This window comes from Mercenaria mercenaria, chromosome 4 (genome assembly GCF_021730395.1).
Source record: "Mercenaria mercenaria strain notata chromosome 4, MADL_Memer_1, whole genome shotgun sequence".
Lineage (NCBI taxonomy): Eukaryota > Metazoa > Mollusca > Bivalvia > Venerida > Veneridae > Mercenaria > Mercenaria mercenaria.
The window spans coordinates 25,261,613-25,333,701 of NC_069364.1; the positions used below are offsets into that span (position 1 = coordinate 25,261,613).

At 34.6% G+C, this 72,089-nt stretch overlaps 3 protein-coding genes and 1 long non-coding RNA gene across 4 annotated transcripts; 3 read left to right on the forward strand and 1 right to left on the reverse strand.

Annotated features, from left to right (window-relative positions):
• The first annotated feature begins 9,596 nt into the window (after positions 1 to 9,596).
• LOC123553300 (uncharacterized) lies at positions 9,597 to 11,551 on the forward strand. Its single transcript, XM_045343042.2, has 3 exons — positions 9,597 to 9,709; positions 10,567 to 10,818; positions 11,349 to 11,551. Exons 1-3 carry the CDS (start codon positions 9,617 to 9,619, stop codon positions 11,469 to 11,471), a joined length of 468 nt encoding a protein of 155 aa, XP_045198977.2. The 5' UTR covers positions 9,597 to 9,616; the 3' UTR covers positions 11,472 to 11,551.
• A 6,478-nt stretch (positions 11,552 to 18,029) lies between these two features.
• LOC123553299 (uncharacterized) lies at positions 18,030 to 19,719 on the forward strand. Its single transcript, XM_045343041.2, has 3 exons — positions 18,030 to 18,161; positions 19,001 to 19,252; positions 19,600 to 19,719. Exons 1-3 carry the CDS (start codon positions 18,069 to 18,071, stop codon positions 19,717 to 19,719), a joined length of 465 nt encoding a protein of 154 aa, XP_045198976.2. The 5' UTR covers positions 18,030 to 18,068.
• Positions 19,720 to 30,260: 10,541 nt separating this feature from the next.
• On the reverse strand, positions 30,261 to 46,683 carry LOC123551277 (uncharacterized). Its single transcript, XM_053542094.1, has 6 exons — positions 46,499 to 46,683; positions 35,806 to 35,962; positions 34,875 to 35,017; positions 33,288 to 33,476; positions 30,858 to 30,974; positions 30,261 to 30,398 (listed from the first exon to the last, which is right to left on the reverse strand). The coding sequence occupies exons 1-6, from the start codon at positions 46,577 to 46,579 to the stop codon at positions 30,261 to 30,263; spliced, it is 825 nt and encodes a 274-aa protein (XP_053398069.1). The 5' UTR covers positions 46,580 to 46,683.
• An 18,627-nt stretch (positions 46,684 to 65,310) lies between these two features.
• LOC128556734 (uncharacterized) lies at positions 65,311 to 68,884 on the forward strand. The gene is made up of 3 exons (XR_008370805.1): positions 65,311 to 65,385; positions 67,628 to 67,823; positions 68,455 to 68,884. It is a non-coding gene; the product is annotated as an uncharacterized LOC128556734 (long non-coding RNA).
• Positions 68,885 to 72,089: the final 3,205 nt, after the last annotated feature.

Below are 72,089 nucleotides of genomic sequence, written 5' to 3' on the forward strand. Positions count from 1 at the left end.
TTATGTATTTTAATAGTAAATTAAGCAAACATATCGCATTTATTTGTACGAACTGCTGCATTAATGTAAAGACTCGTATTGAAGTTACCTAGAACTAGATTTTCATTTAACATTCCATAACCGAAGTTTTTCAAGAACAAACTACTGTGCTTCAGATATTTATGGCTTATTTAGTGCATTAAATTATTTTACTGAATTAATTTTCTGTTTTCAATCCTATCAGTCCACACGGCGAAGATGAACGATTCGCAGTTACATTGCCCAGTGTGTAATCTGGGTCACTTCAGAAGCTTAGGATACAGGTGCAGATGTACCGCATGTTCGGCATTACATCTGTATTCAAACGGAGTTTCGTAAGTGTAGGTCCAGTTATATTTATGTCTCCCGCCATCCCCCACTGGGGGAGACATACTGTTTTTGCCCTATCCATCCATCACACTTCATTTCCGATCAATTCCTGGAGAACCGTTTGACCTAGAACCTCCAAACATCAAAGGATGGCAAGGCTTATGGACTAGACGACCCCTATTGTTTTTGGGGTCATTCCATCAAAGGTCAAGGTCACAGGGGCCTGAACATGGAAAATTATTTCCGATCAAAAACTTTAGAACCACTTGACCCAGAATGTAGAAACTTCATAGGATGATTGGACATGCAGAGTAGATGACTCCTATTGATTTTGGGGTCACTCTGTTAAAGGTCAAGGCCAAAGGGGACTGGATATGGAAAACCATTTCCGATCAATTACTTGAGAACCACTTGATCCATGCAAAGTAGATTACCCCTATTGATTTTGGGTCACTCGATTAAATGTCAATGTCACAGGGGCCAGAACATGGAAATCCATTTCCGATCAGTAACTTGAGAACCATTTGACAAAGAATCTTCAAACGTCATAGGGTGATAGGGCTTACAGAGTAGATGACCCCTATTATTTTTTGGATTACTAGATTAAAGGTCAATGTCACAGGGGCCTGAACATGGAAAACCGTTTCTGATCAATAACTTGAGAACGACTTGATCTTCACAGGATGGTTGGACATATAGAGTAGATGACCTCTAACATGGAACACGGTTTCCGACCAATAACTTGAAGAACCTTCAAACTTCATAGGATGATAGGACTTACAGAGTAGATGACCCTTATTGTTTTTGGGGGTCGCTTGAGCAAAGGTCAAGGTCACTGAGGCCTGAACACGGAAAACACTTTTCCATCAATAACTTGAGAACCATCTGACCCAAAGTTTTGAAACTTTATAGGATGATTCGACATGCAGCGTAGAACACACCTATTAATTTTGGGATCACTCGATGAAAGGTCAAGGTCTCAGCGGACAGAACATGGAAAATCTTTTCCAGTTCATAACTTTAGAACCACTAGGCCCAGAATGTTGAAACCGTTCGTGGGATGATTAGACATGCCGAGTAAATGATCCCTATTGCGGCCAACCATCCGTGTCTCTTTGACTTTCGCTCCTGGCCCCTATTGATTTCTTGCCTATTACTACTATGCACTGGGGGAGACATGCGCTTTTCTACAAAGGCATCCTCTAGGTTTAATCTGAAGAATGTGAAATGGACCATAACGTTTTAAAAACTAGAACTTTGGATCGAACCTGCTTTTAACACGATGTCTGTCGTGCAATAACATGCAGTCATCCGCAAAACCGAGCTCTAAAGAGGAAATAAATCGTGCATTTCATAAATACTTTGTATACGCAAATGACACCCCAAATAGAAACTTGAGTGACTTTGACCCGGACATTTTCGTGCAGCACACGATATATTGGATAATATTGTCTTACATTACAACCCCAGGTATTGCTTAAAAATGATATGCAAGAGCCACAGAATACTATATAATATGGATGAAAGTTACATGACCAGGCATGTGGCCTCGGAGGATAGGCCTGTCATTTTATGAAACGCCACACCATTCTTAACTTTTACACTGCTAAATTTCTAAGATGGACTGACCTATCATTCAATGGTGTACACTGAAAATTTACTGACTGAAAGCGAACGGTGCAGATCGTGCAGGCAGAATCACTTGCCGCCAGCAGGCTAAAGGTTAACTAAACGAAACACTACATACGAAGACGCATTGAAAACGTTGTCTTAGATCTTGACATTGGAGGTGCAGAACTGCTGTACGAGTGACGTGCCCTTCAAAGTTTGTGTCACATTTCATTGGAATCCATCAGATCGTTTGGTAGTCCCTACTGCTTTAAAAGCACTATTAGAACTATTTTTCTACAATGTACAAATGTTAAATGGACTGTTTTTCAAACTATTTGTAACCATTTCTGGAACAGTGTCTTACTGACTGGAATAGCACATTCGTATACATGTATATTCATCGAAGTGTAAGCATTCTCAAAACCAGATTTATACGCCCAGTGCTCATGAATAACTTACTGTTGCAATTAGAAAAATCTTACTACTAAGTTGAGTGGTTCTACATAATAGGCCTACTGCTAGCTGTGTCGTGTATACATAGTAAGCTTAAACGTTCATTTCCTGGAAAACTTTGTTCTGTAAAGGTACTACTATTCTGAGATACCTCATTGTCTTGCCTCACGCCGATACACAAGTTGTTATGATGTTTCGTTTTTAGCTCCGGCGGTCCCTAGATGGATCTAAGAGGAACCTTGACAGGTCTATGCAAGGATGATACAAAGTGTGGTGTAAATCTAATCAGAAGTTTCAGAAGAAAAGATGTTTCATTAAAATGTTTACGCTGACGGACGACGACGAAGACAGTGTTATATAATAACTCATCAGATGTTTTGATTAAAATAACTGAACGTTCCAGCACAGATTCCTGATGACGTCTGTATTAGTATCAGTACAATGACTATGAAGCTCATAGAAGCAATATACTCAATAGGTGTTACCACTGGAGGTTGTTTTAGAGCTTTTCCTGAATTCCACCATTATACCATTTGCTTTGCCTTTTAAACACATCCCCATCCCACCCCACCTATTTTTTGACGAATATTACTTTTGGTAATTGACTAAAGGACGTGTTACAATTCCTAGGTCAATTTCCACATCTTGCACACTCCTATACAAATGGTTAGCGCACTATGTTGATTGTTCTCTAATTTAACGCAAACTTTCGCGCAAAACTTCGCAACGAGCACAAATATAATGAAAATGTGTTTCCGTAAACACACGTGTATTTGTGTGGATATGTAGATTGACAGTCAAATAATTTCCAGCAGCGGACAAACTTGAAGATATATGCCGTAAGAAATCCGTCAAATCTTCTGATGGTCTTGTTTGGTACAACAAGAGGGCCATCGTGAACTAAGTTGCTCACCTGACCTGACTGTTTTACCTTACGCATGGATATCATGAATGGTAACAACTGTGTTTTTTGTATAATAAAGTTGTAAATAACAGCATAAAACAGACCAAGTTGCACCGTTTGAATACATTTGAGAGGGGCCGTTACAAGGCTGTCGCAGACCTAGTTTAATGAAGATCTGCCAAGCAGTTCAGGGGGAAAAGTAATTTTAAAATATTTCTAGTTTTAACTCTAGTGTCCCCTTGAAGGAGCCAAGTCTCCCCATATGAAAGAAATTAACAGAGGTTTATAAGAATGCGAGTGAGCGCTTCATGAGAAGTCGTTTAATGTTATTTCCATTTAGCTCTGCCGGTTCCTAAAAGGGGACAAGGGGAATCGTTATAACAAACTTGAGAGAGGACATTGCAAGGATATTCAGACAAACTTTGGGGTAATTCCGACCCGTAGATTCAGAACAGATGTTTATAATGAAAGGGGAACATCTCGGGTATACGTAACAAAATATAGATTTTGGAAATCTAGTGAATTTAAAAAACAACAACACACAAATAGACAAATATTGACAACATGAACGTTTAAATGCGTGAGCAGTTTTGCAATTGAAATTTGACAGAGGATGGTTCTAACTTCAAGACATCATAAAATTCCCAAACGAGCGTATGATATTTTAGTGTCTCATACAGGTATCTCATAAGATAAAGCTATGAAAATTTGGAGTAAGAAAGCAGTGTTTGGATTCTTTTCATGAAAACAATCCGTTGGAAAACCTGTTACTTTTGTGTCGTTGCCATTATAGTGTAGGCTATAAGGCTGAAAATATGGCCGAATTGTGCACTTTTTAGAAGAGTTCTGATCTTTATCTAATACAATACTACTATCTATAACGGAACACTTTAGATGTAGAACCCACCTCTACCAAGCCTTTTATGGTAAATAATAAGGGTCAGAGTTATGTCCCTTGAAATCATTTATAAAAGGTATTAGTATACAACACCCACCATATACTTTTTTTATGAAATACAAATTCCCAACATTTTATGCGAAATGTATTTCGGAGGAAATTATTAATCAGTCTTGGGGCTAGAAATTGGAATAGATATGCATATATGAGAGTTACGGCCCTTGAATTTGTAAAATTATAGAAAAATTGGACAACACTTATAATGGTACATTTAAAGTTTGATTTTTGAATAGTTTTGTTTAGCTATCTTTCAGAAAACGATGTTGTAAGTAGTAAATGACATGTTAATTAGTTGTGAAGCCCTATTTTTATGCCCCCGTTCTAAGAAGGAGGAGTATATTGTTTTTCAGAAGTCAGTCGGTCTGTCTGTCGGTCTTTTAATATGTTGAATAATCGGTTTCCGGATGATAACTCAAGAACGCTTAAACCTAGGATCATGAAATTTGATAGGGGTGTTGGTCATAACCAGCAAATTTATTTTTTATTGATTTTTAGGTCAGTAGGTCAAAGGTCAAGGTCACAGTGACCGGGAATAATTAAACAGTTTCTTGACGATAATTTGGAAACGCTTGGTCCTAGAATCACGAAACTTAAAAGAAAGGTCGATCATGACTAGCAGATGACTTTTATTGATTTTGAGGTCAGTAGGTCAAAGGGCATGGTCACATTGACGAAGAACAGGTCTACAGTTTCCAGATGATAACTCAAGAATGCTTGGGCATAGGATTATGAAAGTCGATAAGAAGGTTGGTCATGACTAGCAAATGATCTCTATCGATTTTTAGGTCACTTTGTCAATGGTTAAAGTCACAGTGACCCGGAACATTTAAACAGTTTCTGGACAATAACTTGGAAACGCTTAGACCTAGAATCACGAAACTTAATAGAAAGGTTGACCATGACCAGCAGATGACCACTACTGGTACTGAGGTCAGTAGCTCAAAGGTCAAGGTCAAATTGACGAAGAACAGGTATACCGTTTCCAGATGATATCTCAAGGATGTTTTGGCATAGGATTTTGAAAGTTGATAAGGAGATTTGGCACGACCAGCAGATGATCTCTGTCGACGTTGAGATCAGTAGGTCAAGATCACAGGGATCCAGAACAGTCAAACAGTTTCTGGACGATGACTTGAGAACCCTTAGGCCTAGAATCACGAAACTTTATCGGGTGGTTGATCATGACCAATAGATGACTCCTATTTATTTTGAGACCAGTAAGTCAAAGGTCAAGTTCACAGCGATCCGGAACAGTTGAAGCGTTTCCGAATGATACTTGAGAACGCTTAGGATTAGAATCACGAAATTAACGAAACTTGATAGGGTGGTTGATCATGACCAGCAGATGACCCCTGTTGATTTTGAGATCAGTAGATCAAAGGTAAAACATTGACTCAGAACAGTTAAAATATTTTGTCAAATAACAAGAGAATGCTTAGGTCTAAAATCAGATTTGATCTAGAGGTCATTTATGACTGGTAAATGACCCTTTATTTTGATTTGCTGTCAGAACGTCAAACGTTTAGTGCACAATGACCCAATAGGTTCTGTTCTTTGTGCAGTTACTGAATGCATCAAGGGGTGGAGGGGGGCATTTCGTGTTCTACGAGCTTTTTTCAATATTTCAATCTGTCTGTCTGTCCGTCTCTATACACTGCCAAGGGTCAAGAACAAGTTTAAACCTTCAGATCAAGGTCAGATGTCATAAACAAAAATAACCTTTTAGTATCCGCAACGCAAAGTATAAAATGTTTTGTTATAAATGAACATGTCAAAACCTTGTCTTCATACATGCATATATTGAGCTTAATATGAAAACGATTGTCATTGGGAATCTAGAAAACGAGTCGTCAGGTGATAAGAGGGTGGGGGTGGGGGGGGGGGGGGGGGGGGGCAGGAGGGACCGAGAATGGCCCTTGTATTTATTCACATTTTCTTGTTCTTTATATCGACACTTACCGGTGACCGTGGCACAGTGGTTTAGGCGTCCTCCTCGGGATCAGGAGGTCGAAGTGGATGTTTGTCATGGGACTCGTTCCGAAAAGGCTGGTTCGTGAGCCACGAGCAAGTTAGATGAACGGTTACCGATTTCTATCCGTCCGGCCCTTCGCAAAGTGCTAGGAGTTGGGAGGCAATTGGTACGCACAATAAATGTGTCTCATAAACCAAATTGGCTAGCCCTTTTAAAAGAGGTGCCACGATAATAAGCAAGACCTTTACCCTTATCTTTTACAAAATAGACATGATTAAAACATCAGTGCCCTGAAAAAACACGGAGGCAGAATTCTTTCGGAAAAAGAGTTGTAACACAGTAACATATTTGTATTATAATGTGTGTATGAATTATTGTTTTGTAATTGACTTTATTTATTTTTAATGTCCATTCAATGTACATGTATTACATGTATATTGCATTTCAATTTTGTCTTAAAGTTAAACATGTAACCGGCAATTTGCCTGGTCACGTATTCTTTTTGCAATGTTGTAAACAACAGATGTTATATGTGTGCTACATAACGTTCCTTATTAACAGTATCCTTGTATTTTTCATGCTTTATCACGTTCGTTTAAATTCATAATTCGTAACTTTAGTAATATGTTAATTCAGACGTGGTATATATGATGTCTATCTAATTAATATTCTAGCTAGTGCGTGATGTGTAATATCTGCCATGTTTCTGTTTTGATTTTATACGACTAAACATGAAGTAAGAATATAAATTGTAGTAAACCTTGTAACTGAACTCGTTGTTAGCAACTATACAATTACGGGTGTGACTACGCTATAGTGTTTCATATATGGGCTTAGGTACAAACTACGACTTTTCAAGTCATCAGTTAATTTGAACATTTTTTTTCTTCAACCATAGAAATCACGCGGAGTTGTAGCATATGTTAATGCAGCGTTACAGGGGCCCATCCTGAGATTTTGTTTGAAATTCTGCAAGACAAAATGGTGTATTTTGAGTTATTTCAGATAAAAAAATCTTGACAAAACATTTTAGAAATGTACACACAACTCGTCTGCAATATTGGAGCTAAGTTGAGGTCTTGGAAAGTTTTGACACTATACAATACAACTGTGTAGTTTCAAGCGATTTCAGACAAAAATCTGAGCAAAATATCACACTACTTGCTTACATAATTGGAGTTCACGTAGAGGGTTGTGTTCGGGGTCAAAGCTGTGCATTTTAAACAACCTTCGAAAAAAATATGAGGAAATAAAGTTAAAAAGTTTGCTCTAGTCGCCTGCATAATTGGTATACAAGTAAAGATGGGATTTCAAGGGTCCTCTCCAAGAGTATTTTGATATTATAAAAGACAAAATGGTGCATTTTAAGACATCTCTGATAAAGAATTTGAGAGAATCAGGTTGAAATGTACACATTTCCCGGCTGCATAACTAGAGTAGAAAATAGAGATGAGGTCCAGGGTCCTCCCCGCGAAATTTTAAATTGATAGAAGATAAATGGGACATTTACACCATCTCTGACAAAAAACCTTAGCAAATCAGGTTAAAGTGTACGCATACGACTACTCATCTGAGTAATTTGAGTAAAAGTAGAAGTGGGTTCGGGACCCTTTTAGAGAAATGTGGAAAATTCAATGAGGCAAAACTATGCATTTAAAAGTCATTTCAGAAAAATGAATTTGAGCAATTCAGGTTGACAGGTTTACCATACTAGACTGGTAAATCGGAGAACAGGTAGCGGGCTCAGAAGTTCTTAAGTTCCACAAGAAAATGGTATGTTTTTAAAGCTAGATTATGAAATTGTTAGTAAAACTTTGTGTGATTCACAAGCAAAAGTACAAAATTGAATGCTTATATGAGAAATGATTGGAGGGAAATGTGTGACTATGTTTAGGAGTTACCGTTGACTCTACAACCGCACAAGAACCAAAACTCAATGTATCTTTCGTACGCCAGTGTAAAAAATGTCAAGTCGAGATATCATTTCCATCAATATGTATATATGACTCGGGCATTTCTTGATGGGACACATCAAATTGAGTTTTCAGTACACAGAGTTTAAGTACATTATATCTGGCATGTAAATACATTAACTAGACGGGAAAATAGCACTATATACTGACACAGACCACTTTCAGTGTTCAGTATGACCATAGAGGCAGAAACGGCGAATTACTACCTTCGTTCCTTATTTGAACACTTTCTCAAGAATCTGCGCATTTCGAGTAGTAACAAAGTCGTAAAGTTCGCTTTGACACTTTGCCTTATTTCATATGAACGTCTTATTGGCTATCATCTGTATGAGTTATCTATAGTATTTGTCAATATTTACAAATGAATACGTGCATACTTGCAATAAATACTATTTGTCACGGTCCAGTTGTTTTTGTCATAAGCTTCTGAACATTGTATGAAATAAATTGCAATGAAATTGTCAACTAAAAAAGTTTCAGATCAATCTACTTATGCGTACATTGACATTTTATCCATTTTCGTATTAATTCTAGTTGGCACGGCTCCAGCCTTAATCTTTACATGATTATTTTACAAATTAAGTCAACGTATACATGTTTTACATGCAGAATTGCTTAAATCAATAAAGTTCGACACGCTCCAATAATTTTGCAACAAACACCAAACAAATATATGTGTCGCGTCGGCATTTAAAAGGCAAATATTTGTACAAGATATTTTTAGAATCGAGCAAAAAATAAAAAAAGTTATGAAAAGTACAATAAAAATCTCCGCTGGTAAAGTTTTCTAAAAATCGGTCTAAATTTTGTAAAATAGTTCATGCAGCAATGGGTTCTACATCAAAATTGTAATATTATGATACATTACGCAAGAATCATACAAATTTAAAACTCTTCTAAAAAGTGCACAATCATCTGGCTTATAGCCTACACTATTATACTTTTCTTTTCTGTGAAACTGTTTATCTTAGTGCCTCGACTTTAGTGTGTATTGAAAAATATATGATCTTCTTACAGATATTGCAGTCTCATGAAATGATTCAATGATAGTCGGCGTCAAATTAATAAATACGTCATTTGATTTCATACTTTATTGCTAATCTAGAACATACAATACATAGTACATACAAATGTATAACACATTAAAACAAACACACATATGATGAAGACGATTAAGGTAAAAAGCAAATGGGTTGGTCCACAAGTTTTACCAACATTAATGACGGCCCTCCCCTGAGATAAAGGACCGGATTGGTTTTGGGCTAACAAAAGCGCTCTTCCGGTAAAATACGTCATATTCATGACGGACAATGTTTACGTCAGTTATGACGTTCCATTAAGACGTCGTCGTCATAAGTTACAGTTACCCCACGAGTTCAGAGCAAGACAGAATCAAAATGTTCAGCTTTTTACATCAAAGAAACAAATATACGACTATTGACGTCATACCCGGATTAGGCGTAGTACTGTTAATACTGATTCACGACAGGGTAAGCGTCTTTGCGTGTTTGTTTTTGTTATTTTAAGCAAACATCTGCATTTTAAGGACTTCATCAAAGGCATCCTCGCCCATATGTTTGTGTCATTGTATTTCTGTGCGTATGTGCTATGAAGTGTTTAATGACTTACTAACTGATCTCTAGCAAATTATAAAAATAGCCCTGGATGATTATATTTTTCAGTGAGTGAATATTGGAATATTAGGCTGTAAAATATCTGGAATTTTCACAGTGAAAATATCAAAATAGCTTTTCGCTGGTGAAACCTATAAAAGAATTAATTTTTAGTTTAATCGTGAATTAAAAAGAAAGTTTTTTTTTATATGTAAGATCTAAAATATCACTGAGTCTTAAATACCGTGTAGACCTATTCCATTTCGACTCGTGGCTATATGTATTATTTGTGAAGATATTGCATCTGGTTTCCATATGCTAAAATGCTAAATCGTATCGTTTCTGTGAATATTCGTGGTAGTTTAACCATTATCCTACTAAATTTCTATAATGAGCTTTGTCTATCTTTCAATTTGGACAGTACCATTAACTTTTAAAAGGGATGCTTAACAAAATATACTGACTGAATGGCAAACAGTGTAGATCTTGATCAGACTGCGCGGATGTGCAGGCTGATCATGATCTACACTGGTCGCAAAGGCCCAGCATGATAATGCTTAATATGCAGTCCGACTGTATATATAGGCGTCCTGCCAGTTTTTGACAAAATTCTGCTCCTTGGGAAATTTCTATTGTCCAGGTTAGTTGACAATGCTTGTGAAACTCAGTGCTGATCGATTTATGAGACATGAACAGAGACCATGAGAGTTAAAATATCCTCGTTTTCATTTCAGTACTTTATTTGTCGCCGTGGAATATGGTATGAACTGATACCGACCGCTTATCCCGAGCAGTTTACCAATCAAACATATGAACCACCAAGACACCTGCCGTGTATCATGTCAAAGGCGGAAACAGAGAAACGACGAATACGGGAGAAACTAGAGAGGAGTGTAAAAGCAATGGAACAAGTGTACAGAGAGGCTCACTTGTTAGAGGAGATGGAGTGGGATACTGATTCTGTTGAGGAATATACATCGGAAGAAGTGAGTAAAATAGGTGCAAATGTTAATTAAAATGAAGCTAAAATATTTCCTTCCTTTGTGCAATCTCAGAAGTTACCAGTATTTCCTCTGTTTAAACAAAAGTTAAAAAACTATATTGAGGAACTTTGCTCAGGGTGGATTTTTCTCATCAATGAATTTTAGTTTTTTTAGGGTCGTCCCGAATGAAAAAAAATGAATTCGAATTTTTCTAGATACAAGTTGAATTTACGTCAGTCTTTATTCATATTACCCATTAAATGTAAATGGTACATGATCTCATATTTAACCGTAAGAGATCGTAAAGTGCGAGTTCGTAACATTAAACGCCTGAAACCAATCATTCTCTAAACCTGATTCGTGCGGGGAAGCTGGCCAGTTACATGTGGGGAAAAAGCTACTTATTGGTTCGGTGTCTAAAAAACTAAAATACTCATTGTTAGAGCTGCTGTGTTGAACCATTTCTAACAGACAAAGTAACATGCTGTCCGATTCTATTTTTTTTCAAACATGGTCATGTTGATATGTTTCAGGAGGAGGAAGAGCCAATCTACTGGGAGTTTGTGAAACACCTTGTTGAGGACACTGACGACAGGATAATACAGGACGTTGAACAGGAGGAAAATTATATGATTGCACGTTTCGATTTTCATTAGGCATTTTTTCTTCTTCTTTTTTTTTGATGAATATTGATCAAATTAAAGTTTTGTACTAATATTTAATTGCTCTTTTTTCGAATCCTACACAAGTAATATGTACCCAATTGACTGGGTGGTATAAAAGTGGAATCTAGTGTTCTTAAAATCAAACTTGCTAAAACAGTAGCCGCAGAAAGCAATAACCCACTAACCCATCCGCGTGCCCATTCTTCGCCCCCACCAAACATAAGTCTCTCAAACTAAAAACAGAATAACCATTTAAAACAATAAAATTGATATTTCGGGTCCTATTGTAACCCTGAGTTTTCTTTTCTGGACTGCATTACTATGAAGCAAAGTTGGCGCTTCGTATTAACATAAATGTACTGTCTGATTTTGGAGTTATGGACTTTTGACATCTTGCCAAGTCCAAATATATATAAAATTACGCGCTATGAAGTAAGATGAAGATATAAGCTATATCGGAAACCGTTTTCAGTTTTAATAAGACTTTAACATTCGACATACTAATACCTAAAACTATAGGGTTCAAATATAATTCCCTAATCTCATGAGGCAAAAGCATTGTTGAGTTAACAATTGTAAACCATTTTTGTTATATTTTCTGGTCCTTTGGGATCGTGGAGTCCATTCAATAGATGTGTTATAGAGTTCCGCTTAAGCCGGTGCTAGGGGGGTGAGAGGTGTTTCACATTTCATTACCTCTCATGAACAGACTCAATCAAACCGAGCTATTATTTTATTTTTTTTTTGGTTGCATTCTATGCTTCCAAGGGATCTTTTTACAGATTTTATTAGTAAAAACGTCATTGTGGCCTTGGCCTTTGATCTACTGATCCCTTAAACAACTGGGATGATCTAGTAATCTAGGGCAACCATCCTACCAACAGAATTAATGGTCCATCCAAGGAGGCGATCTTTCAAGTGGTTCGTGAATAGCTGTTTTGAAGGGATTTTCTATTTTTTTGGCTGTATTAGTCATTAAAATGAGTCAGTTCAACCATTTAAAAAGGTTGAGACAGGACATTACTCGGATACTCTAGCTCAGGATTGGTGAAAATTCATCAAGTGGTTCTTGAGAAGTTGTCAAACATTTTCCTACATTACCTCTGCATGGTGGCACCTAAAGGGGGAGGGTGGGGGGGGGGGGGGGGGGGGGCAAGTAATATCAGTTGAATAAACCTATGTCAAGTCCATACGTTGCTACAGACCAAGTTTGGTAAAGATCCATTGATTGTTTCATGACAGGAAGTCGTTTTAAGGGTTTCTTTCATAACTCTTAAATGGGACCAATCAAAACCATTTGAACAGATATGACAGAAGTTCTTACAAGGATGATACAGATCAAGTTTAGTGATGACGGACATCTAGTCGTAATATTGAGAACAAGTTGATTAAAGTTTGTGTCTATTGTTAGCTCAGGTGACCTCTAAAATGGGCCAAGCAGAACCATTTGAATAAAATTGACAAGAGGTCCAAATGGGCCTAGGTCGCTCACCTGAAGACGACCTTTACCATATCTCACCTTGCTTCTGACCAAGTTTGGTGAACAATATACGAGTGCAAACGTACATTTTGATGAGAAAGATCTCGTTGGAAAGGGCATAGGAACAGCTAGATGAGTACAGCTTTTATTTGGCACTAAGCGAAAGGAAAAGTCCAGGATAGTTTCAAAAGTACAAGTCTCTCACAATCACGGCCATAAATTGATAATATAATAAGGCCTAAATGAAAGACAGGCCCAAGACAGGCTACATACAGGCCAGTGTTTTTAACACAATGTTAGTAAGAAAGGAGGACACCTTAAATAAAGCATATAGGAAATACATGATTAAAAAGCTAAGGCGTGGAAGAAATAAAAAGATTGAAAATTCCTAGAAATGCTCTGATATTATAGATACAAAATGACAATAAAATGACATTTAGACCAGAAAACATCTCTTCGTTTATTTTTTCACAAACCAGCTTATTATTTATGGACAGTTGACCATTTCCAGTTTAACTGGCTTCAAATACCAAAATTGATAATTATTAACTTTTACCCTGCAAGTGGCAAGTGATTCTGCCTCTGCGACCAGTGCAGACCAAGATCAGCCTGCAAATCCGTGCAGGCTGATCATGTTCTGCACTGCTCGCTATTCTGTCAATAAATTTTCAGTGAATAGCCCTTCGAATAATAAATGGTAATGCCAAAATTGAATGACTGATCAGTTCATTTTAGAAATTTAGCAGGGTAAAGATCTATAAATAATTTAAAGACCCATTGAAAATAAATGCCTGTAAATAGAGACTTACCCTTAAATAGCCCTCTTTACACAAGGGAATAATATATATATAGTGAAATTGTTGAGTGAACACCGTTTGTTAATCTTAATTCTGTCCATGTTATATCAATGCAATGGAAAAGTAACCTATCTATGTTAAATGCTATGCAGGATAAGACATCTAATTCAACAGTCCTAAAATTGATTTCTTTGATTTTCTCATATGTCTAGATATTTTTCCCATACTTTGAGGCATATATATATGGGTAGTAGAAATTGTTCTCTTACCAGCAGTAACCTTTTCAACATATTTTACCTTGTAAAATTCTGTGGGTTTTGACTTTTTCAAACAAATCATCTGTTTGTTGACAAAATTCACCACAAAAATGTTACACTTTCCCCAGGGCATTAACTCATTTGATCTTTACATAGTTTTCTATTCAGATTGCTAATCCTTGTGGCAATTATGTATGCTTTTTTCCTGCCTAGAGGTAAAATTTGCATAGTTTGTATGAGGCATTAGACCAACAGCCACCTAAGCCTACCATAAAGTCTTAGCGGAGTTGTCTCCATTTTTTCCAAAGATTTTACCCGGGATCATTTTTTTTCAGCTCAAAAACTTTTTCTTCAGAAAATGATATCTTAATATTTTTTTTTCAGTCTATGTACTTTGATGCAGTTAACTACACATATATCTAAAAAGATAGTTCCTACATGAAGTTTGTATTTTTAGTTGTTCCACAAGCTACAGTGTAAAGAGCACCAATCTCTTTTATTCAGAAATCGTACCCGGTCCAAAATACGCTATGTTTAATGTGACATTGCTTACAAGTGCAAACATGCATTTTGATGTGAATGGTCTTGTTGGAAAGGGCAGCTAGACGGAGACATCCTTGATCTGGCGCTAAGCGAAAGGAGCAGTCCATGGCATATCCTTAGGACGGCCAGCACTTATTTATGCAATCTCGCCAGGCATATGTATGTTTTTGACAACACAGAAAATGACGTCACTCGACCTTCAGCTATTTCCGTAAGTAAATAAAATGAAAGTAGAAATGCTAAACTTGAAAACGAAAGCCGCATTTTGATTCGTAGATAGTCAGGGGTCACGCGCAGGGGTCACCCCGTCTAAATGTATGCGCGTGGACTTTTTTTTTTTTTTTTTTTTTTGCTATTGGGGAACCAATTTTCAGCACTTTATTACGAATTGAAATTATCTGGGCTTTAGTACACCATGTCAGCTTTTAATCTATGAAAAAATATTTGAGCTCTGGATAAACACAAATCCCACAGGGGTCCGTAACGGACCAAGGGTACATTGATAATTTTGGAACTTCATCAAATCGCTCAAAATGTCATTTTTGATGTTGTCTGAGAGTGTCAGTATATGCCTCAGATGTAAGATATAACCGTATTTGAGAGCTGCAGACCTAGACATTTCAGAAATATTTTCAAAATAAGTTTCATGATATAAATGTTGTTTCTACGGAAGCGTGAAAGGGCCATCAGACGCTAATACGTTTTAGTACGTTAAGGCTGCGGAAAGGATATAAGAATCTCATAATCATGGCCGTAAATTGATAACTGCTATCTTCTTGTAAAAGATGGAATTCGGCCTTCTGTAAAACAAAATATAATAATGCCTACATGAAAGACAGGCCCAAGAAAGACTTAACCATTTTACAGCTGTAACTTTAAACTGCTATTTTTTACAGCTGTATTTTGAGCGCTCCTGGAAGGATCCATTTAGTCTTCCCATTTGAAAAGAAATTATCAGAGGTTTATAAGAATGCTACAGACCAAGTTTAATGAGCGCATCGAGTGAGCGCTACATGAGAAGTTGTTTAATGTTATTTCCATTTAGCTCTGCCGGATCCTAAAAGGGGACTAGGGGAATCGTTATAACAAACTTGAGAAAGGACCTTGCAAGAATGTTTCAGACAAACTATCGTAGTTTCATAACAAATGTTTATGAAAACTGTGGAAGATGGACCACATACCTAGACTTCTAGCTCACCCTGTCAGGTGAGCTAAAAAAGGAGTCGGTCCAATTGTTTAAAGGCATTTTTGACAATTGTTACTGCAAAACCTTTTGTGCTGTGGGTGGTCCGTTACATACAAATTCTCATTTGCGTTAAATAGAAAGCTGAATATTTTTTAAGACGTTAGTATAATCGAAACCATATTTTAGGCAGTAAAAGGCGAACTGGTCGATTTCTGTCTACAGGAAAGGCAAACGTATTGAAAAAGAGAAGCCTGTTAACAAGTAAGACAACAGAAAATAAAGAAACTATAGCTTTGGGTAGTGTAGCCACGAATGAATACAAATACAGTTGAGTTTTTATCCATGTTTAAGCATTCCGTTACACGTGTTATAATGACGAATATTCTGAACCGAACACTTAAGGATCGAAAAAAAATGCAGGAGGATAATAGTGTTAGCGCCCCTGTCAAAATGAGTCTAAATTTGAGAAATATCGGAAAATCTGAGAAAAAAACATTGATACCCATGATTTTTGGGGTTTTATGGTGTATATGATATGCAGTAAAAAAGAGAAAAAAAATCCATTGAAAAATATGATACTTACTTACTTACTTACTGCGTTCCATCTTCGTATGGCCGTTTTATATCTTTAGATTAGATGCGGCGATGAACTGCACCGTATTCTGCAGGTCGCTGCATGGCATCTCCCCACAGCTTTGGTCTCAAATGGAACTTTCTGGCATAATTCTTCCAGAAAGGAACAGCTCTGCAGGACGTGGAATGGTGTTTGTTCCTCTGATCCGCACTGACACTTAACTGTGTCTGCAAGACCCAGCTTCTTCTTATGTTTTCTCAGGCCATAGTGTCCAGTAAAATATGATAAAAATGTGTGACTTTTGTTACATTTTTTCGTGTAGTCGAGAACCTTTCTAAGAAATATTTTTCATGTGAATTTTGGAATTCATATGATTATGAAATATATGCACTGGATTTCAAATTCAAGAAAAAGTCAATCAATTCGTCAAGAGATCTAACTTACAGTTTGTTTTAGTTTCTTTTTGTTATATTGAATTTTAGTTCAAATTGGTCATGCACAAAACCTGTCCATACCTTAAAAACGGTCATGGTGACATAGCCTAATGATCGCTTAAATTGACAGAGTACATATGGAAGAAGATATATGTAAATTAAAAGAAAATACGTCCAAGAAATATCTTTAAGCATATGATGACGTTATCAAGCAGTGCTAGTATTTTTAGAGGCTATATTTTTGTCATTTACCCGTTCGATAGAAGACATTATTAAGACCATGTACCAAGTTTTGTTTTGTACATTCTGCCCTTTCAGCGTCGGTGTATTCTTTCATATTGTAAGAAGACTTCGGAGATATTTTCATTGATGGAATGTTTTGAGAATGACAACATTATTCATTTTGTCCAGTCGCATGTCTTTTCTTCCTGCATAGTCATAGCAGATGGATGTAATAATAAATGTTCCAAGTACAAAATATTTTCCATTTAAACAGCTTTATTCAAGGTATGCGTTATTTGGCAGTGTTGACACATAAATGAACACGTAGAAAATGATTTTCTTCACTGATTTTTCATTTTTAACCATTTTGCTCTCCGCATCAAGAATTTCGAAAAAAGGCTATTTAGCAAATTTTGAATTCAAACCATTATCGCCGGATAGGAAATGTTCTCACTAAGAAAATAAGTACTCACACTTACATGGTCCGTCCAGAAATAAGAAAGGTATCGCCGTTTTTCAAATATTACTGACCGGGGCAAAAACTAAAGTACGCGCATAATGAAAGGGAAACATCTCGGGTATACATACCAAAAATAGATTTTGGAAATATAGAGAATTTGAAAAAAATTTTACAACACACTAATAGACAAATATTGGCAACATGAACGTTTTAATGCGTGAGCCGTTATGAAATTGAATTAGGCCGAGACATGAAGAAAATCCCAAAAGAGCGTATGAAATTTTAGTGTTTCATACAGGTATCTCATTTTATGTAGGTATGTAAATTTTAAGTAAGTTTACAGTGTTTGGATTCTTTTAATTTGTAAAAAAACAACGTTAAATCTGAATACACTGCTAATTTGGTTTCATTGCAACTGTTTATCTTAGTGCTTCGACTTTTGTGTGCATCGTAAAAATATAATGTTTTTACAAATATTGTAGTTTCATGAAATGATCCAATGATAGTCTAGGTCAAATTAATAAATACGTCATTATACGACGTACGATGTTTAAACGTCAGTTATGGCGTTCCATTAAGACGTCGTCGTCATAAGTTACAGTTACCACAGGAGTTCAAAGCAAGACAGAATCAAAATGTTCAGCTTTCTACATCAAAGAAACAAATATACGACTATCGACTTCGTACCCGGATTAGGCGTAGTACTTTTAATACTGATTCACGACAGGGTAAGCGTCTTTGCATTATTGTTTTTGTTATTTTAAGCAAACAGCTGCAATTTAAGGACTTCATCAAAGGCATCCTCGCCCGTATGTTTGTGCCATTGTATTTATGTGCGTACTTGCTTTAAATTAGGCTGACAAAGTCCCTGTGTTAAATGACTTACTAACAGATCTCTAGCAAATTATAAAAAAAAGCTCTGGATTATTATATTTTCCAGTGACTGAATACTGGAATATTACGCTGAAAAATATCTGGAATTTTCACAGTGAAAATATCATAATAGCTAGAGAAATCTATAAAATAATTTATTTTTAGTTTAATCGTGAATTAAAATAAAGTTTTATTTATATGTAAGATAAAAAATATCATAGTCCTAAATACCGTGTAGGCCTATTTCATTTCGACTTATGGCTATATGTATTATTTGTGAAAATATTGCATCTGGTTTCCATACGCTAAATCGTATTATTCATTTCTGCGAATGTCCTTTTGGTAGTTTAAACCTTACCCTGCTGAATTTCTGTAATGAACTTGTCCATCTTTCAATTTGAATAGTACCATTAACTGTTAAAAGGGATGCTTACCAAAAATATACTGACTTAATGGCAAACAGTGAAGATCTTGATCAGACTGCACCAGTCGCAATGACCCAGCATGATATGTGTTAATATGCAGGTCTGACTGTATATAATTATAGGCGTTCTGCCAGTGTTTGGCAAAATTCTGCTTCTTGGGAAATTTCTATGTTCCAGGTTAGTTGAAAATGCTTGTGAAACTCACTGCTGATTTATATCAGACATGAACAGAGACCACGAAAGTTAAAATATACTTGTTTTCATTTCAGTACTTTATTTGTCGCCGTGGAATATGGTACGAACTGATACCGACCGCTTTTCCTGAGCAGTTTACCAATCAAACATATGAACCAACAAGACAAGTGCCGTGTATCATGTCAAAGGCGGAAACAGAGAAACAACGAATACGGGAGAAACTAGAGAGGAGTGTAAAAGCAATGGAACAAGTGTACAGAGAGGCTCAGTTGTTAGAGGAGATGGAGTGGGATACTGATTCTGTTGAGGAATATACATCGGAAGAAGTGAGTGAAATAGGTGCAAATGTTAATTAAAATGAAGCAAAAATATTTCCTTCCTTTGTGCATTCCTCTTCTATCTCAGAAGTTACCAGTTACATTTAAAAAAATGTGTTGAGGGACTTTGCAATACTGGATTTTCTCAACAATGAACTTTTAGTCGTCCCGAATGAAAAAAAAATGAATTTTACTTAAATAAAAAATCTTTTCTAGATGCTAGTCAGTATTAGGTATTTGATCTCATATTTAACCGAGAGTGATCATAAAGTGCGATTTCGTACCGTTAAATACCTGAAACCAATCCTTATCTATTCAGTTTCTTTTTCAAACATGGTCGTTTTGATATATTTCAGGAGGAGGAGCCAATCTACTGGGAGTTTGTCAAACATCTTGTTGAGGACAATGACGAGCGGATAATACAGGACGTTGAACAGGAAGTGAATTATATGATTGCACGTTTCGATTTTCATTAGACATATTTTTTCTTTTTTTGAATATTGATCAATTAAAGTTTTGTTTTTATTAAATATCTAATAACTCATTTTGTCGAATCCTAGTATAAATACACAAATAATAATTATCTACCCTGTTGATTGGGCGGTATAAAAGTAGAATCTAGTGATTTTTTAAAAATCAAATTTGCTAAAACAGTAGCAAGAAAGTGGAATCACATAATATATTAACCGACTAACCTATCCGCTTGCCCCCTCCGCAACAAGAACTATAACAAGAGCTGTCCGTAAGACAGCGCACTCCACTATTCGGCGATTTGATAGTAAAATGAATTTATGTCTCAATATTATTATTATACCAGATTTATAGGAAATATGAGACCGGGAGATACACCAAGATATTACAGGACCCTACTACTCAGAGGCCTTAAAGGTCAAGTATGGAAGGGGTACTGATGATGATGGTAAAGATATACTTTGAGTTTCAAGTCATTATCTTATAGAGTACCAAAGTTATGTCCAGAAAACAAAGTTTTGTAAAAAAATTTAAGTATGAAAGGGGCATAATTTGGTCAAAAATACAAATCAGAGTTATGGGCATTGTTACCACACATGCAGATGATAATGATAAAGAAACATTTTAAGTTTCAAGTCATTATCTTATATTGTACTAAAGTTATATCACGAATGCAAAGATTGCCAAAAAACTTAAGTATGAAAGGGGAATTGTAACCACACATGCACAAGATGATTATAAAGGAATGTTTTTTATTTCAAATCATTATCTTTTAAAGTACCGAAGATATGTCTATAAACGAAGTTTTCGAAAAATCAATATGAAAAATATTCAAAGTATAACACCTTGGTGACCTTGACCTTCAATATAATAGGCCCAGTCCCTGTAAATACTTTGTTTGTATGCGGGACTATGTTTATGTGAAGTTACAGTAAGATATAAGCAATAGTAACAAAGATATGACAGAAAAACAACATAAAGGTTGCCGAAAAACTTAAACATTAAAAATAACCTAAGTATAACACTTTTGTGACCTTGACCTTGGGTATAATGAGCCCAGCCCCTGCACATACTTTGTTTGTATGCTGGACAATGTTTATGTGAACTTACAGTAAGATATAAGCAATAGTTATATATAGATATGACAGAAAAACAAAGGTTGCCGAAAAACTTGAACCAAGAAAGGTCACGCCGACGCCGACACCGACGCCGGGGCGAGTAGAATGACATTTAAGGTTCCTTTGTAACTGGACTGCGTTACTATGAAGCAAACTCAGTTGCGCTTGGTAAGAACATAAATGTACTGTATGATTTTGGAGTTATGGACGCTTGACATGTCGCCAAGTCCAATTATATTGTCCTCATAAGCAATTTTTTTTTCAGGTAAAGAAATACATTTTTGTTTCAGTAAAATAACAACTTTTGTAGTGACTATAAATTTAAAAGCAAATTAATGTTGCGATAAAACGAAATGTAATTTTATATACTCTTTCTTTTACGCCGCACATGCACTTAGTAAAACGCAAAGGCAAACGTATTGAAAAAAAGAAGCCTGTTAACAAGTAAGACAACGGAAAATAAAGAAACTATAGCTTTGGGTAGTGTTGCCACGAATTAATACAAATACAGTTGAGTTTTTATCTATGTTTAAGCATTCCGTTACACGTGTTATAATGACGAATTTTCTGAACTGAACACCCAAGGATCGAAAAAAAAATGCAGGAGGATAATAGTGTTAGCGCCCCTGGCAAAATGAGTCTAAATTTGAGAAATAGCGAAATACCTAAGAAAAACATTGATACCCATGATTTTTTGGGTTTTATGGTGTATATGATCACACTGGTTATTCGGGTACCTACTCGTGTGAGCGATACCGCTGTCGTGTTATTTATGTACATGTAGGTTGTTTAGGGTATATAAAAACAATGCCAACGTATGACACATATTTAAGAATGTTGAACATTTTAAAGACAGATTCGTCCGAGGCAATGCATTAATTCGCACTGGTGAAAATATCAGTTCTCAATAATATATGTCTATAAAATTTGTAGAAATGTAGTGAAATTCATGTGTTTTGATGTTTTGAGACGTATTTTTCTTTGTTCAAAGTTGAGATAACTGAATTTGCCGCTCTCCTTGGTAGAACTATACATACTCAACTACAAAATGTTTGGATCATGTACCTGCAAGTTATTTTTGTTGATAAAATTTCAATTATATGCATCCTGTTGCTGTTTTTGATGGTACCTCTGACGATGGATGAAAATAAACAAAGATACCTACCCGTTTGCACATGGGCACCGTCCTCGTTATGTCAATGAACATTTTTTTAAACTCTCCACAGCGATTGCTTCCGCATACGGTACACTAAATAAACGCAATTGAAGGTAATTGCTTTGAGAACTGGAAATAAGAACTGGAAATGTGAAACCCGACCTTTAGTAGATCTATTTGATTAGAATTTTAACTTTAAAGATATAAAGAATGGGAGTGGACCGTGTTAGCAGTATTTCACCAATATCAAATCTTTCCTCACACCCACCCTCTATTCTACGCATTCTATCATCTTGCCTTATTGAAGTTCTTCTTTTTCTCCGTCAGTCTCATTATGAAAACGACCAAACATGTCGCACACCGAACAAAAGTGCTTATGTTAAGACCTTCTTTTTCTTCCTGAAAGGGAAATTGGACTCTCTCTCTCTCTCTCTCTCTCTCTCTCTCTCTGGGCATACATGTATTCGTTTAGGTTAAAATTATTCAAACTTGGAATAGACGGTAAAATATTAAGAGTTATAAAAGATATGCACGAAAGGTTAAATCTTGTGTGCGATCGTGTAATTGTTAGTCTGATTTTTTTTAATATTCAATAGGATTGCGTCAATGGGAAGTAATTTCGCCAATACTATTTTCTTTGTTTATTGAAGACTTGGAATTGTTTCTCCAAAATGATATAAACTCTGGGCTAACTGTTGACGATATTATAATCATTTTACTTTTATTTGCTGACGATATGGTTATTCTTGGTAAGTCTCCAGAGGAGTTAAATACATCTCTTGCGTTGTTGAACGACGGTTACTGCAAAAAATGGAGTTTAGAAGTTAACACGCAAAAGACTAAAGTAGTTGTTTTTCGAAAACGTGGTGGTTTATTTCAAAATGAAGAATTTACATATGATGGTAATATACTACAGGTTGTTAATGATTTTAATTATCTCGGTACGGTTTTCAGCTATACTGGCAGTTTTGTATTAAATCAGCAACAATTAGCGGGTAAAGCACTGAAAGCATTAAATGTTCTATTAATAAATTGTAAAAAATATAAAATGAAACCAAAGGTACTATGTCAGTTATTTGACTCATTCCTAGGATCTATACTAAGTTATTCGTCCGAAATATGGGGATTTGGTAGATCTAGGGAAATTGAGAGAATTCACCTTAAATTTTTGAAGAAAATACTATATGTAAAATTAAATACAGCAAATGCTACAGTATATGGAGAATTAGGCCGTTATCCACTGTATATATACAAAGGTATATTCGTATAGTGAAATATTGGTTCAGAATTATAAAAACAGATAATATTATTCTGAAAACTATATACAATATGTCTCATAAAGATTGTATAAATGGAAAGAAAAATTGGGTTTCTAGTGTAAAAAAATTGTTATGTGACTATGGATTTAACTATGTGTTTGAAAACCCAACGTCTATTAGCGAAACATACTTTTTACATATTTTTAAACAAATGTTATTTGAATGTTTTGCTCAAGAATGTTGTAATAGTAAATCGTCGAACACTGTGTTGGAATTGTATGATAATGTTAAGGTGACATTTGGGAATGAAAGCTATCTTGATCTTAGGTTTTATTTAACTAGATTTCGTGTTTCATCACATACATTAAGAGTTCAAACTGGACGATATGGAGTTAATAGAATACCAAGAAATGAACGTTTTTGTATTTTTTTGTAATTTAAATGATATAGATGATGAATTTCACTTTTTCTGTAAATGTCAATGTTTAGCTGATTTTAGAAGAAAATATATTGAATCTTATTTTTATAACAGACCAAATATGTATAAACTTATTGAATTGCTAAAGTGCACTGATAAAAATAAACTCCTCAAATTATGTAAATTTATCAAATTGTCTTTAAATCGAAGAATTTCACCTTTGCAACGGTAGTTATTGTCGTAACCAGCTCATCCTCTAATAATTAGTGTATACTTGTATGTGTTTTAGTGTATTTGTTTTGTAACTTTTGAATATCGTGACCTATTGGATCTTCATCAAACTTGGTCTGTAGTATCAATATATGATCCTCTACCACTACCAAATTTGTTCAAATGGGGGCACATGACCCCTTGTAGTGGTCACTAGAGCCAAAAATAGAAATACCTTTAAGCGTCTCCTCGTGAACTACTTGATGGATCTCCATCAAACTTGGCCTGTAGTAGTAATTTATTTATTTACTTAGGCACAATTGCGCCTCTTGTTCCTTATTTGATTGTTTACAGTTAAGCAGCTATCTATTATCATGTCTTACTTATGCTTCATCGCTACAAATATCAGAATGTTTGTCTTTATTGGTCAAGTTCAAAATTGTGTTACTGCAGGGTTGAACTGGTTCACTAGATTAAATCATAGAGAAAAATTGTTAAGATGTAATCTTTGTCAAAATGTTTGTCTCTATAAAATCTGGCGATTGGTTGGGCTATTTGAGGTTGGAAAGTACATGACTTGGTTGTGTCATAGTAAAACTTTAACATGCTTGGGGCCACATTTAATTACTTCTTGACTAGGATGAATGTTTTCATGGAATCTATGTCGGATTCAAAAGTGGTTTCATTGAGGTCAGTACTAGGTTAAATTGTACTTCAGATATCATTTTTAGCTCGACTATACGAAGTATATGGAGAGCTATCCTACTCATCCCCGTGTCGGTCTCTTTCTGCGTCCCCACCTTGGTTAACAAATATTTTACACTTTTTTCTCCTTATCCTTATCTCTGTAATTAATTGATGGATTTGCTTTAAACTTAGAATTCCTCATCATCACCCACATCATATAACACAAGGGTCATAACTCTCACGGCATTATTTTATGAATTATCTCCCCTTTATACTTAGAATTTCATGTTTAAGATTTTGATGCACTTTAACTCTATCTCAGTTATTTCTGAGGATGGATATCATTTGAACTGAAAGTAGTTGTTCCAAATCCATCTCCCACATCATATGACACAAGGCTCATAACTCTGGTACCAATATTTAATGAATTGTCCCCCCTTTTACCTAGAATTTCAGGTTAAAGTTTTGATGCAGTTACACTTTATCTCACTTATTACTGAATGGATTTGATTCAAACTTAAAATAGTTGATCAACATCATTACTCACATCATATGACACAAGGGCCATAACTCTTGACTCTTGATAGTTTTCCCACCTTATCACCCACATCAGATGACACAAGGTGCATAACTGGCACATATTTTTCATGAATTATGCTCCCTTTTACTAAGAATTTAAGGTTAATTTTGATGCATATTCACCTTATCTCAGTTATTACGAAATGCATTTGATTCAAACTTGAAGTAGTTGTTCCACAAGGTACATGACTCTTGGACCAATATTTTATGAATTGTGCCCCCTTTTTTGCTTAGAATGATACTTATATGAGCTGCACCATGAGAAAACCAACATAGTGCATTTGCGACAAGTATATATCCAAACCAGCCTGCGCATCCATGCAGTCTGGTCAGGATCCATGCTGTTCAAAGCTTGCAATAGCGAATAGCATGCATCCTGACCAGACTGCGCGAATGCTCAGGCTGGTCTGGATCCATGCTGGGCGCAAATGCACTATGTTGGTTTTCTCATGATGCGGCTCATATAGTGTTTTGATACACTTTATCTTTACCTCTCTTATTACTTAATATTTTTGACACAGACTCAAACTGTTGTGCATGATCTTCACTATCCATCGTCGAATTAGTCGAGCGCGCTGTCTCCTGTGACAGCTCTTTGTTTTCTACTTTATCATTATAAAATCGTGTCGGAAAAAATTATTTCTATGAAAACATGCCAAGTTTGACTTGATAGGTAAAAAATGGATCATTAGACAAAGTCATAGAAAAACATGTTTCCACTCTAGGCGCAAGATTTTCTCATCAAATACTGTAGTAAAACATGAAAAAATAAGACAATAATATGACCGATGTCATACGAGGAAACTATTTAGACTAACGTTCAGTAATTCAGATTTTTACATTAATTAACTATTCCCTTGCTAAATTACTGAAGCGGACTGCTCCATCTTTCAATTTGGACACTCACCATAAACAGTTCATAGGGGTTTTCGTGAAAAAATGTTACGGACTGAAAAGCGAACAGTGCAGATCATGGTCAGCCTGGTAATATACTGAGATATAGATCTAATATTAATAAAACCCAGCGCTATTCATTTATCTTCATTTGTTGTTATAAATTTGTTCTTCTCATGAATATTATTAACTGGTCAAGAAAAATAAATTTCAATGCATGATTTTTTTATTTATCAAAATCATTAATTAATAAGGGCATTATGCGCCTTAAACTTCCCCAATAGAAGAAGGCACTTCAGAAGTTATGTATACTGTTTTAATAAGAACTGAAATGATTTGATAAACACCAGTCCTTCTGAATGGATTATACAATCACTAGCTTGTATATTGTTATGCTATAATTAAAATGATATTATGGAACTGGCACAGTCTATCAACACCCCCACACTTGACAAAACAACTATTAGAAGTTTTTCTTGCACATTAAAATTCGCAGTAACGATAACTATCATCAACTGAGCCGCACCGTGATAAAACAACATGGTGCGTTTGCGACCAGCATGGATCCAAGCCAGCCTGCGCATCCGCGCAGTCTGTTCAGGATCCATGATGTTCGTTAGCAGTTTTTCTAATAGCAATAGGCTTTGAAAGCGAACAGCATGGATCCTGATCCGCGCAGGCTTGTCTGGGTCTATACTGGTCGCAAAAGCACTATGTTGGTTTTCTTATGGCGCGGCTCAATTGATTAAGTGCAAAACAATCATTACCGGAAGAAACAAATATGTGCAGGTTATAAGCATTGAAAATTATTGTATCTGTAATATGCCAGCTTGTTTTGACAACATGGTTCATTAAGACAGATGTTCTTGTTGGTTCCATAAGTATTGTGTTAATGCACCGTCAGACATTTCTAGACATTAACAACATTTTTTTGACATAATTGTGATGTATAAAGTAAAAATGATACGAAATAGTTGTCTGAACTATCTATACTTGTAAATATGTAACTGTTGTCATGCTATGCAATTGGATTGTATGGATTTTTCGCATTTCTTAAATGTGGCATTATTTCAAATAATATGTAGTATTATAGTAATCATATTTGCATATTTGTCATGTCACGTGGTTGTTTATTGATAATGTATAAATCTTAAAATTTAATTTTGTTTTCATTTCTTCTTTGTGTCCGTTTCATGTCTAGCTTGCTGCAGAATTTAGCTTAACTAAATGAAAAACGTTCCCGGAATTGCTTAGAATTGCCCTCTGCAACGGAAGATAAGGAAAGGCAATGACTTCCACTTTGATTCCCTGTTGAAGACGGCCTTAAAATATATCGTCCCACTTTTATACGCAGTCTTATAACTCTGTTTCTTATTTTTACGGCAATATGCCTTCTTCAAAGAAACCGATTTTGACAATTTATAGATGTAACTGAAATAAAATTTGCGCAAAATTATTCTTTTTTTCTTCTCTGAATATGGCATATTGCTAAAAATATAGGGAACAGAGTTAAAAGTTATCAAGTGATTTCATTTCCTCCTCCTAGGAGTCGAAATATTTTGAAAGGTAGTCAATTCTGACATTTTCCAAATATTTACTTATTTAATTAATGAAAATGATAGAATACAATGAATCTTAATTTTAAGGCACAGTATTGAAATAAATGTAAATTTTCTAACGAATTAACAATCATTATCTTTCAACTTAATTTACAGACATCCAAAATCACGAAGTTCCAATTATAAAAAATATTGACGGGGGCCAAAATTCGAAGTGTCTAGTACGAAATTTTACAGCTGTAAAAGACATGTATTTTTGTTCAAAATAACAGTCATGCTTATTCCAAATTTACACCTGTAGATTTTATATAACAATATTGATTTTACAGCTGTAGATTTCAATTTACAGCTGTCAAACGACTGTAAAACAGTTCGAAATATGCAAATGAGCTACACCTAAAAAGTTACAGCTGTAAAAATGAAAAAAAGTTACAGCTGTAAAAATGCCCAAAAGTTACAGCTGTAGAAATATTATAGGTATTGAAAAAGAGGGCATTATTTTAAAGGACGAAAGTAGAGGTGCAAAACGTTTTAGGATGAATTGCAATTCTCTAGATAAGGTAGCAATTACTATGAAAATGGCAAAACAAATGATCTAGTACGTAAAGTATATGTGGTATGATTACAGTATAGCTGGCAACAGCAAAATTGAAGAGTAAGATAAAAAGTAGAAAATATGCAGATCTTGTTTACAAAACTTTCTTTGTCAGTCATGAAAACATATGACAATCTTGTAATTATTTCTTTTAAACGTATCGGCTTCCAGTATAGAGTAAATAGTGAATGTATGTACATATACATGTCCTTTTATAACTATAATAGATAATTAAACATCTGTACTTACTCTATACCACTTTAAATTCCAAAATTTTACAAGATGTGATGTCATGTTTCCCTCCAAAAATGTTACAGCTGTAAGTTTGAGACATGACCATTTTTACAGCTGTAACTTTCAATGGTAAATTTTTACAGCTGTAAATTGAGACCTTCATATTTACACTGAAAATTTTAACTGTATTTCTGAAATCTTTATTTAGGATTTACAGTTCTTGCCTTAATTGCTGACCTCTTCTATATTAGATATATAAACTATTTGTCATTCTCTGTAAATGTTAATGTTGTAATTTAAGCATTGTATTTTAAAGTTGTGCATAAAATGGAAAATAATTCAACGCATCTCGATTTTCGAGGTACATATTCATAGCGAGATGCTTGCCGTTTAAGTAATTTGCTATAATACATATTCATAAATTGGACTTATTAAGCTGTTGGGTGATATTTGCCTTTCTTATTGACATATCAAAGCTACTAGCTAAGCTCACAGAAACATCTGACTCAATGATGTAAATGTAATTGAAACTCAGTCGAATATTTCTTATTCCTCTTAACAGTATCTAGACTAAAACTTATTTCCTATTTTCTAACAGTACAACCTCAGAACCTTTCACAGTTATCCATTACTCAACAAAGTATCCACGCGCACGATATTTGATGTGGAAACGGTGTTTTGTACTGTGCATGCACATCATAAAATGTTACGAAGGACAATGAGCCCTGTTAACCTTTAGCCTGCATCTGGTAAGTGATTCTGCCTTTGCGACCAGTGCAGACCAAGACCAGCCTGCATTGATCTTGGTCTGCGCTGTTAGCTATTCAGTCTTTAAATTTTCAGCGAACACCCCTTTGAATGATAAGTGGTACTGCCCAAATTGAATGATGGACCGGTCCATTCTAAAAAGTTAGCAGGGTAAAGGTTAAAAACATCATATATAGGATACAACGCTATTTCTACGAATTATCTTTTAAGTCGCAAATGTATTCAATGTTTGTCCTTACCGAATGCATGCGGAAATTTTGTCATGACTAACGTACTTTCGTATTTCTTACTCGTGGTTTTCATATATATATGTCATTTTCGATCTTCGGGGGCATAATAAAAATGTCGAACGGTGATCTTGACCTTGGAGCTTGTACATGATGAATTAACTCATTATGCGGAACATTTGTGCTAAGTAATCTTAAAATCCCTTGAAAAATGACAGAGTTATGGACCAGACAAGAAACAGACTATGTTAAACTTTGACTACTATATTTAGACCTTGACCTTGGAGCTAGGGATCCGGGTCTTGTGCATGACACGCCAATTTAAAAATCTCTTGATGAATGGTAGAGGTATGAACCGGACACGAAACAGACCCTGTTAATACTTGACTTTTAAGTGTGGCCTTGGCCTTGGAGCGAGGGGTCTGGGTCTTGCGCATGGCACATTGTCTCATTATAGTTCACATTTATGCCAAGTTATTTCAAAATCTCTTCATGGATGGCAGAGTTATGGGCCGGGCACGAAACAGACCCTGTTAATTTTTGACCTCTAAGTGTAACCTTGACCTTGAGCTAGGGGTCTGGGTCTTGCGCATGACACGTCGTCTCATTATAGTGAACATTTATGCTATCCTTTTATGGATGGCAGAGTTACAGCCCGGACAAGAATTTACATACACGCACGCACGCATGCGCGTGCACACACACAAGCACAAACACGCACGCACGCATGCACACACACACACACACACACACGGACGGACAGTGCGGTTTTAATATGCCCACGTTCGGGGCATAGAAATATTGCATGAAAAAACTGTATTTTTCTGCATAAAACTGTCTTGTTAACAAAGTACACAAAATAATGTACTAACCTCATACATCAGAAAAATAGCGTATAGAAGGATCACAAACCAGCACACACTATAAATACAATATATCGACATTCTACAAGGTTTCATGAGCTTTTCTTTCCGCCATACCTGCAATGAATATCATTTTCAAAGCAGTACGTTACTTATTCATAAAATGGTGTCAGTATATCTATATTTAGTTATATTGGAGTAGACTACTAGGAAGATTAGTCATTTGTATATATTTTAAAGTAAAAAAAAACGTAAGCGTTGGTAAGTTAATTCTGTAAAAACAGTCGCTCTAATTTAAATTACAACAAACTACCGAAAAGCTAGAACGTTCCCTCTTAGGTGTGGCTTACCTGTCGATAGTATTTGATATCATAATTATGATAATAAAATAATTCATCACACATCACAAATGCACCTATATTACCGCTCACAGCAGAAACGTTATTTTTTTATTGGTGTTTTAATCATATTCATTTGCGATACAGTCTAATGTTCAGTAACTTTATAGTAAGGATTCAATTGTAGATCATAACTACAAATTGTCTTTCCCAGTCAATTGGTTAAAGCAAAACTTACTAAAATATGCCCAGCCGTGAACATAACGACACTGGCGATAGCGGTTGGTATGATGAAATATCGGTCATATTGGTTGAAATGAATCCCCTCTGGCCATACTATGGGTACCATAGTAAGCTTTAAAACAATATATAGACAAAAATATAACAGTTATTAAGTAAATGTTATGTAAATGAAATAGGAAAAAATATAATTTTGAATTCATAAAGGTATTATTTTCCTGTGGATGTACCATAATTCACTTTGATTTAACTTCAAGCACATAACATAACATAAAAGATCAAAGGAATGATGTTTATGTCCACTCAATTATTTCTTTAAACTCCAAATTACTTACAAAGCACGTTTACCATGATGATACGACATGCAGAAAATTTCTTTCGCCAAAATGGGTTTAATGTCATGGATAAAATGCTTAACCTAATGAGCGATTGGTACTATATTTCTTAGCATAACAGAATACGAGCAGCATGTTATTTTCGATGATGATTCAAGGTTTAGTGCAAAGATTATAATTTGCCTCCTTCGAAAAATTTGGAAAGATTTGAAAACAATCTGGTAAAAAAGATGATTTGCATAAAATTATGTCCTATATGACCGATTTATTTGTTCTAGGCACAAATGATTCACGCAATGCGGAAGTTTAAATAATACTATGAAATTTTAAAATCAAATTAAAGGAATTAAAATCTGAGGACAAGTGTTGAAATATATCATTTAATAAAAAGAGTTACATGTTGCTTTCATCTTTTGTGAACTTGTTCTGTAAACGAATAATACAAAGTTAAAAGCATGACAGACATTTGAAAGATATAGATGAGAAAGAATATTCCATTTTCTATTATTTACCTGTAAATTAATTTTGATATTTTAACAAAACATTTAGAGCATAGCACCTGCCTTCTATATTCTAATTAACTGAAACTAATGACACAAAAAATATACATATCTTTCTTCTACATATAAACTATTTTTATCATTTAATCCGCCATGTATTAACTTATTTCACAAGGCGATTCATGTGTACATTATTTTTAGTTTTGAAATGCTTTGCCACAGACGAATATTTATTCCTGTGCTGACGGAAATCTGGTTTGTGTGTCTTGTTTCTTCCATAATAATCTCTTTCAGTAGCATAAAAGATGCAATCTAATCTACAGTATATTTTGCAGTGTCAGTTACCAACCCCTAACGCTCTACGGCCGACAGAGTTTTTACTTGCTCCTCCCTCTGTTTACTCCCTTTTGACCTCGGCGGCGTTTCATTGATTGTCGATAACCGTGAATATATTGAATCGCGTGTAACTTGTGCGATTGTTTGAATTCAGGAAATATATCAACGATTTTCGGAAGTATTAAGCGGTATGTTTTTATTTAATTTCTCATATAATTCATATAAATCTTTAATGCTTGTCAATACGTTTGTACACATCTGTATTTGAAATAGCTGTTCGTACTAAAAATAACTTGAATTTTAAATTATTACTCTTGAAGTTTTGTTCCTGTTTACCGAATGTTTAAGTAATATGCAAAACTAGAGGAAATGTCACCTTTGCAAAAACAATATTTTTTTTTTAATCTCGAATTAATACCTTGGAAGTGTTGTTGATTTGTGAGTCCCGGTTATGGAGATTAAAAACATGTTGACATTTTCTAAGAACAACATATTTTTTTTGTTGGGTTTAACGTCACACCAACACAATTATAGGTCATATAGCGACTTTTAAGCTTTGATTGTGGAGGAATACCCCAGGTGCCCTTTCGTGCATTATTTCATCACGGGCGGGCACCTCGGTAGAACCACCGACCTTCGATGGCTTCCTCACATGATAATTCAACGACCCGAGTGAGGCTCGAACCCACATCGGTGAGGGACACGTGATTCGAAGACAGCGACCCTAACCACTCGGCCACGGAGGCCCCTAGAACAACATAATGGTAATAAAACATTGTATCAGAATCATAGTCATCACATATAAAAACAATACACTTAATTTTCGTGTCATGTTTTTATGCATGAATAGCGACGATGCACGTTTGTATCACATAAAAAACATGCAGGCCAAGTTCCATCAAAACCCATTCAGTGGTTTGGGAGAAGATGTCGTTTGAAGAAATTATAGACGACGGACGGACACACTAAGGACGACGGGCACAGCGTGATCACAATAGCCCACCATGAGCTTTTCATGCTCAGGTGAGTTAAAATGTTTATTATCCCTATAAAGTCGGGGAAGAGCTGAAAAGTCGCCATATGACCAATATTTGTGTCGGTGTGATGTTAAACACAACATAAGTTTACAAAAACAACTATTCCTTTAGTCATAAACGCATGTACAAGCGTCTCTATAAATTTAAAAACTGAGCACAGAATCGCCCAGTTTGAGGCTGGTCTCTAAACACTCTGTTATTAAAATAATAACAATCTCACCGATATTTGGAGATCAAAGTTAAGCACACTCCTGAAAAAGTTGTCCCAGAAGACTTTTCTTTGTTGATCTTCCCGTCCATGCCCCATATAGAATGGAAGCTCCTCACGACGATCATAATTATGCCAAAGAGTACAGAAGGACACTGGTACAACCACAAGGAAAGAGGCAATGAAGCAACCTAGCCTTACCTAAAACATATTAATTCCAGTTTATCTACCGAAAATGACAAGTTTTAGGACTGAAAAGGCCGAAAGGTTGAATGCACAAAATATCAATGAAAATATAATAATTCTCTTGTTCATTCAACAAGACTAAAGTCAACAAGACTAAAATCAAGACCTCAGTTTCAACTATCCCCAGCCGAAGGTGGATTGATACCCTTTTCGCCTTGTTTGCCCGGCTGTTCGTCCGAAATTAAAGATGCTGACAATTCAAAATATATTTTAGCTTGAATCACAAAACCTCACATAATTATTGATAAGCACATGACCTTTGCTCACATATAGTATTATTTTCCCTTGGCCTTGTAAAAGCAGAGTTTTCCCATTGATTGGAAAAAATATTGAAAATACTTATAGTTCAAAAAGTTTTTAGCTAGAATCCCCAAACATCACACGATTCTTAGTTAGCACATGATCTTCGCTTATATCTAACATTGTCTCCCTTGACCAAGTTAAAGCAGAATTTTCCCCTCGAAACAAATAGGAATTTTGACTGTATCTAAGTAAACTATCGATGAATCGTCATGAAATTTTACAAATGTTGATCACTGTAGAGCGGTGGTACACGTGCATCTTTCATAAAGACCACTTCATTATCCAGGGTTATTGCCTTTTAATTGTTTCACAATTCGTTAATTCCCATATAACAATGTTATATATTGATGGATCTGCTTAAAAAACAAATATAAATCACTACAGGATGGTTGTGCATGCACATCTTCTTCCATCAGGATCTCTTCAGTTACTTCAGAGTTATTGGCCTTGAATTGTTTTAAACTTCATAAATTGCTACAAAACAAAGTCACCCATTGATGGATCTTCATAGAAATTAATACAAATATAGATCACTGTAGGGTAGAGTTCTCCCCTTGATTTTGTAAAAAATACTAACCAACAAACAATGAAACAGTTCTATTATATATTTTGTATATCTGGGAATTAAATATCTTTCAAAATATAGTCCCCTCTTACACAAAACAACCTATTTAGCGGGGGATATACACTCACTAAATTTGCTTGTTCTTATGTAAGTGATGTTTCTCCAATTTTCTTTGTTAGTTCTAAGACACATTTACCTGCATTTACAGTCAATAAACACCCACAACCAACTGGAATGCATCACTTTAATAGAAGGTACTAGATTCAGTGTTGTTATATTTCTGGTCCTTTGGGATCATGGAGTCCATTCAATATTTATGTCATAGACGTCCGCTTAAGCCGGTGCTAGTGGGCGTGAGTGGTGTTGCACTTTCCATTACCTCTCAGTCAAACCGAGCCTGCTATTATTTTGCTTGGATGCATTCTATGCTTTCAAAGGATCTATTTATAGATTTTATTATTTACTATTTTATAAAAGATATATACCCAGAAATAAGTGTTTCTGTTCGTAGTCTGAACTGCATCAATAATGAGTATTATTCCTGTCGCAAGAAACGCCACGATGATGACAAGAAGTTCAGGGATTCGATGAAAGAAAACTCCAAGGAACACAAAAATGATGCAGAACGCTGTTAAAATATTATATTTATCATAATTATTATAATGAGTATTATAATTAGTATTTTTTTATTATTACAATACAACAGCATAATATACTGTACGTCAACTGACTTAACATATATAATAAATAATAATCCACGAATTTTGCTCATATTTCTCAAAGGCAAATATGTTAAAAACGAAGTACCTTCTAGATACTAAGACAATTGCATGATTTATTGAATGACCGTCGTATTGTGTACAATAAGCATCTAACAAAAGAAAAGTACAATTTAATGCTCATGTGTCATTGAAATGACAAGTTACTCACACATTCACTCGCGTCATAAATAAAAACATAGTTCTGTATGTGAAAAGTGATGTCATATACTTTACACTATACATGACGTTACTTTACATAGATTAGTTTTGAAGAAGGCAGCTTTGATATTATACTTTAGACATTGCTACGTTTTTGTTCGGCAATATATACGGTGATTTCATGGATTAGTACCGTTTATAAAAATACATAGGAGATACATGTGCATATTTTATAATAAATGGAAAAAGGCCTAGTCCGCTTCCCTTGACTGGAAAAATGATGAATATATATATATATAGTCCAGAAAAGAAAATGCTTCTCAGAAATAGTATGATTTTATTACATGTATGTGTAATAGAGAAACGCTAGAAAATACAGAAATTAATCACAAATAAAACAATGTATTTAAACAATATTCTAAGAGCATAAAAGTTAATGACAAGCATAAAACATTAGAAGTATCTTAAATGCAAGTGTGATATCTATAAAACATACCTGCATTAACTAAAATAAGTATTGCAAAGGTGAATTTAGCATCGTCTGGATGTAGTTCTTTCATTCTTAAAACAGTGAGCACAATCGCCGCTGCAAGTGCTAAAACTGACGATACAAGTAAAATGCCATTTCTCCATCCTGTCAAACGGATTTGGCACTGAGTATGAAAAACAAAAGGAAAACGAAATTGACTGAAGTCATAACATACAATTATTGCCTTTTAGTGAGGTCGATTTAAAAATTTGTCGACCTAGGAAAAATGACATTGACCGCGGGCGTAACCCGAGGTCGATGTCACTTTCTTAGTCGATAAATCCTAATATTAACCACAACTTTAAATGTAGAGTTTATAATAACAGCTAATATTATAATATAGAAACGTTTAATATTAATATCTGCTTAGCTTTCTTTAGCATTTAACTTGGCTGGTGAAAAAAAAATACTAGTTTTCATAACAATAAATGATATGACTCCAGGTTACTGGTCGGAACTGATGAACATTTCAACGTTTACAATTTGAAATAACATTATGTGAAAAACCTAGCTCAAATCATTCTAAAGATACGTTTCATATTATAGTATGATAACCTAAAATAGTTGCAGTACATTAAATGTTGTAAAGAAACATAATGGCATTTCTTGCATACCAGACGGGGATTTCCGGTATTTTTACCGGTGCTAGAAAAATCCATCTTACACCCCGGGGTGTAAGATGACTCTCGTGCTGTAAATGACGTATTACGAACTACATATATGTAGAAGATTTATGTAGTAATTTATATTTTATTTAAAAAACGGAATAAAAATTCAATACCTTGACAGTTCCTATTGGTTCCTGATAGTACATTTCTCGATTCAAATCACGTTATTAGTTCAAAAATTCATAACATTACGCTGCAACTGATAAAACAAAACCGGAACTAAACATTATTTGTTTTGAAACGTCATGACGTCTTTCTTGTTTACGGACGTTGGTTTCCCGCGCTTTGTTTAAATACACTGCTATAAGAAATAGTTCTAAAAAGAAAGCCGTTCGATTGATTTTATCTTTATTATTATTTCTTGAAATCGGTATGCAAGGAAAAGATTCTGTCACTGGTTATAGGTGCAGATGGAAATATCCGGCTCTCGAGTAACTGTTTAGGCGGTAACTCGGCAGGGAGCCTCGTTACCGCCTAAACAGTTACCCTCGAGGCCGGATATTCCCATCTGCACCTACAACCAGTGAAAGAATCTTATAATATATTGCAAATGTTATAATCCGTTTTTGTTGTTGTTGTTTTTTTAATATCAACAAGTGGATTTGATGTAATATGTAATTATTTTTGCGTCTGCTGTATAATGTACCTTTTCTAATTATTGAGAATATACAAATACTTGTACATTTGTGCTCAATTATTAATTTAGGACGGGCATGTTTGAACTGAGATATACAGGGAATATTAATGTTGTTATATAACTAAATGTTTTACTTTCTTTATATAAAGCTAACGATATTAAAAATAATGCTATATTGCTGATTATTATTAATCAGCAATATTCATGTACATACTTCATGACGTCATTTGTCCTGTGACGTCAACATGAAAGTCTATTTGGTATGTTTTTACTTGAATAATGCGGAAAATAATGCGACTAGAAGGAAGCTAAAATGGTTGAACAGGGGATGGAATATTAAACCTTTATCTAATATCGTAAAAAATCTACAGGGAAACCCGTTATTTTAAACATCTAACTCGTGGACAAAGTAGATTCAAATAATGATTTTTTTTAGAATGCATAGATATTTATCGTCATATTGAAATCATATGCATAATTTTGATATGCCTTAACATATTTGTTTCCGAATTATGTATGGTCTTAATACGGGAAAAATGGTGAGAAACGGGGAAAAAGGAAAATACCGGACGCGAACACAAACAGGTACGGATAGGTACGGCGTACTACGTTGAACTACGTTTTACTGCGCCTGGCAACTTGCACAGCGCGTGAACGGGTCTGCGGTGAACTACGTTGAACTACGCATTAGTATGGTCGTGGTGGTGTGTGTGTGTGTGTGGGGGGGGGGGGGGGGGGAGGGGGGATGCAGACATACGAATAAGTATGGAGCAGTTCGTCTTAATACGGGAAAAATTGTGAGAAACGGGGAAAAAGAAAAATACCGGACGCGAACTCAAACAAGTGCGGATAGGTACGGCGTACTACGTTGAACTACGTTTTACTGCGCCTGGCAACTTGCACAGCGCGTGGACGGGTCTGCGGTGAACTACGTTGAACTACGCATAAGTACGGACAGCCTCGCATAACTACGTTAAGCTACGGCAAGGAACGTTTAAGTTGTACGTTCAACTACGGATGAATAAGTTTCAACCAAGTTGGACTAATGTCACGCTCAAATGGCTACGGACCGCTTAAATACCCCAGTCACACATACGGCGCGGATAGCTACGTCTGGCCACGGATAGAAACGTAGTAATCCGTATCGATCCGTACCTTAAAGTAGTAATCCGTATCAATCCGTACCAATCCGCACGGCTCAGGTACGGATCGATACGGACTACTACGTTTCTATCCGTAGCTAGACGTAGCTATCCGCGCCGTATGTGTGACTGGGGTAAAACTCGTGTGCATGTTCAAAAGAAGGAGAAACTTGCAAGTTTGAAATAAGTCTTGAATACGTTTTGACCAAGTGTTGGTACGGATTGATACGGATTACTACTTGGAGGTACGGCTCAGGTTCGGATCGACACGGACTATTACGTTTCTATCCGTGGCTAGACCTAGCTATCCGCGCCGTATGTGTGACAGGGGTTAAATACAAAAAAAACTTTACTTACTGAGCCATGAATGTTAATGTTGTTCGATTATTTAGTTTTAGATTTAAAAATTATGAATGTGACAATTCGTTTCCTTATTTTATTTATTACATCGATATTCTGTAGTTGTTTAATTGTTGAGTCCTTAGACACAGCATAAAATAATGTGACAATAAGCCACTTGTCTAAGGCAGCCAGTCATTTAACTTCTCAACTTGACTTTTCGTTTCAATTTTAATTTGTCTTATACCCCAGTCACTCATACGGCGCGGATAGCTACGTCTAGATACGGATAGAAACGTAATAATCCGTATCGAGCCGTACCTTAAGTTGTAATCCGTATCAATTCGTACTGCTCAGGTACGGATCGATACGGATTACAACGTTTCTATCCGTATCCAGACGTAGCTATCGGCGCCATATGTGTGACTGCAGGTGTTAAGTAGTCTAGCTGTATCAATTTGCTGGCTGCTTAGTACAGGTTTTACTGTATTCATATTTTATACAAATTAATTTGTTCTTAAACTTCTGTTATAAACTGATGACCGTGCATTCTAATGAAGTGTTTTACAATACATAGTCTCGTTTAAAGATGCTTCTGCTAAAATTGCACAATTATTGATCGCTTGTGTCTTTGCATATCTAAGGGAGATAACGAAATAAGTCTATGTGTTTATCTATTTTTAAGCACTTACGCCTCTTATGCTCTCTTCTATAGATATATTTTCCCTGATTAACTGATTGTTTTTTCTTTATTTTTTTTCTTTCAATTTGCGCTAATTTAGAACAATGTTTTAAAAAAAATCAAATAAGCGAGTCCATATAATATCAAAATCAAAAATAACTTTTAGTTTATTTCAAGTTCACACTATGAGGTATAAAGGCAAAATTTTCTTCAATGACGTTTTAAAGGGCAGATAACTCTGTTTCAATACCAGTGACCTATGATTTATTATTGTATATTTTTGTTCTTTAGATGATTGTCCTTCAATATCAAAAGTTTGAAGAAATTCTGTTATTTTGAAAAATTCCGCCCATCTCATATATAGGGAATTCTAGCGTACGCCTTTAATAGTCGATGAGCCAGACCCAGTAATTTTGGCCAGCGGTACCATCCGAGAAGATTAAAGCTCAATGCTATTTTTGGATAGGTAAACATCTGACAATTCAGAAACTATGTGATAGCATTGCAGTGGTGGTAGCTTTTTGTGAGTTATTAGCAGTGCAGTAACCCCATCCCAAATTAGACTTTCATCAAACTTCTGTTCTACATAAGAAGACTTTCTATTTTAAACTAATGGTTCTCTCTTATTTTTGACTGTATTTGCTTGGAAATGGATAGACAAACAGATCAGTTTATGTATTTTATAGAACTGTTGTTGAACTATTGCCTCTTTAGCAATTACAGACACACATAGACCAGTGTTTAAACATAATTAAAGAACACAAATATTGTTTTTCATAATATGCAGTTAGAAAGGTATTTTGCTCGTTCTTGAACTAATATGACATGTTTAAATACATACAGTATAAGGCAGTAGAATTCTACAGATCACAAAATCAAGTTGTCTGCCATTGGCTGTTGGGGCGCTTGTAATTTACGGTCTATTAATGTGCGTTACCTGCTTGTTTGAAATTAATTAATACTTCTATAAATGACATCGAACAGAAAAGTATGAACATCGTTAAATCAAAGCAATTTCTGAACTAGTTTTGATATGTTAAATCTACAATTAGACAGTTATTCACAGGTCATTAGTTTTTAATATCAAAGTCACCTTGTTGTTATTTAATTTACGTGACAATACACGTGTAGACGCAAAATACAAAATATGTTGTTTAAACATGATGTTTTACTATCTGATCTGTCTAAAAGGTGCATACTCATGCCTACTTTTGTATCAATGTTCTTATGCTTAAACAGTAAACATTATGCTGAATAATACCAGATGGTACTTTTATACAGTAAAATACGTTACCATAAAATCAAGATGTTCATAATATTTCATATAAACATGATAAAGTGGTTGTTATTTAGTACTTTGTTTGGAAACGAAACATTTTAACTAATCAATAAAATCATTCTACAATTAGATATCAAATGTCATGTTAATTAATTGAATGGAAAAGTGTAATTTATGTTACAATATGTTACCGTAATCGGTAATATGCTGCTGTTATAATTTTCAGTCATTATCTTTGTATATCATGTCAAGGTTATTCTTTGTTTTCAATAAACCACATTTGCTATGTATTCAACATACTAGAACATTCTTAGTTATGACTCTTCATCACTGTCTGAATCTTATAAGATATCGTCAATATTGGTTAGCTCATAATCTTCATCAGTTTCACTGGTTTCGTTTATGTCAGTGTTGCACAATATGTCAACAAGTTTATCAGGAACAATCTTTTTGTCACTCAAGTTGTACACTAACTGTTGTTCGTCATCAAAGTCCAAGCAATTTTTATCAACACCAGGAAAATAAAGGCTATTCTCATGGACATGTAACCAAATATACACCTTAAAGAAAAGATCAAGGTCGTTTAATTTTATATGAATAAAACTTCAAAAGTATTAATTTAATGTAGAAAAACAATAAGGGATTGTATCAAATTTGAGTCTACTATAATAAAGTTTTCCTATTTTTTTACAATAGCTACGCAAAAATGTATAATAAAATTTTTGTAGATTAATAAAAATAAATGAATAAGAAACTGATAGCTGACTGGTTTGATATGGTGGCAACAGGGTCATGTCTATGCCGTCGGAACTATCAAGAACGCCGTCTTGGTTGCCGTTCTTCTTGACAAACATTTCGTACTTAACCTTGTTGATGTTCCGATATTTTGGATGACCATTAACTGCAAATACAAATGACTTTCCGTTCTCCAAAACGTCGTCGGAGCACACATGTTGACGTCCCATCTGTTAAGCTGTCTGAACATAATTGAGTTTTGTTGTCATCATTGCTCATGAAATATTTCCAATTCTGCGGATATTTTGGTATTTTTGATCAGAAAACAGAAGTGTTGGTGCAGTTCAACGTCGTTTTTTTTTCGACAGACTAGATTGTTTTGGAAAAGTATGTATCTGCAACGAAATCTACTATGAAACGATCGCCATCAATGATGTGAGATACATTTTCAATAGAATGGTATGATTGTTGCAGCCCGATATTTCCTTCGACGTAGTATAATAGTTTGGCTTTGTCTGTCTTTGTTTCCGTAGTTTGCCAAGGACACAGGAAATTCTATGTCTACATCATGCGCGTTCAACAACTAATATCACGAATAGTCCAGACACATTTCTTTCAGCTTTGAATGGAAACATAAATTTTTCTACAACTGTCATCACTTTTTTACATCCGCATAATCGACTTTGATCTGCGCAGGTTCCACTTCTTTGTGTGTGGATTTGTCTTCTAAAGTCATGTCTGCTTTCAGTTGTGAAGCTTCAATATATTTAGTTCGCATGTGCTGTGTCAAACAACACCTGTAGAATGAAGAACATTTTCTGCTGAAACTTATGATGCTTTTCTTTTTCTTGGCATGAAGGTTGATAGTCTGTTCTATAGTAAGTTTTACAGCATTCTGAGATGCTGGTACGGCTGACCCAAACACACTGAAGCCATGATCCCTCAAAAGCTTTTCTGCACAAGGGTGGATTACTTCAAAATTCATCATAAGGAAAAGATAGGGGAGCGGTGGTCTAGTGGATAAGGTGTCGGCTCAATCCAGGAGTCGTGGGTTCGAGCCCCACTGGGGTCACAACCATGACTTTTCTACTGACACCAGTACTGGTTTTCCAGGAAGCGGACTTGACAGTGATACCAACAGGCTTGAAGCTTTCATTACAATCGAGCTAAAACAAATTAGTATAAACTAACGGATAAGCAGGTAGATACATTCCATCGTTCAGATGATTGGACGCAAATGATAGTGGGCACAACTTGTGCTAGATTCCTATATGCACATCCAGGTCGTTGACATTTGTGGCCTCTATTATGCCAGTATATAATGAATGATATCAATAAAGGATATATAGAAGTGTGCCCTTTTCCGTGATGTCTCTCTCTGACACTTTTGAAGTGTTGGTACTTTTGAAAGTACTCTTTGAACGCTGTTTGACTTTCAACAGATTTTCAAGGCTTGGATTGTCAGCAAGTTCCTTTACTTGTTTACATAAACATCGGCTGAAGGTCAAATAATTATGGTTGAATATATGTGTCATCTGTTAATAAGTAAGTGTCAGAAGATTTCTAACATTTAAACTGGGAATGATAGTGTCCCTATGAAGCCATGGTGTTTCAATGAGTATCTATTTGTTTTCTATTTGTTTAAAATCTAATTCTAAAACGTATTACAATATATAAATGTAAAATTATGTTCTTGAACATTAATTTTATAACTGATTTGTACTGATTTCGGTAACACGTATTATTGTAACGTAAAATTCGCACAACTATTGAAATGAAATGGTGATTCACTGCATTCTAGTAAATATCTAGTTCAACAATACAAATTATGTATAGTTATTATAAAATGTTATATTTTTTTCCTGATCTGTGTAGGGCATATTTTCTTCACTTTAGAAATTTCAGTTTTGTAACATTTTGGTAACATATAAACTTATACGGAGATTACATCATGGAAAAGTTCCTTCCACCGCAGAAAAAATAGTTATAAGAAACACTATTCAGTCTGTACTTTCAATTGTATTGAAGAATCATAACATCTTGGTTATTGGGTTATAAGTACGAGTAGAATATCTATAATGTTGGTAATAAAATCAGTTTTACGTAAATTACACTAATTTAGATGTTAACGTGTACGTGAAAGAAATCTTGTTTTAAAGCACATTCAATTCATGGTTAAATAGGACTGTTAATAAACTACAGAATACACTTTTTCTAAATCATTGTGTAACACTATTTCATCGTCTTAAATGTTTTTAGGAAACATATTAAATGTCCCGTAAATTACAAAAGCCCTAACAATCAAACGGCATTTATGTAGGAATAACTAGAATGTGTCTGTAGGACACAGGGTGTGCCCCCCACTGGTACATTTGTCACAAATAAGGGGCAATAATTCAAATGTTTGCAGTCTTAATGGGGTAAAGGCTCAACAAACATTTTATGCAAAGGATTCATTACTTTTGAGCTATGAGCATCACAAACAAAAAATCCACTATTTTGTCTATTTCAAGGGCCATAACTCTGTAATAAGAGCTAAGATTCTCAAGAAGAATGCCAAGTGTGCAAGGTCACATCACGATAAAGACTCCAGCAAGGTTTCCTGAATTTACATCATATACTTTTTGAGCTAGGCACATAATTAGGTGAAAAAGTGCATTTTGTTTACTATTTCAGGGGCCATAACTATAAAAAAGGGGGTGGAGGCAGCCAAAAAATTAGAAGTGTGAAAGTTTATATCATGATAAAGACTTATGCAAGTTTTCAACCATTTATATTATTACTTTTTGAGCTAGGTGTGTCACAAGGTGAAAATGTACATTTCTGACTATTTCAGGGGCCATAACTCTAAAAATAGGGTGTGGACCCAACAAAAAAAATAGGAGGTGCGCATGTTCATATCATGATTAAAACTCATGCAAGGTTTCATGAATCTATATCAAATACTTTTTGAGCTAGTCATGTCACAAGGTGAAAATGTGCATTTTTGACCATTTCAGGGGCCATAACTCTGAAAGTAGGAGGCAGAGCCAGATGAAAAATAGGAGGTGCTCAAGTTCATATCATGATTAAGACTCATGCAAGGTTTCATGAATCTATATCAAATATTTTTGAGCTAGGCATGTCACAAGGTGAAAATGTGCATTTTTGACTATTTCAGGGGCCATAACTCTGAAAATAGGGGCTGGAGCCAGATGAAAAATAGAATGTGCGCAAGTTCATATCATGATTAAGACTCATGCAAGGTTTCATGAATCTATATCAAATACTTTTGAGCTAGGCGTATCACAAGGTAAAAATGTGCATTTTTGACTATTTCAGGAGCCATAACTCTGAAAATAGGGGGCGGAGCCAGATGAAAAATAGGAGGTGCGCAAGTTCATATCATGATTAAGACTCATGCAAGGTTTCATGAATCCATATCAAATATTTTTTAGCTAGGCGTGTCACAAGGTGAAAATGTGCATTTTTGACTATTTCAGGGGCCATAATTCTGAAAATAGGAGGTGGAGCCAGATGAAAAATAGGAGGTGTGCAAGTTCATATCATGATTAAGACTCATGCAAAGTTTCGTGAATCTTTATCAAATACTTTTGAGCTAGGCGTATCACAAGGTGAAAATGTGCATTTTTGACTATTTCAGGGGCCATAACTCTGAAAATAGGGGGTGGAGCCAGATGAAAATTAGGAGGTGCGCAAGTTCATATCATGATTAAGACTCATGCAAGGTTTCATGAATATATATCAAATATTTTTTGAGCTAGGCATGTCACAAGGTGAAAATGTGCATTTTTGACTATTTCAGGGGCCATAACTTTGAAAATAGGGGGCGGAGCCAGATGAAAAATAGGAGGTGCTCAAGTTCATATCATGGTTAAGACTCGTGCAAGGTTTCATGAATCCATATCAAATATTTTTTGAGCTAGGCGTGTCACAAGGTGAAAATGTGCATTTTTGACTATTTCAGGGGCCATAACTCAGAAAATAGGACGTGGAGCCAGATGAAAAATAGAAGGTGTGTAAGTTCATATCATGATTAAGACTCATGAAAGGTTTCATAAATCTATATCAAATACTTTTTGAGCTAGGCGTGTCACAAGGTAAAAATGTGCATTTTTGACTATTTCAGGAGCCATAACTCTGAAAATAGGGGGCGGAGCCAGACGAAAAATAGGAGGTGCGCAAGTTCATATCATGATAAAGACTCTTGCAAGGTTTCATCAATTTATATCAAATACTTTTCGAGCTAGGCGCGTCACGAACTTCGGACGGACGGACGGACGGACGCACGGACGGACGCACGGACGCACGGATGCACGGACAAGACCAAATCTATATGCCCCCACCACTCATGGGGGCATATATATAGCTCACCTGAACTTGTATCTAAGTGTAGGCATATAACAGGATGAAATCACACCAAAAGCTACCGTCGATACATTGCTATCATGTATTATCTTACTCCAGGGTTGTATACCTTTCCAAAAATCACTATGAGAATTAATCCCCCGAGATGGTACCAATCAACCCTATGGCTCATGTACTATAAGAAGTAAATATAATAACAAAGTTCTATTACACTCATGAATCAGAATTTAATGTATAAAATGTTGTACTAACTTGAATTCAGCATAATATAATAATTCCAACAGCAGGTAAATAGTTAATTAATAATTAAAACTTTTATTATGATGAAAGACATCAGCTTAATTAAAGGGTCATAATGGCTCTGATTAAAACGTGGCAGCCACATCTTTTGTTATGAACATAAAATATATTATTTTCTTGTTAAATCTAATGTTTGATAATTGTTTTCTCGTGTATTTTTCATAGGTTTGACTATATGATTAACATAAAAGAAAGTACTATAAAATGCACTGTTTTGATTATCTCCCCTTAAGACCCTGACTTCATATATTCACGTGTAATATTGAAAGTAGCGTTTTTTATCTACTTTCATAAAATACAACCATTATGGAACTTTAAACTAGAATGCCAAACCCTGTTTCTGAGTCCTAATCAGTGCCGAATTTTACCGCACACTACGCTTTCACTTAGGTAGACACCACAGACACAGCGCGAGAGAAGTTAAGTTGCAAAATAATTTTCTACACTCTTTAATTGAAAATTATCATATAACTACTAAATCAGTGATGAAATTATGAATTGTATACTTACATATCCGAAGAATGTAGATGTCACAGACTGAGACCGTTTCACTACTAGGGGTGTCCTTTCAGATGTATCTAAAGAAGCCATTTTGTTTTAATAAAATCTCCTTTGATATATATTTAATCTTTACAAACAGGAAAACAACGCATTCGATAGTTAATAATGTCGATACTAAAAATAGAAACAGCTCATTCTGAATGTTGCACACATAAACGGAAATTGTTAACGCATGGTGCACTCTAATCTGTAAGGGTTTATTTTGAAGTAGATTTATTTTGATGTGCATTACTTATATCATTATTACATCTTTATTTATATAAGTCGCTGGTCAATAATTTGTGCTATTGCCCGCTCTAAAATTAAGTTTCTGGTAAATACCTGAGGTCTGAAACAAAGAAAGTTATTTCTGACGTTATGTAATGAAATATTAATCTAATGGCTATTTATACTCAAACTACATAAGCAGGCGAGGAATAACCAAAACTCGAATAATTCTAACTAATTTATTTGGCAAAACTGGCTTGATACACCATGACTAGAACAATATGCTAAATTTTATTGCAGGTAGCATAAATTGAAGTATTAGTCTGGTGTAATCGAGCCAGTCTGCTGCAATCTTTCTTGGGGACGAGGCTATTAATGAATACCCGAATGCCCCGCGGAAAGCGCAGACCAACCGGAAGAAACCAGCAGGGCATTGCTGATGGGGATGGATGGAGGTTACACGCCAAAAACTGACAAAATTGTTAAAGCGCGTATGTTGATGTGCGTTTCGCTTCCAGTGAAGATTAAGCTACATGTCACGTGACTCAGATCTATGTTCATACGTAGAGGTAAACCTAAGGATTCGAAATTGAAAGTAGGTGACTATTTATTTCGTTTTTGTGTAAACTATGTTAATTACATAAACAACAATTTAAAGTCGGATCAGTAACGAAGAAAGAATAGCATGGTTAACTTAAGGCCCTGTCCTAAAAAGTGAAAGTATCACGTCTTATCCACTTTAAAACTGAATTCGACGTTGAATATGATCAGCCAATCAGCGCGTTGGATATTGTTTTGTAACAAAAGCAAAGGAAATATTAAAATGTTTTATACATTATTTTCAAAATAAATTCAATACAGTCAGAGTCGAATCAAAATATTTCTAACATGTCTAGAACTAAAAAAACTGTTGCATAATAAAAACCTTCTTCAAGGGAAGGAATATTACACCCTCCTGATGTTTGCCACCGTTGATTCAGTATAATCATTAAAATACGTAACACGATGTACTGTAATAAGCTAACGTTTACAAAAATATGTCAGTCACTTTTTATAGCCAGTATGTGGTTTCGGATGCATTATCCCTTGCTTCTGGGGGATTTTAGAGGGGACAATTACAATTACACGGTTTGTTTTGCCCGAATAAATGTGAAATTAATAAATCAAACATTTACAGTCAAAAAATACTATAAATGTAGATTAATGATGGAATTTTTTGCACTACAAATTATACTTTTCCTTTCCTAGTAAGTGTTGCGTTTTGAAAGTATATTTTGACATAAGTGAATATCATTCATATATTTCTTCAAAACAAAAAGTTTTTTTTATTTTAGCTCAAGAACAATCGACGGTTTATCTATTTATAATGGCATTTCAAAAGATAGAATTATCAACATTTCAATATCAGTAACTAAAATAGCAATGGCCCGTTGAAAAGTAAGTGGTAGTATTATATACTGATATATTACCAGGTTGTGCATCTTTATTGTCTTAATTTCTTTCCTGTTTATTGTTGTTATACAATTAGAAATGCAGAAGTAATAAGTGCCAGGTTCATATTAACTCAAAACTCTAAATTTCGTCTTGCTAACCTTGCAATATGCTACACAGACTGTGTACATACTTAAAGTTTTAGTTTATCCCTTCAAAGTATTTGCCCTTGACTTCGGCTCGTTTCAGCAGTTGAGAAATCCAGGAGGTGAACGCTACAGAGTAGTCTCCCCTTGGTATGGTCTTAAATAACTGAAAAATACCACTCTCAAATGCTTTAAATGTTTGCTTAAATCTTTGCACCAAGCCAGCATCTTTTTCGGTCTTGAAAAGAGGAAAACGTCACAAGGACTTAGATCTGGTAAATAAGCAGGATTATTGATTTGTACCACTTTTTCATCTCTCAGAAACAGTTTAATGATGGTACTTTGTGAGCCGCAGCGTTGTCATGGATCAACCGAAGACCGCGAAGACCAGTCCTTGGGCGCATTTTTGTTGTATTTGCGTTAAATACGGTGTTCCGTTAGGGCCAGCGCTTGCTCCCTGTGAACGCGAAGCGCGAAGGTACGACGGTACGATGGCGAAGCGCGACAGTACGATGGTGACAACACGACAGTGCGATGGCGAAGCGCGACAGTAAGATGGTGACAGTCCGTCGTACTGTCGCGCTTCACCATCGTAGTGTCGCGCTTCGCCATCGCACTGTCGCGCTTCACCATCGTTGTGTCACCATCATACTGTCGCGCTTCGCCATCATACTGTCGCGCTTCGCCAATGCACTGTCGCACTTCACCATCGTAGTGTCACCATCGTACTGTCGCGCTTCGCCATCGTACTGCCGCTGTTCATCAGCTTTTTTCTGTTTACTTAAGGGCCGACTTTAATGTATAGAATTGTACGGTCAGACGGAGGGACGTGCTTTGGATTTACTTACTAATAATCTTGTTTAACATAAATCTACATTTTCATCCAATACGTTTCTTCAATTAAAACTTAAGGGTCAGTGGTAAAAAGACAGAGTTGGTCGGGTAAGCGGAAACAAACAACTTAATTCTAGACCTAATTAACATTTTTACCCAAAAGCTTTATAAGCAAAATTTATACGATCACCTTTTCGAAGCCACTGTCTATTGTCAACGCAACGCTGTGGCTCATGAAAGAATATTGAGGTCTCATCTCATGTTAGAAGCGGTGACAGTGTGCGATAATCTAAATTTGAGATCTTTTCCGCGTTTCTTCAGCACATTTGGCCCTATTGGCTGTTTACTCCTCGGTTAACATGTGAGGCACCCATCGGGCACGAACCTTTCTTTACCCCATTGGCAAGTGCTTGGTGACAATTTCTTGAGTTCTCCGCGTTGATATGCCATGGGAAGACGCTCTCTCGGACACCCTGTAAGGTAAGTACTGATAGAACATAAGTTGAGTTTAATAAGATATAATAAGATACTAATCTGCTATGAAACCGAGATCGAAATTGTGCTTGCTGTTGCAATCACTTATCTTATTTTGTGAGAAATTAAATGCAATTTTGTAATGCTAAAGGGAAAGTAAATGCAAAAAAAGCTTTATATGACCTAAGAATCGATTATCTCTCTTGCCGTTTTACAAATGTCGATCTAATGCAGATGTTGATTTAAATATTGAAATATGCCCGACTTGATTTTATTAAAAAACAAATTTTGAATTTATGAAATAAACTATTTGAAAACTATGAATATTCGTCTGTTGCAATAATCATCAACTTTGAAAGATAGTTTGAAGAACTTGGAAATGATTAAAGCTTTCGCAATGGTAACAATTTCATGTCTATCATGTGTATCCTAATATTGTAACAGCATCTGTTTGCTTACCTGTAAAATATAGATCATATTATAACGTAAACATACATTGTTATGTTTGATTAACTAAGTAAAGTTAGGACTAGAACCAAATTATGCAAACTATTTATAATTCCCTCTCAGTTATATAAGATACGGTATTTTGTCTTCTTTAACCTTTGTTCCCATTGCAAAACAAATAAGAAACGTATAAAAATACACTGAATTAATAAAATTTGTTAAATTTAAATACTAGTAGTCAATACCATATACCCACAGTTTGCCTTAATGCATAACCAAGTTTTGCAGGGCTCCTAACAGCTAAATCGAGGTTTGCCTTTGTTTGTAGTAGTTTTAAACGTGAGTAATTTTCTAATTTTCGTGAAGAGCAAAATTATTTCTTGTCTCCTTCTGTAGCATTAGTTCTGTCTTCTCTTTCTTACACGGGAAGCCCTAACTTTCACATTGATAAAGCGTATTTATAATAAGTCTCAAACTTGCCGAGTTTTAAAGATGTTTGCCAGAAATTGAAGCTGTAAAGATCTGTGCATGTTTGGCGCAGTACTTTAGGAAACTGCTAATTCGTCATTTACTGTGAATCATCTCGTTTAGTTTGTAGCAAATGTACTTAATTACCAGCAAGAAACCTACTGGAATAAAAACCGGGAATGCTTCAACGTCATAAATCATAAATTTTAAATCAGCCGATAACAGTTGTAAAGATAAATAAATTTTCATTTCCTAGTTGCAAAGGAAGTCGAAACATAAAAAAAAGTTTAGTACTTAGATATATTCTGTGAAATATTTAACTTGTTTTTGTTTGCTGCTCACGACATGACAAGACTGTATGGTAGGTGGGTGTTTGTTATGGTAAAAAAAAAACTAGCTCCTTACTAGTATATTAACGAGTAAATAGTTATTTTAGGTTTAGGTTTAGGAATACTCGTCAACTAAAAAGGATACTGTTGTACAACTCCCACACCTTCAGAAAAGTCAGCCAATGGTACGCTTTAAAAAGACAAAGTACTGAAAGCTGTTGATCGAAAATACAAACAAAAAGGCGTCCAAAACTGGTCATCGCGGTCTCCAGTTGATCCATGAAACGCTGCTGCTCAAAAAAAATGCCATTGTTCAAAAGTTTGAGAGATGGAAAAAGTTGAACAAATCAATTATCCCACATTTTCGCCAGAACTAATTCCTTCTGACTTTCCTCGCAGCGTTCACCTCCAGGATTTCTCGAATGCGGAAGTGCGTGGAAGTCAAGGGCGAATACTATGAAAGGATAAAGTAAATTTGAAGTCTGTACACAGACTGTGTACCTTATTCCAGCACGTTGTCATTATGTTTAAAATGGCTGTCCTATTCTATAACGACTGCAAGATTTGCGAAGTGCTGCGTTATTCCTTAAGAAATAGTTGTGTCCTCGCAGCTGCGCGGGAATCAATTTTTAAAAATTTTAGAGTCCGAGCGTTCGTATTTCTAAGCAAAATCTCGGAATCATTTGTTTTGAGACGATAGATTGTTCTGGTTATGTATAGATGTCATAATACTGCAAAGATCGGCAAAGTAATTTCAGCAAAATATCAGTTATTTTCTTATCCTTTTATCTTTTATCTATTCATTCAATATACAGACACAAAATTTCGTGCATGGTTTCTTATAACCTGACTGTCGTGTGTTAGAATAGTTTTAATATTGAACAATCAGATCATTTTCAGAAGCCGTTGCAGTCATCGTCACCACTGATATGTAAAAATGGTCTCAATTCCCTATAACGACATGAAATTATACTTTTGCAATTTTACAATACAAATTTTGAAGAATTTGTTTCGTCGTAGAGCCATACAATGCTTTCATATAAAGATTGTTTTCGGTTTGGTATATTGTTATTAAGTATTTCAGACGGCGTATTTCCATGAATGAATATTCGCATATATCGCCAGGTGATAACAGTAAGCGAATGTATGAAGTTGCTGAAAAGGTTACTTACTGCGAGATATTTTAAATATTTCAAGACGGAAGAAAGATTAATTGCTATTCCATAAGTTTGTCTTACAACATGATAGATAAACTATCATAGCATATCATCGGTAGGTATTGGGCTTCAGTTTCCTAACTTCAGATCTCTGACATAAACAAATTTGAAATGTCAAATGAAATCTAATCGCTCATGGTTTCCTGTCGATAATTCCGTGCTTAATCGTGGCGAGTGTCAAAAACTCCGACTTAAAATCTATAAAAGAACGTGTAAACGATTTGATGCTTTAGACATTACGCCATCACTTATGGTACCAAGAAAAATTGAGAAAGAAAGAAAAGCCATTTTTGCGGAATATTTTTTTATGAAATAAAAAGGAAAAATTAGATTTGCAGAAATCAAGAACAGATAAAATAATCCGTATAACTCTTAAACCATGATATCTACAGGCTGTATTATTTAAAGAATTCCTATATGAGATGCAATAATAACGAGGATATCATTTATTGAATAATGTACAGGACATTTTACATAGTTTTATTAAATTGCAATACACCATACAGACGTCATACACCCGATTTATACTTACATGTAAATGTGGTAAAATATTGGCAGCTATAGATGTTCGGATAAAATTAAGAAATTAGATTAAACGCTGATTTTTAAAAGTTTCAGAATTCGAAAGAGTGTGATGTTTGTGTCCAGTAAGTTTCGTAATGGGACTTTACGGGAAAATCACGATTTTGATGACATGTTAGCGGACAGAGCTTTTTTAATAAAACTTCTCACAGTCGTAAAAGATACGTAGTGTATACTGTATTGTGAAATAAAACAAACTAAATAGGTCCTTTAGCCTTTTTTAGATGTAGTCCATGATTTAAAATAGCCGCATACTTAAAGCTGATTCTATGACATAATTTGGATTTTTTTTCACTTGTCAACATTTTAGCATATGTTATTTTTATTAAGGGGGTAATTTTGCCGGTTTTACTCATGCGTTGCCATTAATTTCAAAGATGATAAAGAAATAATATAGTGTGATATAATAATACGCATCTGAACGACAAACAATGATTTTATTCATAAGCAAATGAGATATATTATTTCGATTCTAACACGTTACCAAGGACTTTAAAGTACATCCTTGACGGCATTCATTAAATATTCGCCCGTTTCCCATTGGTTTCTTTTCCAGCGCGCCGCTATGCCGTTTGACGCTATGACGTAATAATTGTGACGTCAGAACAGTGAATTGTTGTATAATAATTCACTGTTTTCAGCCTTCTTTGATTAATAGAAAAATGAATCGGATCGTGTTAGAATTGGCGTTTTTGCATGTCAAGTCAATGTTTTATTTTACGTTACGCTTTACGGATAAATGACGTTACGTCATGTAATATGCTGAGATTGTAGATGTGAATGAAAGAAGAGTACACACGTTTTGAACTGTTTGTTGACTTAATCAATTCATATTTTGTATGTATAAATTCGGTGTATATTTTAAAAGATTCTTAGTTTATACTAATTTATTTTATCTCGATTTTAGCTCGATTGTGATGAAAGCTTTAAGCTTATCTGAACTACTCTCGAGTCCGCTTCCTGGAAAAAAATAACTCGACACTACAGTATTTCATATGAAATTAGTCTTTTTGTCGACTCTTATTTTTCAGTATAGCTTTGCATTTTTGTTATCTGTAACTTAATTTTAATTCTTTGCGTGCCAAGAAACTTAATGCAAAATGTATTTAGTACAACACAGTTGCTACCCTCCTCCGCGACCCCCTCCCCCTTCCATCACCTTGCATTTCATGCTTGAAATGATGAAAATTAAAGTTGGAAAGTATATGTTGGAATTAGGTCCTACATGATAAACAATTCTATATCGGTAGTACAATTTTGCTCAAAAAGACCCGGACAAGGAATTTTTTTTTATATTACTAAATGAATGCACAGAAACATTAATTTTCTTTTGTTGTCTCAAACATATTGCTCGTTTTATTTATTGTAGTTTTTATGACCAAGCCTGAATTAGAAGACAATGGAACAGGTTTAGGAAAAATGGGTTAAGAAGTGTTTATAATATATAGATATAAAACTTGTATAAAACAGACATTTGTGGCGTTGTCTTATCAAATTATTATACATTTATTGCACATTTCATGTGTTAAACCTAAATCAAAAATGTTTGTATTTCTGGAATATTTCTCCAGTAAAGATGCTAAGACTGCTTTCGTCTGCAATACAATTGTACCTGTATTTCACAAATTGTGCCAGTTATTATGCATCTTAATTACTGCAAGAACACCTAACAAGAATCATCATTATGTTTTATTTCTTTTCTAATTTTGTATCTTTCTTTGTAGTAAAACATTATATAAATATAAATATTTTAGCATTCTCCTTTGTACAATGATATACGTTTGTACTTGTTTATCAATGCATCTTTTACATATGTACCTTAACCGGCTCTTGGAGGCGGGCCGTCACTAATCATGAAAAGTCATTGCTCAGAACTTATGCTTTGGATTTTAATGTCGCTGTTATTTCACATGCATTTTAAAATTTCATTTACTTATGTTAAAATAATGCATATGTTATAGGTGTATCTGTAGCATATATGTACCCGTTTGCAATAAATAGCACAGCGGCCATGTAATTTTCTTACCGCATCAAATAGCAACCATACATATGTATAGTTTTCAGTCTGTCTTCGGAGGATGAACAAAACATAACAGCAAATATGGTGTTTTCATGCAGAGTTTGTACAAGGTCATGCAAAACAAAACAGGAATACGCCTGTCCTTCGTATGCATGTTTTGTTGGTTTATGAGACACACCGACAAAATGTACTTCATATGGCGAATTTATTATCTCTGTAGTATAAGTATGATTTATTTATAATAAAAACATATTACATTAAAAGGAATAATTGTCAGACTGGTATTTTAGTCAAGGAGGGAAAGGAACTGTGGTGAAGCTCTTAAAATTGATTTTAAAAGAATAGGAGGGGAACTTTAAAAACACACTTCGCCCTGACCCATGACAAGGGAATACATTTCGGGAGTTGCAACGTTAAACAATACCTATGCATATTGAAGGGTGCTGTCATATAATGCGCGAATCTCTTGTCTTTGCATTTGTTGGACGGTCCTTTGCAATGGTTTACACAGCGTTTGGCTTGACTGGATTTTATGTATTTTTGTCTTCAAATAGTCTGCTCGATTACATTTATCATTTATCAAAACTTGAATTAAATAAAATATTATTGCTATCAAATGTTACAAAAAGGAAACATCGTTCATCTGTTATATCTGTTTTGTTATATCAACGCGATTTTATTGCATTTTAACGGAATAGTAGTCGCTAGGAAACGCTTTCCGGGGTTTATTATTCAAAAAAAAAATTGATCTTCTTTGAGCATTTAAGAACATAAATACAATAAATCTGCCACCAACCGCATCATTAAGGGAAATACGCATTAGTGTGTAATTCATCATCATCAAATATTTTGGCAATTGGTCTACATTTCATACCAACGGGTGATTTTATCCATTTAGCATTTTCGATAAAAAAAAATGTATAAAAACAATGGCTTAATTGATGTCTATGAATAGCAATGCCATGAACAATATTTTCCCAAGGTTACGTCCAAGTATTCTATCGATTACCAATCATATCTCACAAGTTTCTAATATACATTAAAAGATTCTCCTCACGGTACATGACATATTTATACAAATTTTATTTTTGTGTACTTGTGTACTCAATGATAGAAAGAGTTTTTTTTATCTGAAGTAACATGTCAAAATTCATTAAAGTCAGCAGAGTATCTTTAATAGATTATTTTAGGTAAGGGAATCGTATTCCTTAATTATCTTAAATAACATTTTGAACTTTAGTTGAAGAGTTTGCTCCAGTTTGATGTGGTTTCTGAGTCTGAGTCAAATTCTTAATGTCTACTAACAAATTATGTTAAGCTTTAGAAACGTAAGATGTGAAGAAAATAGCATAAAATATGAACGTGCGCATGTCTAACCGGAAGCGAATGTGAGAATTTATGACAACATACACCACAAAATAACATGTATTTTATATATTCATTTTTCTTGACAATTACATTAATCTGTCGCCAATTCATACTAAATGGTTTAATAATGCTGAAATAATGAATACATTTCCACAGGGACGTTTTGAATAATTGCTTCTTTAATATGACGTCATTACCTTACGTGTCAGGAAATTTTAACGCTTTTTATCCTGAGATTTACGTGGTTTTGAGCACATTTTTTTTAATTTGAGCTCACTTTAAACAGTTATTTTGTCCAGAAATATTTGCAGATTTTAGATATTTGTATTAAAATGTCCAGCGGCATGTACATGTAAGAAAATAGTTGTTGATGACTGATTTATTGAGAAGATAGCCATCTTCACTGATAATTTGGTATTCATTTATATATTAATATGTATGCTAAGAATATGCTAAAAGTATCAATATTTCAGGCAAAAATAGTGATGTCATGAACTAATTGTTACAATGGAAACGAATCACGCGAACTACTACAAAACCTTGAAATTCAAAAGCTTTGACACCGGCATATTTAAGGAACACTATTTCTACTTTAAACTGTATTTTGAAGTTGAAGAATGATAATTGCTGATATTGCTTTTCATATTTAAGTTAAATGAGGAGAGCAGTACTGCTATACTTATATGACGTATTTGCTCGAATAAATGAAAATGATAACAAATAAATAAATTTTCGTTTTGGAAAACCATTTTCGAAAGGTAGCAAAATCTTTAGAAAATGTGTACTAGGAATGTTCAATTTGCTGCACGTATAAAGAAATAGGCACGATTATTGCTTTATGTAGCCAAAAAGAAATTAACATAGATTATACCTTTTAACGGAATTGAAAACTATCGTACATTATTTTATTCTGTTGTATTTCCATAGGTTTGTAATACCAGGGCAACTGACGTTTCCAGTATTTTTTAAATCCCTTCAAATTATTACTATGTATAAACAAACTCAAAAGCAAGATAAATACTGTAGTTGAAAAACGGCGTTAAACCCAGATCTCTGGTAGCATAGAATGCAATCACGATAAATAACAATCAACTCTACTTGACTGCATCTGTTCGTGAGAGGTTAGGATTTCAAAGGACCACATACTATAACAACACTGAGACCTAAACAAAGTGTAATGAAGTAGATAACATACTGTTAATATTTCATACTGAGTACGATGCAATGTATTTAGTTCAACAAGCAGCTAATTACGACGAGATATTTATATTCCGAAAAGAAAATGAATTAGTGTTCTATAAGTTTGCGTTTCATCATTACATCATGAAAGATAAGCTATCATAACTTATCACCTGCATGTAAGGGGCTTTAATGTTCTAACCTCAGCTTTTCGACATAGACAGATGTAAACTGTCAGATGAAAACAAATCACACGGCTTTCATATCGATAATCTCGTGTTTTATCTTTGCGATTGCCAAACATTCACAAAGCATATTGGTAACGATTTTGTGTACTTGTTACGTAGCCATTTACGATACCATTAAAACAGAAAAAGAAATATAAACCATTCCACCAAAGCATTATTCAAAATATAGTGAGATATTGAAGGCGTTGTTCTTAAACAAAAAAATAAAGTTAGATTTGCAGAAATATTAAACAAACGATAAAAGCATAAATCGTATTAAAATGAATGCATTAGTATATTATAAATTATCATCATCGAGGTTATATTTGTTTTGTCAGATGTGCTTCGTTATACACTGAACGCATTTATCATACAGGTTGTGAAAAGCTTCAAATGTATATGAAAAAGGGAATACTATATGCACTGTAGCTGTAAATTATAAATCATTGAATTACCACAACCAAACATCACTTAAAGTACATATTATCTTGTCATATGGATAATGCATTCAGTGTATAACGAAGCACATCTGACAAAACAAATATAACCTCGATTATGATAATTTATAATAGACTAATGCATTCATATACATTGAGTTACATTATGAATATTACAAACTAAACTAACTATAGAAACAGTAAAATACGAGCTTGGCATCTACTATAAAACTATGAAAACAACAAGCATAGAGATATAATGGAGTTATTTGAAACTCTGTAAAGCTTTATCCGTTTATTTTTGTTCTAAATGTGTATAGGAGTGAGATATGTAATGAAGACTGACAATGTATTACTTTATACTTCCTGTTCTTACTCATAATTCTTAGAAAACATCTGACATATCGAATACAATAAGTACAAAGATTCCCCTTGTTATTGGTCGACGTCGAAAATACATTTCGAAGCATTGAAGTAGAAGTTTTAAAGTTGTGTATATTTTTGGTAATGCAACTTTTCAGAATTAGAATTCAGAATTATCTGTAATTGTAGAAATAAAAGCATGTTTCAGGTGATTAACTACATACGTGATCTTAACCCTTAACCTGCTATATTTCTATAATGGACTAGTCCATCTTTCAATTTGGACAGTACCACTTATTACTCAATGGGGTTTTCACTGAAAATTTACTGACTGAATAGCGAACAGTGCAGACCATGATCAGACTGCACGGATGTGCAGGCTGATCTTAGTCTGCACTGGTCGCAAAGGCAGAATCATCTGCCGCCAGCAGGCTAAGGGTTAGATATACTTCGGTTTCATAGCATACAGTTTTTTTTTGGTATGGATTATATTTCACTGATAAAACACAGTATTTCAGCACCTTGCAAACATAGATTAAATCAACGACTTGTTTTTTCATCTTGTACATTGTTCTTAAAGACATTTTGTATTCAATTTGCATATCATATAATTTCTAGGTTGTTTTCACTTTAACGTTTTACTGGACATAAGATTTTTGCATATATTGTAAACTTGGCGGAAAAGATTGATTGTTAAATGAGCATACGGAATATTTTTTGTTTCCGTTAATTTTAAATTAGTAAGACTGAAAAGTACTGTCAAACCTGTGTTAATGAACATCGCTGAACAGAGATCAACTGGCTCTAAAGACCACATGTTTTGTTTCCCACTTTAACATTTACAGTGTATTTTAACCTGTGAATAAAGACCACCTCCCAATAAAGATCACATTTTGGCTCTCCCAAAAGGTGGTCTTTATTTACAGGTTTGACTGTATATAGATTTTTTGTATCCAGAAATATTTATGTTTCATGATACTCATTCACATCTATGTATAATACTAACTTGTTCTTTAGACTGAATAATAAAGCATTAATCATAATAAATAATTATTCGAACAGGACTAGCAAATAACCTACATACATGTAGAGCAAAATCTATCTCGGGTTATTCTGCAATAAACCACGCGCGTGCAATGACGTCATCCGATCCAGGTGCGTAGCACGGTCGTAAAAAGTAGTTACCATTTTTTCTAACACGTGTTAGAATCGAAATAACAAGTTCCCAAGTGTGATATATCGTAGAATTACCCGAGTTTTTTCGTTCTTATGCGAAACAATAACACTTGGGAACTTATTCGACGCCGCCAGGAGGCGGTGTCGAGTATATGGGATACACTTTTATTTTGGATCCTGTAAAGATGGTAATGAATAGTTTCGGAATGATCAGCTGAACACAGTGAATAGTTTGTAAAAGGACCCTCGATATTGCAAGATAGATTTTAGTGAATAAACAAAAAAAATGGCAAAAAGAAAACGTATGTAATGCAACTTATTATGTGATATAAACTAATGTTATCTGTCTTTCCTCTCCTTATTTGTACAGCAGAAAATATTTTTTTATTTACAATTTCGTCAAAATGTTGATCCGATTTATTGATAAGGGAGGTTTTCTATTTCTGACCTTAGCATGACCTACTTACCTATCTAATTTTCTATAAATAGAACACACCGCAGATATACCGTACTGCAATGCGTAATTTGCGGACAAGGGAGCGTTCATGCATTTTACAATAACCTTTCAGTAAACTTCGAAGAAGATATCAAAAAATAAAAATACGGAAAGTTACTCTTTGCCTGCAACTTGTTTTTAACCTGCTGTCTTATTTTCTTTGTTGATAGGTACAGCTGATGTAATGTCAGAATGCGCACATTTTTGCAGATTCCTTTCACAGTTGTATATTTATATAATTGTTTTAGTTACCTTAACTTTGAAGCATGTACAACTGGTCAGAATATTTCTAAATATTTTACAAACTCATCTTGATTCTAACCTTTGACTTTTTTTGCTTATGTGTCATATCTGGAACAACTGGTACGTATTAGACCTTCCTGGTCATATACTTATTGTTTACAGATATTCACTGTCAACTAAGGTATGCAATAAAGGGCCATCATTTGGCTGAATTTGTCAGTGACAAGTTAATATTTCTTTAAAATGTGGTTTGATCGAAATATCAAAAGCCATGGGACCATAACTTATCAAAGCATCAGTGACTTTCAAATACATTTCCTTGTTGAATATATATTTTCATTAATTTTATCTGGCTAGTCGGTTGCTCTAGTTGTATTATGTCTTGTTACTTGTTTCTTTTTTCATTTGTTTTTACTTTTATAGATAGTTTGTTTGTGGTGCTGGCCTTAGTTGGTGAAATAATTACTTTAATTTTATATGTAAAGGGACCACCTACTCGCAATGTCAATGCCATTGCAGGTAGAGGATTTGTATTGCATGGTAATACTTTTCTATCATGATTATTTTTCATGCTTTTAACAGTTTATAACATGTATTGTATTATGTGCTAATGTTGATAATTTGTAACCAGTCAGACTAACCAAACTAATAATTAGGTGATTTCTTATATTGCAATAAACGTACTTCAGACACAACATTTGGCGGCGTCTTTGATGCTTGCATCAATGAATTTCCTTGTTATTTCTTAAGTAATACGACAACGATGTTTATAAAAATAACTTCTCATGCGCGATATGAAATTTACAATTCATAATGCGGAACTATTTACGTTTGACTCTACGCGGTAATTAATCGGAATTCACAAGTGAGGTCGGATTTCAGGAAAAAAGTTAAAAAAATATCTGGGTCGGCACCGGCTATTTTTTGCTATAAACAGTGCCCTTATTCAAAAATGTATGTTTTTCTGGAATATTTCTTAGAATAGCCGTGCAGTGTTTGTATATAATTTGTAGGTGATATAGGCAATATCACCGGTTACTACCGCTTTACCGTCCTAATAGCTTGTAACCGTATTACAAAAGAGACAAAATGTTTCCTACAAAATAGATATTTACTGAGTGAGAAAATCAAACTGTATTCCATTCAGCATTTTTTCATAAATACGGTCAGAGATTAAGTCAAGTCTGGATACGACGTAAGATGAATCTGTGAAAAATTATTGGAGGAAACCTTAGCTTAATAATTCACCCAGATCAGTCTTTGAACAACCGACAATAACAAGTAGAACGTTTTATAAATAGGAGGTTATTGTACTTAATGATTTATCCAAGGTAACAGGCCTTTTTGACGACTATGATCAAAGGGATAAAATAGAATATATTTTGATGATGTCAGCTTATGTGCATCTGTATATTTTGAATTTGTAAAACGGTCGTTGTAAGGTTTGCTGAACACTAGGCACGACTCATTATATATATATAAGTTATAACCGACTAAAATATATGAAACACTAAATTTACCAAATAGAAAGTGCACAGTAATATCCCTGTTTCATATATAAGTTAACATGTAAATATTTCAAAGTTTGCTGGTTCTGCAGTAGACTGACAATTCAGAATTTACAGACACGCTCAGGTAAAATACATCATTAATCTTATTGACAGATCTAAAACTGTGTTTGATAAAACAGACTCCCTGCTGTAGCAAACAGTAGCCAAACGTTTTACAAAACTCAGTTGTGTATATCTGTGAAAGATAGCTAATTGCCTTCCAGTTTTCAAAATGCTTGCATTACAAACGTATTAGATAGCTTTTTTTCCACATATCTTACACAGTATGAATTAATATTACTCGGAAATTAAAGACCATTTCTTTTAACTATTATTTATTATTACTTAATAATAAAATCTCTGAAAAGCTCCTTTTAAAACATAGAAGGCAACCAAACAACATAATAACAGACTCGGTTTGATTGAGTCTATTCATGGAAGGTAATAACATTTGCAACAACCTCTTAAAGTTTTTTAAGATATAAATTAATACAAAAATAAGACAGGTTTTATTCTATCTTATATTTTTCAGGAAATTGTGGCACAAAGTGAAAAATAAAGTTCAAATACTTTAGGTATGTAATTACAACGTATTTATTTTGAATATTTACATATGCCACATCTGTTAAGTGGGTTGCACGCATGCACTGGCAGATGTAAATGTTGAAAATACATATGTCTTATGGCACGTATTGTCTGTAAACCCTTGTATATAAACCAGAATCAGCATTTTAATCAAAAGAGATCAGGAATGAATATATGTAAACTGATTCGTAAAATAATGTTTATTATTAAAGGGTTGTTGAGGTCAATATATTGTATATGTCTGTATTTTTGTCTTTTTGATAAGTGGTGTTTTATACTTCAACATGTCCTTGAATTAACATGGGGTGATATCAGCGCCCTTCGATGTTAACGTGTTTAAAAAGTTTATTGCTTTATTCAGGGTCTTTTAAAAATGCTTTAACAGATTCTTTTTTCCAAGATATGGGATATGTTACCCCTACCTGTACGCCTAGTTAAACATGATGTTAGATAAGATATCAATCCGAATAGGGACCTTTATCTTTCTGTAGCTCTTTATTTAGTTCAGTTTTACATAAAGATATTTAGATTAAGAAAATACTATACAAAAATGTATAGGTTTATTATATTTCTTTGATATAATAAAAAGGAAACGAAAGTTTTAGACTCTTCACTTTTAAGATCTCAGCGGATACGTCATTCACATCAAACAATCGTTTCAAAACATTTGTGTAGAATATTCCTACTTCAAAATATAAAAAAAATCTATCTTCGAATCTAGTGTTGCATAATAATTTGTTTCTGCAATTGTGAAAAAGAAATCATTTAACTTTCCAGTCAGATTTCGATTAACAACGCTCGGAGTATTGTTTTCGCTTTTAGTTCCCTTTTTCATTTAAATATAACATTATAATGACTGGGTAAACAGCTATAGCGCTATTGGTTACGAGGACGGGAAACTTTATTGCCGCGACGGTCCGGGGTTCGATTCCCGACGCGGTCATCTTTTTTTTTTTCTTGATTTGGATTGTTTAAAATATTTTAGAAACAAAAATTCATATTCTAATGTTCATAATATGACCAACACTTCAATTTGAAAGAAAGATTTTTTTTAGCCAAATCTGGAGGCATGCTGCTTTAAGGTAGAACATACAGTGATTTTATGAGGTTCACTATATCTATGACGGTCGTTGCACGACGTCAGTACAAATATTCAAAAACTATTCTTGTTAGCATTCAACAAACACAATGAGCTAAATGGGAAATGGTCGCGACTATATTTCTTTGATACTATGGCATATAGCATGTTTAAAACAATTAAAATGAATACGGGTGGAAGAAAATTCACTAGCTAAATTGCAAATCAACTTTCAGGCAACGCAAAAAGGCCGAAGTCCATGTTATAAGCTGGCAACGAAGAAACTGGCAAAATGCAGATTTCACAGTTCACAGCTGATGAGAAAGTAAGGCGAATTGTTTATCACTATTGCATAAGTTTATAGGAACTACATGTGCAAGTAAAGACTGGACGCGAAGGTATCGTGCAATTATTGCTTTTACATGTTGTAGTTATAATAAAATCAGCAAAGTAATATTTTGCATTGGACATTTAGACAGGGATGAATCGCGACAAAAATGTCGACGCAAAATTATGATAGAATATCCAGGCAAAGGATAAATTACTAATATGCTATTAAAGGAGATAGAAGCGCTACCAGATATAGCAGGTGGTCTTATATTTAATAATGTTGTTTTTCCGGTCTTGCCATTACAGTAACCTAAACTGTGCTTATCTGCGAAGATATTGGTCAATGACCGACCATTTCTGGTCAATGTCCCCTCTAACAATTAAACGTTATAAAAAAAAGGTTCAATTCGGACTTGGTTGACATTGAAGGATCACGTCAGAACGCAATAGATTAAATACCATCTAAGCTGAAGGCTGTTCTGATAAACGGACTAATGGTAGCATAAAACTATGGAGCAACAGACGAAATAAGGAGCTGGTTTGCAGGCGCTTGCAATTAGCAGAGGGGGGTTAAGTTAGATATACAAGACCCACAATATTTGTTAGAGCAAAGTTGAACCACTCAAAGTTATAAAGATCTGTACGGCCCTACTCGAAGATATTAAATACATCTCAAGTCATGAACGGCGTTACAACAACTTCGGCGGGACTTGGAAATCCTGCTAAATTAAGTCACAGTCAGTGCAGGGATATAAAGGCTACCATTAACACGTTCTATAGATTATTCAAAACTTCATTTTGCCTAGAAAAATGATTTATCCGATCTCCCAAATTCTCAATTGCATTCTGTCATAAAATTTCGAACGAGAAACCACAGGTTACCTGATGAGTTTCATTATCTTTTCGAGTGTAACCTGTTTTCAAATGAACGAAAAAAAAAGATATTTCTTCAGAAATCCTAATGTATTTAAGCTGGAACAACTTATAAATACTGGAAATAAAACTGTGCAAGTTTGAGCAAGTTTGTTAAAATAATACTGTCACAGTAAAGATAAATGATATTTTATATTTTCATCTCCAAAATCATAAATATTTTATGACTTTCCGATGCCAAAATGGGGGCTTCATTTATGTATTATTTGGCATATTCAGATATGAAAGGCGCTTATCTCATTTGTTAGAAAAAAACGCTTGCAGTACCCTGTCTCTGAAATTATTTTGACTCGATGCCATGGAAATTAGGTTCGGTTTTTCGAGATGACAATACATTGAAAATGACATAATTTCTGCCACTTTTCGTCCGAAATCTGGAGTATCCGGTTTAAGGGAAATAGCTGTCTTATAAAAATAGGAGAAAATTCGACAGAATTATCCGATTTTCGGCGAATTCCGGTTTCAGGAAGATCCGGTTTGGGGATTTTCACGGTATTCCATGAAAACAATCATTGTCTTTAACCAGAATGCAATGTTTAACTTTCTCTTATTGGCTGTGACGTGGTGTTCTAGTGTTTTAAAAGCAAAAAAAAAGGCCAACAAATAGCCACATCTTATGGGATAATTTATATGTACAGATATATCTCAGTCTCTCTGTGTATGTCAGTAAACCAGTTTTGTGTAAACTAAACAAAAGGATACGTCTTCTATTAAACGTAAGTTGAGTTTTTGTAGTACTGAAGTCGAAATAATTTAATGTAAAAATAACTCTATGTTCACTTTAAATAAGTGCGTACAATAGTGTCACCTAATAATAAAATTGTTAGTTATCAAAGTGTGTTTTGATAAATTCAAACGCTCCTTTTTAATTTCATTTTAAAATGCTTATTATAATTAGACAAAGATTTTAGCATCTCTCTTCTATACTGACTTGAGATATCAATAAAGATACTATGAAATAGCTCATATATTATCATGATGTATCTAATAAAGAGAGATTTTGTTGTGCTCTTTTCTGATAAAAAGACACAGTTTAATGACAGAAAAAATCATCGGCGTAGAGTTTTAAACAAAGCAGCACGAAAGCAATACATAGATTAAATATAAATTTTATTGTCTACACATAAAGTTACAAATTAACTAGCTCACTTTATTACTGCGAATAGTAGTTTTGGCTATGTGAGCTTTTTCTTCAAAATTAGCGGTCTCCATAGTAATTTTGTTAGGAATATTGTATGCAAATTAGATGAAAATTTAAAAATAAGTAAATGTCGAATTAAACTGAATGTAAACCATTCCAGTGACGAAGATCTTCATAACGTGACACATATTTTCAACTTTTATTTTCGAAAAAGTCCTGTATGCACCGTCATTTTAATCCACCGTGTCTCTATTGAAAACGACAGAAACGGAGGTCATCTTACAATTTTTCGTACTATGTATAAAAATAACACACACAATAGAATAAATAAAAATATTTATATTTTTTAAAATCACAATGATCAGTCTTATTGAAATAAAAAAGAACATGTGTTATCACAAAATAATACACTACAATAAATGCGAGATTTTGTGAAAGAAGTTTAAGATTGGTGAAGTTGCGTCGATGTAACTCATTGCAGAGTTGGAGCGGTCTTCTGCGCATGCCCGAAAGTGATTATCAATTGTAGCGCACGGCAAAAATATGCATATTTTTGCATGTCCGCAAGCATTTAGTGTATAATATGCTGAAAATACTGACTAAAGGTTAGGGTTAGTATCACCATGGTTACAAAATATATACATTTAAGACATTTTTCGTTCAAATTTAGTTAATCCGGTATATACCGGAGTCTGTAATTTATACCGGCGCTCCAAGTCTGCATTGAGTCACAGTCATTGCCAAACAGGATTTTATCGTTAACGAAGTTTACTTCGCTGAAAACACGGCTAGATCATCTTTTTATGAATAAAATGCTATTTTTGTGCGTTTATACAAACAATGTTGTTTATACAGACAATAGTATTCAGTTCTTATCATTACCTTTGTATGGTAACTTGCTACAAAAAGATGTGGTTTGCTTTCCACGAGTATCAGAAAATCAAATAAGATGTCAGGATATCGATCTTTTCAACATCTGAATAGAACAGCCAAAAAAAACCCGCCCACGTTCGGTTGCAATTTCCCGTAAGATGAAAAAACTGTTTTTTTTTGTCTGTTTTTGGTTTAACGCTGTTTATCGACAGTAGATCAGTTACGTTACGTCGGGCAGCTAACGTAAACAGTGTTCAGTACAAACCTGTTCTCCGCGAGTAACTGCTAACTTCCCCACATGAATCAGAGGCGAAGGGCGAATGAGACACAATGTCTGTTGTCAATCGTCACGGACAAATACGCCTCGCCCAGGAATCGAACTCACGACCCCGCGATCCGTAGATCTGCGCTCTCCCTACTGAGCAAAGCGAGCGGGCACCTGGTTTTTATTTAAAATATCGTTAAACACAGTGAAAAAAAACATACTGTCGTGTCGATTCAATTTTGATCTTCACCTTCAGAAAAATAGCTTTAGCTATAACTTAAATATTGAAAGAAGTGTTAATCATATTTCATTGCTTCTTTCACATACTAGTAAAAATGTAAATTTACAAAACACTAACTTGAAAAAGTAAGTATATTATACGGTAAGTTCTGTTCAAATATTGAAAAAAATTGGTTAGGGTTAGGGTTTAGAGTCAGGGTTTTTTCGTTCGTCTGTGAATGCCGTCAGCATGCGTGTGGTGTCTCGGGGAAAGGGCTCTGTTTGATATTATTTAAGCGGTGTTGTTCATACGAAATTAAACGCTAAAGCTTAGGAAGTGAACGTTAAATTTCAAAAGTATATGGAATTAAAAACACAAATAAAATTTGATTAGCTTTAAACAAGTTGAAGAACTAGCTCATAAACATCTTGATAATAAAAACAAATGATTGTTTTTCAGCTCGAGACGAGTGGAAATGTCTGCCATCTCACTTACGGTGTTAGTACTTGTGTCGATCCTGGTAGTGGAGAAGGCAGCCTCTTGTTATCCCCCTTACGGACGGACAAATGGATGCAGCATCCCTTTAGGTTTAAATTACTTCTACAAACGGACTTTCAGACCAGACTGCAACAAACACGATGTATGCTATGCCTGTGTACGTATGAAGTAAAATATACTTACCTTTTCAAGTTAGTGTTTTGTAAATTTACATTTTTACTAGTATGTGAAAGAAGCAATGAAATATGATTAACACTGAAAGTGAAGAAGTATTTATTATACCAATATTTATAACCTTACGTATTTTAACAAATTACCAGTGATCTTTACATTTTACTTAAGCTTTTAATAACACATACTATTTTAAACAGGCCACATGTGCGTTACTAAAACGAAGTGTCTAATTAATTTGAACATTTCAAAAGCGAAACACGGATAAATGAGTCAGACATCCGTAACACTATTGTACGCTATTTTTTTCAGAACTTTAAGATTTGTTCAGTGCGAGTGTTTCAAAGGTTTGATGTATACATAAAATCTGATATATTTTATTAAATACATCATATGATCTGATAAAGCAGGTCCCTTTCATCCCACTGGACGTATTGTGTTGGATTTTGGCACTAGAAAATGCTTTATTTTAACCAAAGGCATTCTGCTGCAATTTTAGATAATGCTAAATCGCGACAATACCAAATCAAAAAATGTGATTATGGAGACTTCGATGCTATACGTCATTTTGCGTTTAATCTAGCATATTGACCAAATTAATTTCTATTTCTTTTAAGGGTGCAAGATTTAGACGAAACAGAAGCTTCTGCGACCGTGTATTTTACAACGACATGTTAACACGCTGCAACATAGACCCAAACGTGAGGTTCACTCGTTTTTGTCGTGATATTGCTTTAAAGTATTATCTTGGCGTTCGAGTAGGCGGCAGTTTACACTACGCAAACCCGTCTAATTACTGGTGCGGAGAGAGTTGGGTCCAAAGCTGCATATGAGAACATTTTTTATATTTAACTTAATTCTGAAGATAATAAATGTCCTTAATTTTCACCACAAATTCTCAGACACTAATCAGAAACCAATACGCCATGTAATTCAAACAAAAAAATGTTTATTTTTGTGATTTTCGCAGCACTTGATAAAGATAACTGATAAATATGGCTTATGTACTTGCCTTCTAACTTTGCTATTAATGCCTGCAGTTCCTTATTTTCCCTGCAATAATTGTATCTAATAATAAAATTTTACATTAGAAATTTACTGTTATCGTTTATTATTATACTCTGGAAAAAGTGTTATTGATAGTAATCACGGTGGGGAAACCAAGAATGCAACGTCATCAAAAAGCAGCGCAAATGAGCTGGCCACACACACATTTACGTCGATTCAGGTAAGAAAAGTCTTGTAACTATTTTATTACTGCAGTTTTCGACTCGAGATAAAGAGCACCGTACCCGGCCTGGAGTATACTATTCTGCGGTAGTGTTCCATATTGTACGTATAGCTTGGTTTTTGCTCGAAAACGCGAACAGTTGGCAAAGAGGGTATGAGCTGTACCACACTTTTGTCTAAGAAAGTGAGTTTTGACCGTATTTTCGTGAAATGAGGACAGACTTGACGCTCATTTAATATCAGTGACGAGCATAAAAGTCAACCATTGTTTTATTTTGCTATTTACAAGGATTTCTGACGATATTTTATTCAAAACAAACAACATTATTTAAATGAGAACATCCACACTCTAAAATCTATGTCTTAGGCAGTCAAGCTACGTTGTTCAACAACAAATGTCGTCTATACATACAATCAGCAGTTCTAACCATTTACCGCGAGGCTATAGACCAGTTAAAATAGATCTGCCAAATCATATAGCAATGGCTGAGCACATGTTAGGCTACCATTAATCTCTGTGTATAGTGTGGCATAAGGACACGGTGTTAAGATTGATTGCATTTTAGGAAAAACATTATTTAAGATAACAAGACAAATTGCATAAAAGTCCTGCAAACAAGTTTAAAAGCAAATAGAGGATTGGAATAGTTATTTGTATTGTTATTTTGTTTATAACTATATCCACCCCAAAGTGCATAAAACACGGATAGTTAGTACTTTAACTAAATATTATAACTGTAAGATATTTTAAATCTTATTTCAGCAAATGGAAGTTTCTTTCAAATATCAAATACAATCCAACATTATACATAAAAAGGGCATTATCACTTAAAGTGATTATGCACATTTGATAAACCGGCAGAAAGGCATACAATGTATTATCATTACGTAGACTAAAGCCTGGGTTCTGCATACGGAACCGAAATTCATTTATTGAATGGCAATCCCATGACAACAATATTATATTTCTAAAGATAAAACGTGATAATAAAATTGTTCGAACATTAAATAGTTCTAATAGTGTCTTTAAATCAGCTTGAAATGCGCTGATCTCTTAAAATAAAGGCAACGTCTATAGCCTAGTGGTAGAGCGTCCGCTTCGAGCGCGCGAGGTCGTGGGTTCGATCCCCGGGCGCGTCATACCAAAGACGTGAAAAATGGTACCAGTAGCTCCCTTGCTTGGCGCTCCCGCATTAAAAGGGAAACTGGCCTCTTCTCTCATACCCTCGTGGCGATTGATCCTATCAGGAATGAGGGGTCGAGAGTGAATAATATAAGTTGTAGAACTTCTTCACAATCGACCTAAAAAAGAATTCTGTATAAACTAAAATAAAGGCACACGTAAGACCGTAGCTTATATTTTCGACTGAGAAGATTCATTAAAAGCTTCATTGGGGACAATTTACTTTTGAAAAGATGATTTCATATAGGCACATATTACAAAAGTTACTTAAGGTCAAAACATTTTGTTAAGCAGAAAAATCACATGACACTATCAATTTACATTTGCCAAAAGTTGCAAGTTTATTCTATAACTTGGAAAAAAAATCGGAGTTTAATCAAATTTTAAATCAGTGAAGAAAAAAAAATCGATCCGAACTTGTAGAACTACCTTAGGCATCATACGGGAAAGATTTTCATGTGACGCCTTCAACTTTCGTCAGTATTTATACACCTTTCCACACTTCTCACATCCTTGGTTTTCTCTCTCCGCTGTGACTGTCTTAAGTGATCCCGCAGAGCAGGTTTTCCGGTTAGCCCCTAATATCGCACTTCAATCAAATGCTGATTTATTAAAATAAATTTCCCATAATTTGAAATGTATTGCAATGTCATTGGACAAAAATAATTTCAAACAATAAATACTGTTACAACTGTATTAATAAATTTACTAGTTGCGGACACCTATTCACATTAGCAGATCTTAAAAAATTTCAAACTGTTTTATAGAGCTTGAGCCGTATTTTTTCGTTAATAGTAGTTCAGCCAGGAAAATTGTAAGGGTGTTTAAGTATAGGTTTGTGGTTTGGCAAAGAAATTTACATATACTTTGTTATCTCGCATATGTAATTGGTGCCAAAATTATTTAAATGGAATGAGAAGTTTTATTTTTCTAATTATTGGCTAACCTGTTTAGTGTTTAAAATTATTTTTGTTAACAAATTTAAGCTCCGCGTACAGTATGTGACTTACCGGGTTAATAAACGACTGGAAGTAAATGTTGATTTACCAAAATTAATTTCCCAACGACATTTGTTGTTGAACAACGTAGCTTGACTGCCTAAGACATAGATTTTAGGACGCATAACTGCAATAATGGTAATTAAAAGTGTGGATGTTCTCCAACAAAGTCGTCAGTGTGGATGTTCTCATTTTAATAATGTTGTTTGTTTTGAATAAAATATCGTCAGATATCCTTGAAAATCGCAAAATAAAACAATGATTGACTTTTATGCTCGTCACTGATATTAAATGAGCGTCAAATCTGTCCTCATTTCACGAAAATACGGTCAAAACTCACTTTCTTAGACAAAAGTGTGGTACAGCTCATACCCTCTTTGCCAACTGTTCGCGTTTTCGAGCAAAAACCAAGCTATACGTACAATATGGAACACTACCGCAGAATAGTATACTCCAGGCCGGGTACGGTGCTCTTTATCTCGAGTCGAAAGCTGCAGTAATAAAAAAGTTACAAGACTTTTCTGACCTGAATCGACGTAAATTTGTGTGTGGTCAGCTCATTTGCGCTGGGTTTTGATGACGTTGCATTCTTGGTTTCCCCACCGTGGTAATATACGCACATGTCTGAAAAGTTGAAATGAGCTTTATTAGATTTAGGGTGTACCGCAGCGAAATGGTTGTATCACATGCATTTCTCAAATTATTTAGTTGAAGGAAGAGCAAAGGTCCAAGTTTTTACACTTTAAAATGGTGCGTGATTGGTGTATATTAGGACCTAAATTTTTTTCCTAATGAAGTGTAGGTCGTGGGGACTACTACTGTACATCATAGAAAGTACACC

What these genes read in the sequence shown, in the direction of transcription:
- LOC123553300 (XM_045343042.2), top strand. Translation starts at nt 9,617, where the DNA reads ATGTTCAGCTTTTTACATCAAAGAAACAAATATACGACTATTGACGTC. An exon ending in TAATACTGATTCACGACAGG is followed by an intron (nt 9,710 to 10,566) that starts GTAAGCGTCTTT and finishes TTTTCATTTCAG; the next exon opens with TACTTTATTTGTCGCCGTGG. An exon ending in AGGAATATACATCGGAAGAA is followed by an intron (nt 10,819 to 11,348) that starts GTGAGTAAAATA and finishes GATATGTTTCAG; the next exon opens with GAGGAGGAAGAGCCAATCTA.
- LOC123553299 (XM_045343041.2), top strand. Translation starts at nt 18,069, where the DNA reads ATGTTCAGCTTTCTACATCAAAGAAACAAATATACGACTATCGACTTC. An exon ending in TAATACTGATTCACGACAGG is followed by an intron (nt 18,162 to 19,000) that starts GTAAGCGTCTTT and finishes TTTTCATTTCAG; the next exon opens with TACTTTATTTGTCGCCGTGG. An exon ending in AGGAATATACATCGGAAGAA is followed by an intron (nt 19,253 to 19,599) that starts GTGAGTGAAATA and finishes GATATATTTCAG; the next exon opens with GAGGAGGAGCCAATCTACTG.
- LOC123551277 (XM_053542094.1), bottom strand. Translation starts at nt 46,579, where the DNA reads ATGGCTTCTTTAGATACATCTGAAAGGACACCCCTAGTAGTGAAACGG. An exon ending in CATCTACATTCTTCGGATAT is followed by an intron (nt 35,963 to 46,498) that starts GTAAGTATACAA and finishes TTTCATACTCAG; the next exon opens with TGCCAAATCCGTTTGACAGG. An exon ending in TCACGGCTGGGCATATTTTA is followed by an intron (nt 30,399 to 30,857) that starts GTAAGTTTTGCT and finishes TATTCATTGCAG; the next exon opens with GTATGGCGGAAAGAAAAGCT.